This window comes from Channa argus, chromosome 9 (genome assembly GCF_033026475.1).
Source record: "Channa argus isolate prfri chromosome 9, Channa argus male v1.0, whole genome shotgun sequence".
Lineage (NCBI taxonomy): Eukaryota > Metazoa > Chordata > Actinopteri > Anabantiformes > Channidae > Channa > Channa argus.
Window position 1 is genome coordinate 18600601 of NC_090205.1, and position 66241 is coordinate 18666841.

At 38.0% G+C, this 66241-nt stretch overlaps 3 protein-coding genes across 5 annotated transcripts; 1 reads left to right on the top strand and 2 right to left on the bottom strand.

Moving 5' to 3' along the window:
- Nucleotides 1–16834: 16834 nt before the first annotated feature.
- Nucleotides 16835–19819, bottom strand: vgll3 (vestigial-like family member 3). Its single transcript, XM_067517170.1, is given in 5 exon segments — nucleotides 16835–17459; nucleotides 17572–18117; nucleotides 18264–18606; nucleotides 19392–19497; nucleotides 19499–19819. Coding segments are annotated over 5 exon segments (1197 nt in total). The 5' UTR covers nucleotides 19660–19819; the 3' UTR covers nucleotides 16835–17418.
- An 11393-nt stretch (nucleotides 19820–31212) lies between these two features.
- Nucleotides 31213–40950, top strand: chmp2ba (charged multivesicular body protein 2Ba). Its single transcript, XM_067516209.1, has 6 exons — nucleotides 31213–31417; nucleotides 33953–34044; nucleotides 36080–36274; nucleotides 37360–37462; nucleotides 37664–37770; nucleotides 39056–40950. The coding sequence occupies exons 1-6, from the start codon at nucleotides 31384–31386 to the stop codon at nucleotides 39167–39169; spliced, it is 645 nt and encodes a 214-aa protein (XP_067372310.1). The 5' UTR covers nucleotides 31213–31383; the 3' UTR covers nucleotides 39170–40950.
- A 906-nt stretch (nucleotides 40951–41856) lies between these two features.
- pou1f1 (POU class 1 homeobox 1) lies at nucleotides 41857–57666 on the bottom strand. Of its 3 annotated transcripts, XM_067516206.1 has the most exons (8): nucleotides 57561–57666; nucleotides 51707–52242; nucleotides 50145–50297; nucleotides 49417–49515; nucleotides 44541–44804; nucleotides 44238–44402; nucleotides 43628–43688; nucleotides 41857–43537 (listed from the first exon to the last, which is right to left on the bottom strand). In XM_067516206.1, the coding sequence occupies exons 2-8, from the start codon at nucleotides 51840–51842 to the stop codon at nucleotides 43297–43299; spliced, it is 1119 nt and encodes a 372-aa protein (XP_067372307.1). In that variant the 5' UTR covers nucleotides 51843–52242; nucleotides 57561–57666; the 3' UTR covers nucleotides 41857–43296. The 3 variants fall into 3 exon arrangements, with proteins under 3 accessions (XP_067372307.1, XP_067372309.1, XP_067372308.1); XM_067516208.1 differs by lacking the exon at nucleotides 57561–57666 and having other exon boundaries at nucleotides 44541–44846; nucleotides 51707–52519; XM_067516207.1 differs by lacking the exons at nucleotides 50145–50297; nucleotides 57561–57666 and having other exon boundaries at nucleotides 51707–52520.
- Nucleotides 57667–66241: the final 8575 nt, after the last annotated feature.

The window sequence follows — 66241 nt, forward strand, 5'->3', positions numbered from 1 at the left end:
TCAATACTACAGTAATTGCCTATGGAAAGTTTGGCTGTCACATCTCTTCAGGGTCCCCTTGAGGTTGAGGCCAAGTCTGTAACCTGGGAGACCGGTGGTTCCCATACTCAAAGAAGGGGACTGGAAGATGTGCTCCAGTTAACAGGATTTGACAGGGTGCTGGGAAGAAGGCTCCAACCACTTTTCAAACCTTGAATTCAAGAGGAGAAATGTGTTTGGAGTTGGCATTCTGTTTCTGGTCCAGCCAGTGCGAGAAGCGTGTCCAGTTAGGGGACCTCAGAATCACATCTCTGCTTTTGCAGATTATGTGGTTTGTTGGCCCTATGTGGTTCTGTGGGTGACCGTCAGCATGCACTGGTTTTGTTTAGTAAAGCAGCTGGAATGAGAGTCAACACCTCTAACACTGAAGCCACGGTTCTCTGCCGGAAAACAGTGAATTACTCCCTTCGGGTTAAGAATGAGTTGCCTTGTACCAGACCATTGTGGTAAAGAGAGAGCTGAGCCTCAATACTTTTAATGCCAGTCTTTCTACAGTAGAGTATGTTCCAACCCATGGTCACAAGCTTTGGGCAGTGACCAAAAGAATGAAGTAGGAATTGTACACCACCAAAACGAATGTCCTTGACTGGGCCAAGCCTGAGAGATAGGGTACAGAGTTTAGTCATACGGAGGGAATTTGGACTTGAGCTGCTGCTACTGTTAAGGTTCCTCCTCAGCGCCTTCCATCAGAGATTTTCTGAGCATGTCCAACTGGTTGGAGGCACGCTGAGGAGATTTCACATCTCCTGTAGCCTACAATTTCAAACAGTGTTTGAAACAAACAGTAAAATAACAATATAATGTTGCAATGTTCTTACATTTTATATTTATAATGGTTTTAAACTGTTTCATGAGAAGGTTTTGCTGAATTTCAGTACAATAAATGTGTGCAACTGTCCAAATACATATGGTCAGGACTGTAGGCCTAAATATATAAAAATGCATACCAGGCATTTGAGTTTATATTTTATTTGATGGCATCATTACCATTTCAAAAAGCTTTTACTGCAATAATCCTTATAAATTAATACATAGAAGTATTAATGTATAGAAGGTTCATAAAAAAACACTTAGAGAGAGATCCATTATGTGATTAAAACATGACATTAAATGCTGAATGTGTATAGTATACGTCACATTAAACTAACAGAAAACATTTGTTCATGAATTAAATTGTTTACTGTATGTTGTTTCTAATTTAGTTCACAATCTGCTGGTTTTAACATCACAAAGCACTAACTACTTGTAATTCTCCAGCCCAGCACACTGGATTTGTATTAGAGCTACTGATGCTATCAACATTAGCACTAAAGCCCTGCAGGATTTATCCTCATAATAACTTCTAGTGTTTAAGAGCCTGTAATAGCTTTGCCAGGTAATATTTATTAGATTAATTTCTACAGATTTAATTGATGCATGAATATTTTAATGTTTACCTCTTACATACTGTACAAGGCCTTTGGGGCCACAGGAAACCAGCAGGAGTAAGTAAATCCACTTGATGGGAAACCCCTTGAAACCCCCTTTTTTTGTAATGGAAATGTATTAAAATGTTTTAATTATTCACTTGATTCATAGTTTAATCAGACTTTTAGATTAGTCTAATTATTCTGGTGCTGAAATATGAATGGGATTTAGTGATTATGGAAAAGTAGGTGAAAATGACATTGGATAAAAAGTAAAGAGAAACTGTGCAGGAAGAAAAACGAGTTACTGGTTTGTGATAATATTCCTGTGATGTATTGTGGAAACATCATGCTGTTGGCTTTATTTATCATCCATTTATTTATAATCCTATTGGTCTCTCTCTTGTTCTCCTTGTTTGTGTTGTTTTCTACACACATTTCCTATTTGTCATTGAACACAATTACATTACAAAGGAAAATATTGTGCTGCATAACTTGTTTGGTCTCTCCGAGCTGTCACTATGTGCCTCAAGAAAGAATTGCAGGTTTTATGTGGTTTGGGATAAATTGAAAACAACACTATGAAGACTGTTTGACCTTTTGTGGGAACAAGTTGTGTAATGCTGTGTTCTGGTCAGGGCAACTGATTTCATTTCATACAATAAGCAGAACGGCTTGTTTAGATGGTTAAGCATAGATTCTTCAAAACCTCTCTCTGTAAGCCACTGTGTTTGAGATTGAGATACCCTGTTCCCCTTTAAATCTTTTTTGTGTATTGCTTTTAATTATTGGTTTAACAAGCTGTATAATTAAAGGTTTTTCCCCACAAGTACAAATTGCAGTTTTTCAAAATGTTCTCTGCTTGCTTAAAAAGTAAATTGGGCGGCTATGTAAAGCACCAGGACATACACTAGTTATTGTGCACTAAAAGGACTATGCAGTATGCATCTTCATTTTCGATGACTATATTCTCTACTTTTGTAAGAATGTTTACAGCCTGTCATGATGTATCCACAACGACCATATGTGGATAAGACTTGTCTCCTGCTTCTGTTATTACTACATTTCTTCTTATCATGGTACTTTCTGTGACCCCAGCCTCCAAGTGATACATGTACAACCTCTCAAGGAAACACAGATAATGACTGGAAGTTGACCGACCCCTTCTGGACATTAAAATGGTCACTTCAGTTGCATCAAAGCCCCCATTTTTAATGCCACTGAATTGATCCACTGTTGAACATCTAGCTGCATAGAATATATTAACACAGTCTCTGATAGTAAGATGTGACCTCAACTCCCACTCCAGATACACACAACATTCCTCTGTTTGTGTGTTTGTGTGTGTGTGTGTGTGTGTGTGTGTGTGTGTGTGTGTTTGTACCATTTAATTTCCCAAGATTCCATGTATATTACAAAATGTTGTGCTAATATCTTCTATGGATACCACTAATCAACCATACTAAATTACATCATCATGTCAGGCACAGATATCTGTGTACACCATTATGACACACATTTCTTTGCAAGGCCCATAAACCCTGACAACATAAAACAATAACAAAGACAAACATTTCAGTTAAGGATTATCTAATATTTGAGAGAGCATGATGACGGAGAGGTAGAAGGACATAAATAGAGGAATGACAGTGGAGTATTACAAAGACTACTGTATATCTATAAGAGGACCTTCATCAGCGACCCTGGCGGTTCTGTAATTCCTGCAGGGTTGAGTCATGTGGGATGTTTCTGGCTAGTCTCGGGGCCCAGCAGCCCTTTTTTGGGAATGTCATGTTTTAACAACTCCAATGCCTTTTAATTCCCGCTTCTGAAAGTCTGTCTGGAAGTACTGGAATGTGTGTGAGGCAGCAGACCAGACGCTAGTGTTTGGAAATAAACTGTCTGTCCAATCTGATTGGCCTCATTCTCAGGGACGTGGGAGCAGCAAGTCTGCCAATACGGAACACTCTTACACATGCATGCGCAAACATGGTTGGGCATGCTCCCAAACACACCTTGCAGAAATAGCTTTTTATTTTCACTGTATTCCCATTTGCTTATACACTTTGGAATATGCCCATTTCCAGATACAAATATAGATGAAACATTTGGACATTTGGAAACACAAATTGTACTAAGAAAAAAAAAACACACGCACTTGACTATACAACACGCAGATGCAAGAAAATAGTGGGCATGTTCCACACTGAGCACAGATCATATCTGTGTGTGTGTGTATGTTTAAGTTTTGAGTTGAAAAAGAGAGGCCAACAGCAAAGGCTCATCCTTTATTGTTAGGATTATTCCCACAGCAGTACTGATGAGTCTGAAGGAATGGCTGCGATTCAACTGCAGGAAGCTCCTGGGAGACTAGTAGAGTTAATGGCCCATGTGTGTTCATATTATCATCTGCTTGTGTGTGTGTGTGTGTGTGTGTGTGTGTGTGTGTGTGTGTTTTCATTTTTCATTCTATAAAGGAGGAATGAGATGAAATAAGCTACAACAACATAAAAGGAAGCTAATTGTTCCCTAAAGGCTCAGTGTTAGGAAAGTAACAAGAATAACTCAAACCTCCCACATCCGAGCAGAGACACCACCCATTTAGAATGGCTCAGGAACGAACATCACTGATCTTTAAATGTTGGACAAAATGACGAAGAATGACACATAATAGGGAAACGGATATTTGAGGACATTTGTTCTCTTAACTGGAATTTCCTATGAGTTTGTAAAATATGACATCTGAAATAAAGTTTGCATGACCAAATATTTTAACTTGCTCCTTGTGACTTCAGAATCTGGCAAGAAATTCTTACCATATTTTATGTCAAGAATACAACAACAGCAGTACATATCTGTGATAACATTCAGCATTCTTTCAAATCTACCTTCTGCATATCATGACCATATTTTAAAATTCTACTGTGAGTTCTCAACATTTCTAGGTGGTCTTCATTCTTTTAGGAGCTTGAATTACGAACTTTCTGAGAGAAACCACCTTATATATTCTGTTGAAGTATAATTGGTGCCATTCTAGTACAAGTATCCCTGATTGTTAAAATTAAGAATAATATCATTGTCATTATAATAGCTTTTCAGAGTTGTGCAGTTTTGTCTCATGTTATTATAAACCTCTTGGCAATGCTTTCACATCTGACAAAACCTTCAAACTCGTGAATCTCATAATACCCCACAATATCTTCTGGTCCTGTCCATGGAACATGTAGTCAAAGTTTATAACATGTTTGCAGTGCTCCATCCACCATCCAGGACCAGCTTGGCTAACATCTGACAAGAACCCATAGAATGTGAGATTTTGGTGAATCATTGCAAGCCATAACAATATTTTCTCTGAACTTCTTTTATTTGTGTTCCTCTCTTATTAACAACTGCAAACTGATGACAGCCTCTACCAGTCCCCACTATCTACCTACACGAGGGCCTGCCTATGTTTCCAGAACTCCCCCAAATGTTATTTGGGTATGCCAAGCCTGTGTGGCAGCCTACCCTTCCACCTTATTCATCTCACCACCAGATGGAGATGAGCAGACATCCAAGCCCCAACTCTTTATAGGAAATATCTGATGAACAACTACAACCTCGTATTATATCATAATGTAAACATGGTGTTTTTATCTATAGCTGGACAAACTAGAATACCACACAACTAAGGATTAAGAGTGAGGATGAAGGATTGGAGAGGCTGTTTAAGATGAGATTCTGTGCCATAACAAAGAGTTCATGTTTGGGGATGAAATTATTTTTTTATGTTAAGATAAAAGATTAAAATAATGGGTGTGTCTGTCAAAGGTAGTATTTATGCATTTAAAAGCCAGTTTTAGGAAAACTGATTGTATTAGTCTAATCCAGCTTTAAAGTGTTGATGTGCTGTTGCTGGCAAGCCTCTGTATGAGCCATCTAAGCTCATATAAACACATCAAACACCTAACAGTACCTCGGCAATGAAAACACAGAAAGGCAGCTGTGTATGAGTGAATATGTGTGTCCATGAGATAATTTGCATTGAATTCCTAATTTGCACACATGTGGGCACCATACGTACTTTAAGTTGGGTATCAGGCATCTTGGAAACTATTATGTTAGCGTGAGAGCTGGAAGGACCTGTGTGAGTGCTCCAAACCGAGAAGAACAAGCTTTTCACCAACATACTAGTTCACACTGTAACTATGCGATAAACAGAATGATGAGAGAGGAGGATTAGCGGATGGAAAATGAGGGGAGAAAGTATGAACTCTGGAACAGCTTGCCTGAGTTTAGGCTTGCACAATCAGTAAAGTTTCTCCATATGCTGCTCAAAATGAAGTTTCATAGACCTGCTTTCATGCATTTTACTTAATTATTAATTTGACCAAATAATAGTGGCAGGCACAGCTGCATGTCAGTCCAAATGGTCGTTGTGTCCCTGAAGTTATTCAAGTCTGTTAATGGCAGGTATGCGGAAACAAAGGTTATTTGTGTAACAACATTCAATAAGTGACGAGTTGCTCTCTCATATCAAAGCGCTTTTGAAACAAGCACCAATAAAGGAGCTCACATTATGTTGCACAGAATTATAAAATGTTCCTGTCTTCTTTATCCATGGGGATCAGTGTGTGCTACTCATAGCATTGTTTTGATCCTGCGGCTGATCCACGGAAGAAGGACGTTTCAGACTAGTTTAAATTCATATGACTGCAAATGTAAATAAAGACATCTGTGTAAAATTGACGATTGTATCATGTACCTGTGATTTCTTGATAGATTTACTTACTATTGAGCTTTGTTTCACTTGTGTTTTAATATGCAGTTTGTTTTGCTGCATTTTGTGTGGTAAATGACAAGTTGAAGATGATTAGGTCTTAGTCGGCTAAAGCTGAATAACTGGTTAACCAGTAATTGAATACAGGGCATGGACTAACTCTATTACAATTGTCACCTTTTGTTGCAAAAATAAAAATCTCTTTCTATAGTTTCTGTAGTCCTTTGTGCATTGAGATTTACATTAATGTAATTGAGAATAAAAACTGTAGTGTATTATCTTTGTATCAGTAGCATTGGTATTATATGTTTTCATTATTACATTATAGTTGTATTAATTTTTAAGCTACAAAGGATAACTAAATTCAGCACTACCCTGAGCCTTTGAAACAGTGCTCTCTGCTCTGCTCACTGTTTTTGCACTTCTACCAATACTGTGTCAGTGAGTCAGTGTCATGACACCTCTTCACATTAATATAAATTAAAGCATTATTTTTATAAAAAATGTCAAAAAATGTTGATGCTCTAAGATGGATTTATCAAATGTGAATGAAATCTAATGAAACCAAATCCATGGTGGCCAACTATTGGAGACTGTGTAAAAATGTGGCAGCCAAATTGGTCCACTTGTGGTGAAATATGTAACTAAACAGAGGGCCCATTCTCCTCAAGAGCTCATTAGCATTTTCCTTGGTGTTAGCAACTCTGCTTGACAAACTCTCTTGCTCACTTACACATACAGACACGCACACATGGCGAGGGGTGTGCGTGGGAGGACAGAAAGGAGAGGAATCCCTGATAAGCCCGTGGCCTGGCGGAGGGCACAGAGAGAGGAATGGCAGCTATGTTGGGCATTCACAACACTGTGTGGTGTCACCAAACAAAGCCTTCCCTTCTCCCGCCTGTCAATGGCACCATTGTGGCACGAGGAGAGAGCCTTTATATCACACACACACATTCCACACATGCCACCCCCACCACACGCACTCATAAACACACACAAACAGACACACACACAATAAGAAAACAGCCACATACACATAAAAATGCAAGGACTCAAACATTATATGTGCACTGTGTTACTTCTCACAATGTATTCATAATATATATGCATTCCTGAATTCAGAATTTACTTAAACAAACAATACAATTTACCGATGTGAACTCACACAAATGGCTACAAACATAATAAAACTCTGAAATAGTCGCAAAATGTCACAAAACAAACATATCAGAGGTTTTCTCCCTTTCACTTTTGTCTCTCTGGCCCCTATCTGGCTGTGCTGACAGGATGGATACTTCCAGCGGAGAGGCTGGCATTCCCAGCATGGAGGCCCCAGTGACAGTCACCTGTGAGGGGGTGGGAGGTAGGGGAAACTCCCCTACTCACTGGAAGTCTGGGAATTTAATGACAGCTGACACACTCACAAGAGTGAGTGACAGCAAGAGTGTAAGATAGTTGTTTGTGTAAAGGAGAGGGAAGCTGTCTCTCTGTGTGTGCCTGTGAGAGAGAGACAGTGTGTTAGTCTCTTCCTGTTGCTCTGACAAGCTCCTGACTGCTCCTGCCACCTCCACCTCAGCTACAAAGGACTCACGGGAAGGCGGACGTGACAGGAGGGTGGGACTCCCATATATCTCGTGTCTGACTTTGCAAACACCTGTCAATCACTGTTGAAGACAGCACGAAAGATACAGTGCAGCTGGAATGTGCGTGTTTGAGATACGGAATTTGAGACAAGAATGAGCTTCAAATGTTAATGATTTGGGCTTTGAAGGCATTTGATTGTTGTTTAAAGAAGAGCATTTGCTTTATGCAGATGTGACTTTACAGCATTTGGTGTTTAGTGTTCAACTGATTTTATTTTGTTTTTATTTGTTTTTTCAAGTTTTAGCCAACCGTAATAGACTCTCATCATACCAATGTAAATGACAGTGGATTATTTTGGTTGGGTAGATTGCTCTCCAAATCAGAACGAGATGTTATAAAACAGCTGCAGCTGTCAATAACTCAATAAACAACTATCAGAATAATTTAATTCCATTAAAATATAACCTTAAATTTTAGCGCCCGTCAGATGTCTGTGTGGAAACGAATCAATGGGAGGCTGATGCTGACAGGTTGAAACTTTTTAGGGCCGGCTTGCCTGTCAGCCGCGTACAGAGCTTCCCAGCATGGGGGCCACCATCACAGAGGAAGCTCCCAGCCTCACTTCCCTGGGTTACAGTGACAGGCCCCATTGGGTCTCTGGACCTGGACAAGAGCTCCTGCTGAGTGGCTCTTTGGCTACAGGGTGCCTGGTTAGATTGGTGGATAAAGACCCAGACAGTAGGGGCTGATTACAAGAACAATAGAGGGACAGTAGGGGAGCAAGGAATTACCTGCCAATTAGGCAAAGTTAATGTGAAGAATGATGGGTGTCAACCTGTCAGAACCCAGGGAGGTGGGGGAATCAGCCAAATAAGCACCATGTTATCCCTCAGATTACACTGTCTACTGACATGATCTCTCTCTCTCTCAAACACACACACACACACACACACACACACACAGACACACACACACAGAAACACAGAATAGGGTGATTTTTGGGGGGTCTAATCCGGGTCTTAGCTACAGTGATATACTTCATAACGTTTTTTAAGAAACCCAGTCAAGCTGTCAAAGGCAGCGGTGCAGAGATATTTACTTCTAAAGGTTTTTGAGCGATGCTTGCTCTTGACCAAAAAAACCCTGTACATCATATGCTGGGCAGATTGATTTCAAGTCTCATGCTACAGCTAGCTTGATTAACAAAAGTTGCAAACTGGAACTTTAAGGTTAAAAATGTTCAACTTCAAAATCGTGGTGGAAATAGACAGGAAGTAATGTTATGTCCCTTTGGAAATGTCACAGGAAGAAATGGAAATGGAAAAGGTTAATAAAAACCTACACCCTTTGGACCAGTTTAAAATCTCATCATCTACATGGTGTTTCTTTGCTTTTACTTAATGCATTTTGATCTATCTGGCCTTTACTAAAAGCTGAAAATGTAAAATTATGTGAAACTGATAACTTCTGATTTGAAAAAAAGACTTCAAAATATTTCTTGCCATGTTAATCCAGTCTCCATACTCACACAAACGCACAAACACATGCACACACACACACACACACACACACACACACCCTATTCACATGTCTGTTCACTGTGTTAACTGTATTTAGTGGCACTGCACAGCTTGTGACTCCATCTCTCTCAGGAATTCATTTATCTTTTAGTTGTTTCAATCCCCACTGGAAGCCAGTGACAGCTAATGTAAAACAACATCTGGGTCAGTGGTCCATGAATGTCCCTCTGTGGCTCTGGTATGTGCGGCATAGTAACAGCAGGTAGGGCCACGTAACGCAGGCCACGATGACTGACAGGGAGCTGGCAGAGCAAAAGCTTCCCCACTGTTGATTGACTGTTGGTTTTTAGTTCTCTTTCAATTTAAGTGACACTTAAATAGTGTATTATTGTTATTATTATTATTGTACTGATTGAATTATATTATTAAACACTGTATCTACTTTTTAAAGACAGTCCTCCTTTTTTCTTCATTTGGTTCCCGTGCTCGTTTTGTTATTCATGGAGAATTTCTAACACAAATATTGTTTCTGGATTTCCCATACAATTACATGATCATATGACCTGTCTGAAATAGTTTATCACAAATTCAATGAACATTTCTCTAAAGAAAAAAAAAAGATTTACAGTGCATTGTTTCTCTAAAAACAATCACAGAATAAGAAATCCAAAGTATTAAAAGGTACTTTCTACATTCTTTAGCAGAAATAGCACTAAGTTTATTTTCAATATTATTTACTCTTACAACTTCATATTTTCCAAATCTCTTCTTCTCATTGATGAACAAAGTTTCGCAATTTCAACATAATTTGGGGAGAGTCTGGATGATTCATTTTTATTGTTTTGAGCATATTGAGCTTCTACTAGCATGACATTTACATTATTTCCTTTTTTAAAATACGACTCTTTTGTGTAAAGATGTTTGATGGATCCATCTTTCTGTTATATATGCCTGTGTTTTAGAAGAATAGTTTTAAACCCTTCTAAAGGTTTTACTACAACAGCATCACAGCAAGGCAATTAGTCAATGGCAAACTCTAAAATGATGTAAAAATGCTTTATTGCTTTTCATTTCTTTTCTACCTGTACTCCTGTCCTATGACAATAAAGTTATATTAAAGTGAGTTTAATTTCATCTGAGAAATGACAGCTGTCTTTACAAGATTTCTGTTTCTGGCAATTAATGGTAATAAAAAATTGTAAAAATACCACATCTGTATTGTAGGTACTAATTAGGAGATGCAGGAGATGAACGTCAACCAGAGTATCAGGCTCCCATGTTAGTCTGTTAAAGTGCCTTTGAGAATCACCCCCATCTCAAGGTACATTAGGTGATCCTGACCTCTGACCTTCCTTTTTGCCAAGGAAAAGGCTCAAGTTTGCCATTTGTTCAGCACATGATAAATAGGTCGATGATATTATTATATGATACACGCCTTTAATATTTAAAACAATCAGCCAACCTAATAAATATAACCATTCGTTTCACATTACAGTAAGGGGTTTGGGTTTATTAGAATAATATTAGTTTATGTCTTATAGCACATTTGTCATCATGCATTAGAAAGGAATTTTAACAGCCCACTTGGAATCTGACTCAACAGGTTTTGGAAAACCCTGTTGGGTGTTTCCTGCTTACTGTAAATGTCAAAGAGGGTTTTTTTTTCCGCCACAGCGGATCATTGTCCGCATGTTGTTTGACTGTTTTTATGTCAGATGCCCTTCCTGACGCAACCCTCCCCAATTTCTACCAGGCTAATGGGCTGTTAGGGATTCAGTGTCTTGGCCAGAGGCCACATATAGCCGGGAACGGGGATCGAACCACTGACCCCGTGGACGACTGCCTTACCAACTGAGCTACAGACGCTCCTCCTAAATGTTAAAGAGTAACAGAGGGATTATAATCATATTTTGTTGTTAATGTAATTTAGTAAGACAAGTTAAAGTATGAGAATATTAGAGCATACAGTTGTTATGCTCTAATATTGGGGAAGCAGAGAGACAGCTTCCCTTCAGTCACACTTAATAATTCAATAAAAACTACTCCTGTTTTCCCACCATTTGTTTAAAGGGCACAGAAAGAAACAAACTTACATACAAGTTCTAAAGTGAAACAGTTCTTGCAGATTAAATAGTCACTTTAAGGAGCCACTGATCCATCTTTGAAGGGAATGTTTTAACATCCCGTGAAGGTTGAAATGTTTTTGAATGTTCTGCTGTCACAGCTTGGACTGGGTTTGCTGCTGCTGTTATTGTTGGCAATAAAAATAGTTTATTAGCTACAATCCAGAAACAGTGGAATTGGAATTGAGTCTCTGCTCCTCTAGATGCAGACATAGCTGTAGTGGAGCAGCCTACAGTGGAGACTGAGCAGGGGAAACAGGTGTTGGTTGCTAAATGTGCTTTCAGTGAGCAGAGGAATGACAGCTATGTGCTGGCCTCTGTGGTTGCTGGCACAGTCAGTGGAGCTGACAGAAACAGCCTACTGCTGCTGTAGCTACTCCAGCCTTTATGAATGGAGGACCACTCTCTCTAATAGGAGAAGGGTTTTGTATTGGTAGATAGACTTGGCATCAAACAATAAGAGTGAGAAAAGAGCATGAAGTTGTGGGGTAACAACTACATTGATCCTTACGTGAATAAACAGCTTAGCCTGTTTGTCTTTTCTGGCACCTATGGGTCATCATTTTCCATTGGAAGCACACAGTACAATCTTACAGTTTTTAGTTTGTGTCAGATCTTTCTGATACTTAAGCATGCGTTTGACTTGACTTCCTCTGCTGATGTTTGTCTTTATTACTCATTTCCAAAGGGGTTTTAAACACTTTTAAAATCTCCCCTGAGAAATTCAAAGATGGGAAATGTCACTATGCAATGCTCTGTGTGTGGGCAGCCACAGGAATGTGGCTGGCTTGTGTTATGGGTGGATGTTCTCACTGTACATTGCAAACAAGCTTATGTGTTGATCTTGTTGTCTGGTGAAACCGTGTGTTAACTTTTGATTTAAGAACCTGCCCTCAGCTGTTAGAACTTCAGCAGACCTCATGCTTGCCATGCTCAGGATCATGGACCTGTGCAAATATTTCCTCCCACATGCCTTATGGGACTACAGACATAAACACCCGCCCAGTTGAACTATTATGAATGTCTATTTTTGGGGCTCAAGTTGCAATTAAACATCCTGAAGTGATAAAATTTAAGCCATACATTTGTTTAGTGCATTCCTTGTACTCAGAGAAAAACAAACAAGAAAAAAGATTCACATTTGACTTGGTTAAAGAATCTAAGCTCTGAAAGCACTTGAAAGCTGCTCTAATCAATTGTTTATATTCATGTATGTATCAAGTAACTAAGGTAACACACCCAGAGAAAAATAAGACCAGACTCTGCATGCTGTCCGTTCTGTGGAACACTTTACTTATCTTTCAGCTAATTATTTTGATCTTTTGGCTCACACCTTTGGTGTTTTTTTTTTTTCTTCAGCTCCAGCTGTTGCTCTCAGTCATTATAAACCTACACTTAACACTACCTGCCTTAGTCCTGACCTTCAATAGATTATTTAGTTGTAATTAGGTTTGTATCAATTGTAAAGTAGTACAACAGCTGCTATGCTGTAGTACTAATTAATTAATATTATTAATTAATATTAAATATATATATATATGTGTATGTTTATATATAGATATATATGTATGTATAGATATATATGTATGTTTATATATATATACATATATACATATATATATATATAAATATAAATATATATAAATATATATATATATATATATATATATATATATATATATGATATAGCGAGAGAGAGAGAGAGAGAGAGAGACAGAGAGAGAGAGCACAGTTGCACAATTTACCATGTCCTGTCTTTACCAGTTCATTAATATCTCTTTTCTTGTGCCATTACCCTTTTCACTCTCTTTTGCATCATTACAGCTTCCTGCAGTCTGAATTAAATTAGATCAAATAATCACTGAATCCAATCTAAATTAGCTTGGAAAGCTTTCAGAGACTTAATGCTTGACATGCAGCATAGCTTAATGGTATAGAAAAAAAAAACTCACATTGATGCAGTACTAACATTGACACTTCATCCTACTTGCCTTGTGAAGGTGAATGTGAAGTGAATTTGTTGTCTTCTTCTTGGGTGTTCCTCCACATTTATTAACAAGGTATTCAGTATCGTTTAAAACTGAGCAGACTTGGCGAATCAAGCATAATCAGCAGGACAAGTGTTCTGTGAGACTCCCAGCATGCTTCATTAGGCTGCCCTGTTGACTCAAACAGTGCAGTGAAAGCTGAGCCTTTCACTAATACGCCTAATACTTGCCAGAGGAGGGCAAATTAATTAGCCCTTGAGCTGGCTCATGGAAGTGAGGAGAAAGATGTTTGAATAAAAAGGGTGTGAGGGGGATGTGAGGAGAGGTTATGATTGCCATATGTCTTTTTTTCTTATTCTGTGTGTCCTCACTTCTCTCCTCTGGGCCATGATCTCTATATTTATATAGTTTTGTGTTCAAACAGTTGGTGTTGTGTTGCTGATTGTGAGACTAATCATCCGCTCAATTACTCTGGAATGTGTAGCTGGGCCATGTTATGACTGATCAGCTTTCCTTCCCTGTCTCTCACTCACTCTTTCTTTTCATTGTTTTTTTTTTTTTTGGTTGACTCCAGTATATTACTCTCTTTCATCTTCTGTTTTCTGTCTCAGATTTTCTTGCTGTTCCTTCTCCACAGTGACTAGTTGCAGAACCAGAATGAAGATAGAAAAACGTGTTAATCACAATTCAGAATAAACACCTGCTTTTACTCTTCATTTTATTGTTAGTGACATAAAGTTCACCTTTTACCTAGCTTTTGTAGTTAACAGTATTGGTAGTGTGCTGTGCCATGGTTGCATTATTAGACAATTACGTGTGTTTTAAATGTTACTTTGTTTTTATATATATATATATATATATATATATATATATATATATATATATATATATATATATATATATATATATATATATATATATATATATGATATATGATGGATATATGATATATGATGATATATATATCATGTTACCAGTTAGAACTGAATGGGAACTTTATTAAAATTTCAATATCAACAGTTAAACTTGAGCTTAGATGTTTGGGGATGAAGACTCAATTGCTTCGTGGTCCATCAGAGAAAGGGTTGGAAAACATTTTTCTCTTTTTCCTCTGCACTGCTCCTTATTAAATAAATTATATGCATTGAAATACTAGAAAGTTAAATGGATACGAGCTGAGCTAAGGTTATAGGGCAGCGAAAACAGTTCATTCTGAGCAGGAACGATGCAAGGTTCAAATAGTGCTCACCAGATCAGAAGAAAATGAGAATTCCAAGAAAATAAAAGAGACAATAAAACTATTTCCTGCTAGTTCCTAAAATGAAAACAATTTACAGTCACAAAAGAAAATAAATATTGGTTACAAAAGAGGCAATCATGGTAAAGAGGAGATGAGGATCAAAAGCTCCAGATTGGCTACAGGTTGAACCTAAAGCAAGTCATGTCTCAGCTGATGCATTTTGTGCGTACGTACATGGTTTTGTGTGTATTTGTGTGTGTGTGTGTGTGTGTGTGTGTACATGTGTGTGTGTATTTGTGCGGGCTTGTCAATGAGTTGTATGTAAGCATAAGTTTGAATGTGAGTGCAAACAAGATTAAAGAATAAATTCCATGTAATTGGAAAAAATACAACATATTGTCTTCATAATGACAAATATAAATGAAAATAAAATTGTTCAAAATCTCATTATGTATTAGTTAGTGGTATAGAGTCACTACTTAAGCATTTTACTGCATGACAATATCATCAATTATGGCTTTGAAGATCAGCACAAAGCAATAAACTTTAATTAAAAACTAATGCTATGCATGCAACATTTCCTATATTTATAGCTGGTCATTTGTAAATGACATATTCTTTCATTTATAATCAACTTTCAGGTCTGTTTTCTATTTCTTTTTTTTTTGTTATTTTTTTTTTGAGCACTTCCTCTAGTGGAAGTGCCTGTGGTGATCCTCCAAGGCTGCCAGTGGGATGCCTGTTAGCATATACTGAAAGTACACAACATGCTAATGAAATGAGCTACATGCTAATACTAATTAAGCGCTATAAGAAGAAGAGGAGAGGAGAGGAGACAGAACTGCCCAGTTCTTCAGATGTCCTCTGAACTTAATATTTATAAAATTGCCATAAAACAATAACCAGTAAAGCAGAAATCATTGGCTTTGGAGTTTCAATCTTGCTTGGATAAAAAAGATTTTTCTGGCACCCAGGTTTTCCTTTTCAGTGCTGATTATCAGGGTTAGTTGATACGTTGAAAAGAAACCCTGCTCTTGAGGTTCAGATTTTGGTAGTCCAGTTGTTTAGCAGAGATGGAGAATGAGACGCATGGGAGAGGAGGCTGAAATGTTAGTGGGCTTCTCCTGCTGATCATACCACCTGGTCAGACCACTTACCACACACACAGACACACACATGCACACACATGCACACATTCTTCAACTAGCTTGACCAGCTGTTGATTATTTGAGGATGGGAACAAATAAGGCTAGAGCTGGCACCAGACCAAGCTTGAAATATGTATTTGGAGCAGTATAATTTTCCACAAATCATCCCACTGTACATTGTGATCACTCTATGAGTCTTTTAAGCTTCCATTCACATGGGTATTTAAAAACATTATTAAAATCTGCTACCTGAAATGTGCCTTTTGTGCATGTGTGTAGTCTTTCATTGTTTAATAAACTTCCTGTCCAGACAGGAAGTGCATTCTTATGTGTGTGTTTGTCAGTCTGGGATTGTGTGTGTTTTTTTATGTGTGTGTTTGTGTGGTGACAGGCAACAGACCTGTCATGGTATCTTACAATAACTATCTGTGGAATGCAAACCACTTCCCTTGGTATTACAGTTCAGCTGCTATAAACTCCATAATATTATACAATGTGTTTATCAGTATTTTTACCTAATTCACTGGGGTTTGTGTGTACAGCAAGAACAAGTTCAGGATTTCAATTCAGTATCCCTAATATAAAATATTTTTGGATTAGCATATTTAAAAAAATATATTCTCTGAATGGTAACTAATTAGTTCAGTTTTATAACCAAGCCACATCACATGAATGGTTTTCCTTATAATATTTTATGTTAATTCACTCTGACAATGTAAACCTATTCCACCATTTTAAATTTAGTAGAAGAATAACAAAGGTCCTCGAGTTGAAAATGCTTGGAAGTTTTTTCTACTTACAGATAGGCCTAATGACCAACATCAAGTAACTACAAATTGTTGGGGTACAATGCAAAGGTTATACATGGAGATGTACACAAGTTACTGCTTATTAAAAGCAGATGTTTCTTTAAATTACATGATCATAATAACATAAATATTTACTGATGTGCCCAGTAAAGTGTGCAGTTGGTCTACAGTCTGTTTGCATTCAATGCATTTATTGGAAAGTCATTTAACCAATATCTGAGAAAGAACCTTTATTAGCAAATACAGCTCAACAAATGTATTACTTAAACATAAAGTACCAATATTTACACGTTCCCCAAAGGCAAAATACTAAAAGTAGCTTTCAGGAATCAAATTAGCAAAGGTCATCCAGCAAACAACAACTTAGCATGGCATATTTATACACAAAAATAAACATTTACAGTCATCAACAAACATGAACTGTACAAATCAAAATGTGGATCAAAATCAAGCTCTTGAAACAGAACCTCTTGGTCTCACATTACATCAAAAGAAAACTGTGTTTTATGCCAATAGAGAAGTAGAGGCTGCCCATCCATAAAGCTAGTAGTCTGTTTTTGTCATTTCTAAAAGCCTTGACCTGCTGCCAAAGCCCTACCTTGCTATACTTTAAACCAAAAGCCTGTGTTTTTCTCCATAAAAAGTTGTGTGGACAGTGCATGACTAAGAATCTAAAATACATTTAGCATTCTATATCTACATTTTTGCAATACAGTGCTGATGCTGCAGCCATAAATTGATACAGCCACATGGGTCATTTTTGGTGTGAATTGATACAGTCTTTTTGTCAGCACATCAGTTAGAACCAAACTGATGTTTTTGCCTTGGTCTGATCAAGAGCTGCAGAGAAAGACAGAAACAAGGTTCAAACATTATTATATTTTTCATTCCTTATTGCACAAGATATAATAACATATGATAAGTGCTTATAATCACACTGCCACGTATTTACCTGAGTCGTACACCTCCAATGATCCATGTAGGCCTGAGGGGGTCCAGGTGACTGAAGTTGCCGTAACAGGGCTGTTGCTGCTGGAATCCATCTCTGTCTTTAGCCCCTCGCTGTGTGGAGAACTCCCTGCATTGACAGAAGGCTGGTTCTGGTTCCTAACACCAGGCAGCAGCAGAGGATTAAACCTGGGATCCAATGCAGGGCTGTGGGTTGGGTATGAATGAAGCACTGTGTGGTGGTGCCGAGAGTGGATATGTGTGTGGGGATGAGGGTGGTAGATTTCGTGGACGTTTGGATATGCACTCATGCTCTGGGTGTTTAGGCTGTATGTCCAGCTATCAGGGAGAGTGGGAGCAGGGGGTAGGCTGGCCTGGGAGAGCATGTGGCCAGCCCATAGAGCTCCGTCTGGGTGGTTAAAGGAAACAGGGCTGGGGGAAAAGTCTGGGTGGACTGTTGAAGAGGCGGGGGGAAGGCAAGAACTGGTTTGGGATGGATAGGTGCTGTTCCAAACTGAGCTGCTCTGACCCTCAGAGAGAGACCCGCCCTCTGAAACAAACACAAAACATTTAACAGACTTTAATCTCTGCCATGTTTTTCTCATCTTCAGTATTTTAAGTGATTCAGAAACTATTTACAAACCAGAAAACATTTTACAGTCAGGAGATTAATTTCACATTTGTCACCCCTCTCACCTTTCCATAAGCTGGCAGCAGCTGAAGCAGATGACTGAGTCACTCTGATCGGCTTGGTCTCGGTGTTGAAGGTGCTGGACTGACTGAGAGCCCGGGAGAAATGCTCATCTACCACGTCACTTATTTCGCCTTGGAAATAAGTGAACAAAACACAGCGGGAGCTCAAGTACTCTGCCTCTGCTGGCTGAGTACCATCCTTAAGCTCTGAATCAGATGTTGATCTGCGACCTGACTCGCTATCAGGACCCGTTCTGAGGCCTTGATCCCTGGACAGCATCCCTCTTCCCCCCCCTTGCTGCTGCTCCATACACTCCTGCATCTTTGTGTAAACACTTAGCTTTCTCTGGAGGAAGAAATTGAAAGATTAACTAACAGATCAAAGCAGGAAACACTACTATTAGAATATCAAAGAGTTAAAACCTGTTTTTATGTTTATTAGAAACAGTATATGATGCTCACTAAATCTTAATACTCAATAAAATGAGAATTTACTTAAATAAATATGTTTACTCTTCATCATTTCATACAAGTAACTATTTTATCATGGACCAAGTTTGGAGTTGTGTGAAAGTGAATTTCCTTTTCCCCTTACTGCATTCCAACTATGTGTAAAGCTCAGTGTGCCTCATCCACATTCCTGAGTGACTGACTTTCTGTCATTACATCACCATTTGACCGCAGGATTAATAGTTCCGTGTCATTACGCCTGACCTGACGTGAATACCGAACCCGCTGTGGAATTTAATCATTCAAACCTGAAAATAAAGTTAAGGGTTGTGTTTATATGAGGCGTAAAGAAGGCGGTGTCCTGATCAGCCAGATGCAATATCCTTTCTAACGGAACTGATTATCCATAGAGGAGATGATACAGTAGCCAAACTTTGATTTGAGGTGTTTTGACTTTGTCAAGCTTTAGAGAGATTATCCCCAAAGTTACTAACATTAGTTCTTTTCTCCTTTAAAACTTTTGTTAGTGGCCTATGACACATACATATTGCTATCAGGCTGTGGAAGTACAAAACTCACAAGACTCCTGTGCACGTCCCCTTTTTTCTCAAAAAAAAAAAAAAAGTTTATGTTTTTCAGCGCCAGGGCCCCTTAATCGCCACACACAACAGTGAGTCTCACCTGTTGTTGGTGATGGTGGTTGTAGTACGTCGCCTTGTACGCTGCTGCAGGGAGGTAGTGCGCTCCATAGCTTTGGTGGTACATCACATCCAAGCAACTCATAGCGACCGAGAAGAGCGGAGAGGAAAAGACAGCCGACAGAGAGAGACACGCACAACGCAACCGAGGGCGACTCTCCCCGAGACTTCAGATGGGTTGTATTCTCCAAGCCATCGGTGCCTCCATATATGCCCAAACGTATACAATAGCCATGCCGTCCAGTTTGCATACAGACAATACAACTCCCGCTGTGCACTCCACCAGCACCCCCCCGGGGCCACAAACTGGATCAAAACGGTATGAGACACACACGCTGCATCAGGAAAAAAAAAAACCTTCTTCCCTGACAAGTTTTAGACTGCTTCTGATTGGGTGAGCATTCCTCCTGCGTTTTTTCTTTTTCTGTTTTGAGGGGGAAGTTATATTTAGAGAGAACTGGGCCGTTTACGCACGCCCACCGGGGAAGGGCCTGCATGGCGCAGTAGAGTTTGGCAACGCAGCATCACATTAAAAGTTAAAAATATGGACAGTGCTCTTCTATAAAACACTTCATTGTTCAGAGAACAGACCTCTGACCTCAGCACTGTGTCACAGCTCATTAGCCAGTGTTTTTAAAATGCTCAAATCAAGTCTCTTCTGTTTTGATACGTCATATTTTAAATTATACCACACAGAATAAAACTAAACCTATACACATTCAGATATTACGAGTGGAGTCAACTTGAATCAGTCCACTAAATATACAAAGTTTATTTGAACAACTTAGTATAACTTCAGCAGGCTCAATGGATAATGAGGCTCTGCACAGAATAGATGAATTGATGTTATTTTCATCCTCTGTTTACAATGCAGGCAACGTTGTTCAATATTGTTTCAAATTCACATTTCTACACCTAATAACCACAAAACAAGATAAGTTCTTTAAAGTCAAAGTTAAAGAACAAGGATTAATGCAATTCTTGCTGATTTGAAACAACTCTGCCTTATTGATGGATGCGCCCTGATTGATTGATTAAGCTGTTTGCTGCCCTCTGTTGGTGAGGTTAGTAACATGACACAGGATGTCAGAATGTCTTTGAAAGAGAAGCCACACAGAAAACGTATCTATAAAGTAAACAGAAAAAAGGAAAGAAAAGTAACCGTAAAATCTACACTTACTTGCTGGCAGCAAATTGCAAGTAAGTTGCTTTAGAACATTGCACAGTAAACTTACTGTAAATGTAACCACAGTAGCTATAAAATAATGTAATTACAGTAATAAGATTCTTTATTTTATATCACAGCAATATTGGACTACCGTAACTAATATTTCACACTGTAAAAAACAAAACAAAAAGTAATTTATTTTATCACTGCATTCCAATTCCAACCTTTTAAATTTGAAAACACTACATACATTTTGTTGCATTTTTCATTTTGTAATCAACATTATTTTCCTTTGAGTTTTAAACGGATTGACATGTTCACTGGTTCTTGGCTTATTTGACTTTACTAAGAGGCCTTTGCTTTGTCAAGTATAATGAAAGATTTAATGGGAATAAAGTTGGCAAATAGGCAAATGAGAAATCCCTGCAAATTCTCGCCACATGTGGCAAGAATTTGCAGGGATTTCTCAGGTAGGAGTGAGAAAAATGGAGGAATAAGCAGGATGACCTTCCTCTACACCTACAGGTGGTCACCATGTGGCTTGTCTAAAAGGGAAGAGTGACAGGGAGCCAATAATAGTTGGTGGAGAAGAGCTGGGTTGAGTCAGTGGGAACAAGCTCAGTCTCACGGAATCCAAATTTAATCAGTGTCCAAAATCCCTGTATAGTCCAAAACATCCAGAGCGATTCAGAATACCAATCTAATTAACAAGGTCCAAATAATTTAACAGAATCCAAATTTAAAATTACAGAAAAATACTTGTTAAAGAGTCAGAAGGCAAATAGAGGTAAATGTTTCCAATGAGGGCCAGAGGCAGAGTTCAGAGTCCAAGTATACAGAATTAGTCAGGGTAACAGGGATTCGGGCAGTCAGTTCAAAACTCATGGATCCAAGAGTTTAGGCAGAGCAAGCATAATAAAGGTGATCTCTTCGGGCAAGTCGGTTAGAAAAGGCTGGAGAGTCACTGTAGATAAGCAGATAATCTATCTAATATAAATGCTTATGTAGGGAGTGAGGGAGGCACACGTGAAAGTGATCAGGACTAATTGCGGTGATGTTACAGAAATGACTAAGGACTGGAAGTGAGAATTGAGGACTACAAAAAAAGGAAGTGAAACTGGTGATCATGACATTGACTCACATGGTCCTGAAGAGGGTTGTGCTTTTCAAATGGATGCTTCTACCTGGGCTGAAGTCTGCATTTCTGCAGTGGAAGGTCAAAAGGATGGCTTGTGGCTTTATGACAATTTTTATTGACTCCTCATTACATTTTTAGAATGCCACAAAAAGGCAGTAGCATAGTAGAAAAAAACAAAAATGCATCACTTAGTTGAAGTGATAGGTCAGATTTATATGGTATTTATCATAGGATTGTAATACACCCATCAATTTTGATCTATTAAATCCTTCCCTGGCCTGAGAATGAGAGCTTCCTAAGGAGTGTACTGCTGTGCATCAAAATAAATGACACCCAAAACACAGTTTTGGGCTGAAAATTTGAACATTTTTAAACAACCCCTCTATGTAGTAGCTTCAGTCCACTTTTTCCAGTTTAAAAAGGCTGAAACTTTTCCTGCCCCTGCATCAACATGCAGCAGTAGTCCGATTCTCTAATTAAGCTACAGGGTGATACTCTGGCAGGGCCATGTCAGAACATAATCCCACCATTTTGGAACGCTGATGAAACGAGCATTCATGTTGAAAACATAGCAACCGTGTTGCTGTTCGTCTCTCACAATAAAATTTCATGTATCACCTCTTAAAATCATATTTACTGGTTTGCATGTACTTCATCCATTTTGGAGTTCTACTTTTAGTTAAGCTGTTATTCTTATGACAGGAAAGGAGTTAGCAGACCAGAATTGGGGATGGATTATAATACGATAATATTATCGAATACGACTAGATGGGTAAGAATGTCACAACAGATAGGTGATTACCTCTGTACGAATTCCAGTGAAGCAGCTGCCTCCACTGGATGTTCAATGTTGAACATGTAGCATGATCCAAAGAGGACAGCCTGGGCAGCCTTATAGTCAGAATGGTCATTCAGTTGGAGGACAACGCTGTCCTTGATGGAAAGCATCCATCTTTTGCTCTCTAACTAAACTCTCCTGAAAAAGAAGGTAACACATCAGCGTTCGGTCTGATACGGTTAATCATTTCACATAAACCCTTAAAACTGTAGCATGCAATAATCACATATGGAAATAGCTATCAAAAGCTAAAGCTTAAGTCTCCAGTATCCACTTGTATGCTGAAACACACAGATTTGCACTAAAACAAATTAATGAGTCCTATTCACTTGTATTTGTTGATGTTGAAAATCTTTTTTGAGCTCATTTGCTTAACAGGAGTTTGCAGAGCACATTAGTTATTATCTAACTCAATTATGGAGGACAAATTTGACTAAATAAAAAAAAGGATTATGGGAGTAAATATCATAGTAAGCTTGGCCACATGCTGTTGACAGCTGGGTTTAGTTGGTTACTAAGGTGTAAAGGTTTTAAATGTAATTATTACTTTGTTTTAGGCTAAATAATGGAGTGTAGAGTTGTGCACACCCTGGGAGTCCCACATGAAGTTATTGCAAAGGTACTATACGTATTTTGTGGGTATGTGGCTATACAGCATATTTGGTGTTTAATCTTTCTTTTATATTTCCATTATAATATTTTTGTTAAAGTATTTCAATTTTTTACTAAATAAAAGCTGGAAATCACCAGTGTCTATTGTGCCCTGTTGTCAAACAAATATCCGGGGCAATATTAGCAGTAATAAAATGTTTGTATACACCTTTTGTCGCACTGTTCTTCATTGTGCAGATCCCCACATTCTGTGGTGTGATAAGAGGCATTTTTTAACACATACAACAGGAAAATGTATTATTTATTTCCTGGACCAGCTCTGCATGTTGCCAGAGTTGCCAGATTTGATGACACCTTAGGGACTATGGCAAGAGAATAACTGTCTCATCATTTTCACTCATGTTTCATTCGCTTTGATTTACAAAAGGAGCGTGAATTATTCAACGAATTGCTACAGAAGTTACAAAAAGACTTGAATTTCTGTCCTTTCATGGGCACATTGCAAGTGATCTTTGTGTTCCCCAATATTATTTGATAGTCGTGTGGATATTTCAATTATCAATTGCATTATAAATGATGAAAAATTAAATCATATCATACTCTAGGAAACTTAAAAAATGGTATCTGTCTCAAATCTTACCGAGTCTGTGTTGGATGGATTGCTTGTGATAACAACAGACAAAAAGACAGATTTAATAATTATGCTGAGATGGCAGGGTTTGTCTGCATCTCCATCTAGTGTTCTCATAGAGAAAATCTTGTCTGCCTTGGAAATGGGGCAGTGGAACACTTAGAGTGACGCCTAGAGACAATGCAGGAAGTTTCAAATACTCAGATTTAGAGTTGTATCGCTCACACATTCATGCACCCACTTGTGCCATTGTGCACTCAGTACTGCATATTACAACAGACAGATAAACACAAGTTCTCTGACACAGACACGGACCTCAGGGGTTCTCCACTAAACATCTGGAGCAGACTGTGCCTCGTATCCTCTGCTTCTTAATGAGGCACAGAGATGATTATGAGTGGATGAGGGTAAAATGGAGGGAGGAGATGTGAAGGGACAGAAATGAAAGTGAAGTGGAGAAGTGTTTGCTTTTCCTGTTGTTCAGCCCTCAAAGAACCTCCAGTGCTTTAGATCTAAAGAAATTCCAAATGCCTAACAAACCTCCATCACTTTAGATCACAGGCACTATTCAAAGAAACATTCTTCTCTGTGAGGGATGGTGTATTGGGCATACATCCCAGGAAACCAAAAAAACAGGTCACTGCCATGTCCCAGATCTGAGTCTCAGAGGGAAAAGGAAGAAAAATATAATCACTTAAAGTCCAACCCTTTAAGTTTTAAACAATTAAAAAGCAGCATTTCACTTGAGTTAGCAAAAAGTTCAGCATTCTGCCAATGATTTTTTTCTAATTAAAAAGTCCGTCTATTGCTCCCTTACATTGCAGACTTGATGAGGCAGGTGTGCGATGATGCTGAGTGCTGTTGATGATGATATCTCATATTAAGCAGAGTGCAGCATCATGAGTTTTGTGTCTTCAGTTGCTATCATTCCTTTGCCTTGGGGAGAGCCACACACCTGCCTGGGCTGACTCTCTGGGCGACCTGACGATGATAATAACAGGGGTGATGATGATGGTAAACAAGATGCACAGGACTCCTTTATACAAATGATTATGGAGCTCATGCCCAGCCTTTTTATGGGTTTGGATCCTCAAAAGGCACTTCCCACTCAGGTGTATTTGGTTTCCACCATTTAAAATGTTTACAAAAGACAAATGTCTTTCTTAAATTTGCTGTTTTTTTCCTTAGCGGTTAGTCCTATTGTGTAGTATTTCAAGATAATGAATTAGAGGTTAATCCTAATGATTTAACTGTGCCACTTAATAAACACACAGCAATTTTTATTGATTTAGTTCTTCTGATTTAATAAAAAGTTCTCAGCTGAAAGTATTATTGCAGTTCTTTACTATATTGGGACTTACAATAGACAGTCCAAAGAAAACATTCAATAACAAGATATATAATTTTTTTTACATACTTCTGCCTGGTCAAAATCATCTCTTCCGTTTGCCTGGCGATGTGGATCTGTTATACTAATAGAGCACCTTGAGTGACTATCATCAAATTGGAGGAAATGTTTGGGATGCTTACATTTTAATAGCTCCACTTAATAATTTTTGGTCCAAACCAATGTATTGTACGTACAGAGGAAATATTTGACATAGTACCTACATGACATATTTCTATTTTATAAATACACATGTGTTTTGTAGAGTTCCTGCATGCACTGTATCCTGTAATAAACACTTAAAAGGATGGGCATCTCCCTGCTGTTCCTGCCTTATTATAGTGGCCCTTATTAGATAAACCATTTTCACAGTGTGTATCAGAGATGGGGGAGGAGTGCTGACGTTATAGTGTAATTACCAAACCATTACTGCATTTCTAAATACACACAGTGATGCAATATGATGGATTTTTGTTCAGCATTATATTAAGAAAAAATGTTACATTTAATACAAGATTGACCTGAAATTTAAAGCTAGAGCTTTAGTCCTGACATTCAGTTTAAATGAGACCCAAAATAATGTGGTGGGGTAATTTGCAATGTGCCACCAATCTAATTAGCAAAGACAGTCATTTGTAAGTTAATGGAAATGGAATTTCCATGTCAAGCCAAAGAAAAACACACTGTTACAAGAGCTTTTTTGTCAAAGAAAAGCGACACGCTTTCGTCTGCTCATTATCTCAGCAATCTAACACTTACCGTTTTAATTGTTTTAACCATTATTGCACATTATTGCAAACTGGAAATGAGACTTTTAATCGGAAAGACCAGACAAAGAAAAGCTCTTCTTTTACAGTGTTTCTGTCAGTCTGCTAATGTCTGTCTGGTAATAAAGTGACCAGTGGATACTCGGTTCTATCAAAGTCATCAGGTTGACCTTGCTTAAAAAGCAGATAATTACTCAGTCCATCCACCAGTTTTAACCCAACAACCTGCATGTGTAAAGATAATGGAAGCAGCCCAGTCTGACTGGCAGAAGTTAATGAGATGATGGAGGCTCAAAGACAGGGTGTATGTGACTCTCCTCAGAAGGTCAGACTGGGAGAATTTTCCTTTAAACAAAAGCTTGAAATGTTAAACCTTAAAATCTGCAGCAAATTGGAAAAAATATACAGTTTATGGATGAAATATGGGTTTACAATTTTGGATATGTGTGAAATTTAGCATACAGGCTCCTTCCCAGACTATTACTATTGTTTTTCCGAGATAAATCTGGTTTAAACAATAACACAGACACAAACGTAGAATAGACTCATGTTATCTGTGACAATAATTAAAATGCTCTCCAGTATAGATAAGACAATAAAAAATGCTGAACAAATGGAGAAACAGGAAGCTTATTTTGCTGTGTTGGCACCTTGAGGAACAGTGCCAGCGTCAGCCTATTTGTAGCTCTGGGCAAGATTTTGCTTTGGGGCACCAACCTTCCCATGTTTTCATCACTTCTATGATAATAATGAATAAAATTGTTTTTAATTTAAAACAACAGTTTTTAAAAAACCTTTTTATGTCATGTAATTACTACATCGAGAACATACTTTTTAAAATATTTAAATCTACTGTATACCCCTCTCCTATAGTCTTTCGAGCTTAGTCATATTTAGTAACTGTTGTTTCCTGTTGTTGTATTATTTGTATACATATTGTTAAATGCTAAATCAGATTTCAAATTCTAAATATTTATCAAAGATTCATCAAAAATAATGTGTCCCCCCACAAATTTTGGATAAACAGAACCAAAAAAACATAATCTTTTCTGGATGGTGGATTCACGGTAAGGATCATCTACATGTGTCCATGTAACACATAATTGGCTTTTATACATCTGTATAAATACACCCATGTACAACTTGCTGGGTGTGTTTTTCTCAATTATTATATAAATAAATCCTCTCTTGTTGTCTGTTTTCTCCTTCACAAAACTTCCTGAGTCTACTTTGTGGAGCGAATGACTCGTCCTCTGTTGCCCTTACAGTTGTAATGACTCTAATTCCCTCACGTTAATGGCATGTCTGAGCCTTAGCCCCTGCTGGGACCACCAGCCTACTTCTTGTGGTCGCAGCCTGGCCCCAGGGTAAGGAGGACCACAGACTGCAGAGACAGAAGAGCGAGAGAGAAAGGTAGAAAAAAAGGTTCTGGTTGGATGCATGTAGGAGCTACCCTCAGGCAAGAAGGACCTGAGGATAACAGAGGGTGTCATTGAACTGTGTGTGTGTGTGGCTCGCTGGGTGTGACATCCAAAATTGGCGCCAGCAGCAATAACACTTCGCTGTTTGACCTCTCTCACAAAACCAACAGCATGTCTGCATGATTTGCGTGCGTTTATCTTCAAGCATTCATATATATTTCCATACCTGTATTTAAATGCTAAGTCTGCCTGCTTGTGCTCGTGTGTTTCTGCTCTGTGGGGGGCTGGGGAGATTGGAGGTGGCAATGATGATGAGCAGACTCTACAGGGGACAATAATCTCTCATTACCCACAACTCCCTGATGCTGCACTGCACCGGTGAGTGTGACTGCTTTCGTCCCACGGGCAGAAATGAGTGGAGTCATTCAGTCGATTTATTAGAAGATCCCAAACTCCCTGCCTTCTCTCTCCTCCGCTGCTCTAACACCGTCTTCCTGCTCACCAAAACTCTCAGTCACCTGCTGTCTTCCATATGTCCTGAATCACCTCCAGGACTTCAATGCTTATTTTTTGTTATAAAATTTAAAATATCTGTTCTGTAAAAGTACAATATTAGTAGCATATAGCTGCTAATTGTTGCTATTACAATGGAAGACTTTGAGGTACCATGTCTTTGATGTAAAGCAATGGGTCTAATCTTTGATAGGACACAGTTTACCAGACTTTTTGTAGACAAACATTGTAAACAAAATCTTCTCTCATTGTCTCAGCCCTCCTTTACCTTTATTAGTTCTCTTGAGTCATAGGTTTTTTCTGTGATCTGCCCTCTGTTTTCCTCTTTTGTTCTAGTCCATGTCCTCGTTGCTTCATTTTATCTATATGCATCTCCACCTTGGTGGAAGTGAAGTATCCATCCATCAGAGAGAAGAACTACTGTTCAAATCACACGCTTCCCATTACAACCCCCTATATCTGTGTTACCATACAAACATATTTCAGATACTTTGTCAGTGAGCAATGGAGCTCAGGGAAGATTGTAGCATATAGTCATATGTTACAACTATTAAGATTCAGGATTTACACTTAATAAATATGACATACACACACTGAGGAGATCTGAGGGAGGTTTTTTGATATAATATTATAAAAAAAAAAAACAGATAAAAAATTGATGTTTTGTAGAAGTGTGGGGCAGATAGTGGTCCCACATATTATCAAGCCAAGATTGTTTTTCTCTTTTGTGGCTGGATATGGATTTTTATGTTGATGAGAGGAAACTGTTTCCAGTGAGATTTGAAATTTACTTGTCTACAGTAAATCAGAGTTATGATACAAGAACAAAAAGTTAGTGGTAACACAGAACACTTAAACATTTTTGGGGGGCTGTTGGAAATAAAAATTGGTAATTGTTATTAGTGGCAATATTTCTCCTCTCTTCTGCAGGAAAACAGTCCCCTATGGCTTTACCCAGCAGTGAGTTATACCGGATGTCTTGATGTCCATGAATGGGTTTATTTGTAAGGAGAAAAAAATAAAACAGTTGTTAGCACAAAATAGCCATGCCACAGTCATCAAGTGAAAGGATTTGTGCGATTTGTTCAATGATACCTTAAAGCTGAAAAGCTTGATGTGCTTTATGGGTGCACCTCCCACTGATTGTACAGAGATCTAATTTCACACATGAACGTATCTTTGTCGTGTGTGTGTGAGTCCGTACAGTCTGTAGTTAGTGTTTTAACATTAAACGTCTGCTTGCCGCTGGCTAGATAACAGATAGGAGGAGGAGAATTAGAAATAGACAGATAGTTGGAGAAAGGAGAAAAGTGGGGATGGAACGGAGAAACTGGTATAGACACATGAAAATGAATCTATTTTTGTTAATGCATTTTATTTAAATTCAGGACTTTTTCACCTCGGGCTCTTTTTAAATTTAGTTGGGGAAGCCTCTGAAAGAATAACACTGAAAAACCTTCACTTCACACATTAACAAAAATGAGAGGCATTTAGCATGATAATTTTAGTGTCTCATTACATTTTTGATACATTTTTGTTAGAATTGATTTCCCAATTTGATCCCGAAATAGTCATGTCCGGTGCTTCTTTGCAGCTGCAAAGCTCAAGATATGTACATGTGTGTACCTGCAGGCCCTCTGGGTGCTTGGGGCTAGATTTATCACCACTGGGGCCCTGTGATGATGAGGCCATTTAGTGGGGGTCCCTGAAGTCCGCCACTGATTAGTGCCAAACATCTTCCCTAATAACCTTAACAAGAACAACGCCTCAGGACGGCATTGCAACGCACACAGGAGAGTGTCACAGCACACACACCTCCTTGGAGATGGAGAAAAGAGCTAAGGGCTAGCCATATTCCTTTCTTTTTCCTCAAAGTCACCCCTCTCTACTCTGCTTTAGCCATAACTTTGCATGTCTCAGTATTTCTGGGATGGGAACTCCTCCACCTCTCATCTTCTCTGCCACGTACCACCCCCAACACACACCAACCCAACACACCACATGCACCAAATTGAGTTGGTTATGGTTCAGGAGTCCCACCGCTGCACATAAAGTTGCTCTCAGCATCAATATCAAATAAGATGATACAAATGTATGAATACACGCTGGAGTATATAGACGCCGTCTCTTCTGGGGATAAAGAGCCAAGGAATGAAATTGAGAACAGAATTTATAATGCAATGAGAAGCTGTGGGGGTAATTTTATTGAGGGAAATTCCCTCTGTGAATTGTATGACCAGTGTTGATACTGTTACATGCTCAGGTTCATAGATGACATGCATGTACACCCTACACTGATACATGGTACATGATCATAATGACCCACAAATGTCAAAATTTCTTCTTTCCTTGTTTTGTTAATCGTGTTGAAGCTACTGATCCTACCAATCTGCCCGATGTTTTGTTGTTGCTTTTGTTGCTCTGTTCTTTTCTCTCTCCCCTTTCCACTCACCCCAACCGGTCGAGGCAGATGGTCGTCCACCCTGAGCCTGGTTCTGCTGGAGGTTTCTTCCGTTAAAGGGGGTTTTTCCTCTCCACTGTTGCCTATGGCTTGCTCCAGGGGGAATTGTTAGGTTCTCTTTATATATCTTTATAATCTTGACTTTATTCTGTAAAGTGCCCTGAGATGACTTTGTTGTGAATTGGCGCTATATAAATAAAGTTGAATTGAATTGAATTGAAATTGAATTGAAGTGTTTCCGATGCCTTAGTGTTCCCTTCACAGACTGTATGAAATTTTAGTAATGACAATGTTCAACGAACACCTTTAGGTTTTAGGAGCACTGGCATCCTAGGTTTGTTTGAAATAGACATCTTACCCCCAAACAGTGGACTTATGTAGTTATAACAATTTCTAGAAATACATGTTTAAATATATGTTGCTATGTTTTTTGTTATGCTTTTAACATGCCATTCTATTCTTGTAAATGTCAAAACATTTCATGGTATAGTATGTAAAAACAAAACAAATCATCAGAGCAGTTTTCATTGATTTTGAAACATCACAACCATAGGTGGTAACTGGGTGGACTGGTGATGCCATGGTACTTGTTTAACTACATGGTTTATCGTTTTATCCTACTGTCTGGTATTAAATGTACATCTGGATCCAAAAATAGATGTTGACATTAATGTGCTCATCCTTTGTGTCCCTGAGACACAATCTCCTGTCTAGACAACAATGTGGTTTAATTAATAAAACTTTAATAAAACTTGTTTTTACTTTTAACTTCCCAGGTACAATTATTTACCACGATTGTAGGTTTTACGACGTACCACTGAAAGCACCATAGGAGCCCCATCGTGACGTAATGCGGAGCAGTTGAGTCAGTCAGCTGAGGGAGGAACTCCGGCAACAGAAAGTGAACCAGGAAATCGAGGCGGCCAAACTCATCTACTGTGCGGTTTGATGGTAAAACGGTGTGATCAGCGTTAAGAAAATACACAATATATCAATACAGGATTTGTATTTGTTATTTAAGTTTATACAAAGCAGCGACATGGCTTCCCTTTTCAAGAAGAAGACTGTCGATGGTAAGTTTCTTCCGTGTAAAAAGCTAGCTAACTTGTTTTTAGCCCGAACTGCTGTGCTCCATCTTAAATTAGTTGGCTACCTCTCCACATCTATCGTTAAGTTGTTTAACCTGTTCTGGATCTGGTTGAGTCACCAGTCACGCTGTTGGCTAAAGTCTAAAACCAACGTTGAAGCGCTGCCTAACTTCATGTAGCTTAGGTAAACCTGGTATTTGTACGTAACTCTGGACATCAGTGTGTAGTTTTGTTTGTTACAAAGGCTTTGTTCAGCTCTACTGCTGAAACTGTAATCGTTAGCTCACTTAGTAAGGTCCATAAAGGAAGTAGGTAGTTGTATTGCAACACTAGAGCTAAGGTTAAACAAGTGTTTAACAGTATCACAATAGAAACCTTTGCCCCAGTTATAATAAGATGAAAATCAGAACATCATGTGTGTCATGTCCAGTAGATATTAGTAGATATAACGTTAGTTCTAACCCTTTTCTTATTATGTCACTGATTTGTATTTAATCATATTAATCTAGTGGCCGCGCTCTTCCAGCGCAATCTTTGACGCTGCCATTCTTGAGAAGACATTCACTACGCTAATGTTATGTGTTATGTTATCACGTATCATGCAGTAAAACAGATACTTGGCAGCTTTAGTAAATAACACTCAAATTCTAATCACCTGGAAAACCTTTTAATTCAAAGATTGCAAACATTTTCTCTGATTAAGCCTATATTATCAGATTAATTAGTTCAAAGTAAAAAAAAAACTCAGCTTGTTTTATATAAAATGTAACTATTTTACCTTTTTGTGTTTTATATAATGATTAGAATGACTTCAAAGGCTGAAACAATAAATAGATAGAGAGGCCAGTCTAAACTTCACCTCTGCTGTACCACAAACCTCTTTGTGTGAATTACATAAAATATCTAAAAATATTATTATTAATATAAAAATATCAAAGTATATTATCTGCACATTTAAACACAGGATCTGTTAGTACAAATTCTTCACAGCACGGTCAACCTGCTCCTCCCATCAGTTTCGCCCATACAGATCATCTGCATACCGTACTTACCTCCACCCTCAATGCCAAGCCACTGTAAAGTCATCTCATCTTTCCCATTTTGTGAATTTTCCCCCCATCCTCTTTTGTTCTTATTTCTCACCCGTTGACCCGTTCCGGACAGTCTTTTTTTTTTTTTTTGTTAGTTTTGGTAGTTGAAGAGGTTTCAGCTTATTTGACGAATGGCTGGGGGGGTTAGAGCGCACGTATTTGTAGGATGATATCCCTCCCACTTTGAAACGTTGGCGGCACGTCAACTTATACGTATACATGCGTAGTATCCACAAGTTGTCCAATGCAGTGGCGTGTCTTGACCAAATTCATGATTGCTGAACTTTTCACAAAGGATCCAGCAAGTCACTTTATTTCTAAAATGAACTTCTTTACCCATTATGTAGCAGCACACAGCATACTGTCTAAGCTGAGCTTCCATGTAATTCTATCCACATCTATTACACACCTGACTGTGGGAAGTGGTGTGCTATAGATTTAGCCTAATCGTATTGCTTTTTTCTAAAGTTGCTTCCTTTTTCCCTCCATCACAGTTTGCCTTTTTTGGAGCTTCTCTTACTTCGTACAGAGTGTATGCTGGGCAGGTTTTATTAGGTTTTGAGCCAAGATCTTAAGAAGAACTGGTTCACATCTATCTATATTATATCTATATATTTTGTTCTGAATTGTCACTTTCTTTTTGGCTTAAGTATTTATGTAGCTGTAAGAATGCTGAAAAGATGCTGTTTAGACACCTAAATGTACTGTATTTACTGTATCCTATTTTCAGAGTTCAGACTGAAATTGAGGGTTTCAGTCTGATTGCTTTTGTTGTCCTCTCTCAAAAGCCATACATGAATGTTGGAATCCAGGGTCATACATTATCTCACATGATTTGACACTTTGTTGTTGTGTGGGTTGTTAACAGCTGACTAATATTGGTGTGACCTGACCAAGCACTTACACAGTTTGCAGCGTCCATGTGCTGCTGGTTACTCTGTGGTTTTTTTTGTGTGCGAGTGGACACTCAGAATCTACCGCATGCTCAGTATTAAGGGAATGAATGGATGTTTTAGATTTTCAGCTGATCTAGACCCCGTCCAAGAAAAGTAGTGCCAAGTGTCCAAACTGATGAATTATCAGATGTTTTTCGACCATCATTTTACCACTGCATCTATATATGTCAGAAAAAGAACACATGGTCATTTTTGCTGCTGGTCTGTATGGGTGTTCTCCATTCAGCTGTCGGCGTCTGATTATTTCGGCTATGAAAGTCATGAGTGAGTTATGTTAACCTCACTTTATGTACATTTATCATATTTTTGAGGGTCATTACATACCAACAGCAGGGCTTATGTGTTGAGTGTTTATATTGAGTAGCATGTATTTAAATGTTTATTATTTGGAAATTTTTGTTGATTATGAGTGTACAGATTTTTTAGATTTATCAAGGTGTGAATTGTTTTTATTTTTCTCTCTCTATCCAAAGACATAATCAAGGAACAGTCTAAGGAGTTGCGTGGCACTCAAAGACAGATCACCAGAGACAGAGCAGCGCTGGAGAAACAAGAGAAACAAATGGTGGGACCACACACACACTTCCACACAAAGAGTTTGGGGAAAAGAATATCCTTGTGCCAAGCATTTTTTCACAGATTTCTACTTATTGCATCAATGCTTTATTAATATCACCCTGGTCTCCCAGTGTACACCGAGCTAGAGATGCATATTACATCCGCTTCCTACTATCTTGGATTGATCCTGATTTTCTAATTGGTCTAAAAGAATAGACAAGAATATTTTGTATGATGACTGTGCTCCAGGCAAAAGACACACACACACCTACACACACACACACACACACACACACACACACACACACACACACACACACACACACACACACACACATACACACACACCTACACATACACAGATACTGGCCAAGGCTATAGTAACAGGAGAACATTTCCCCGCTCTGAAAGATGAAAGAATCTGGCTATGTCCCCTCTGTTGTATTAAGTAAATATCATACAGGACATAATTACCTCCCGGGGGAACCACATTTTCATTTCCATTAATGCTTTCTGCTAATTAGCCTTTTTTTTTTAGCTTCGTTGCAAGTTCTGGATAAAAGATACTTTCACCAAGAAAGACAAATGCAGTTCTGTACATGTTTTTTTTTTTTTACTCTCCACAATTTATATTGTGACTGTATGCAGACTCTCACACATTCACATGCACACACTGCATAACTATGACACAGAGCACAGGTTTTTAAAGTCTCTTCGCAGTTAATTGTAATTAACATGTTTCAGTAGCAGAATTCAGAAAAAATGAAATGTTTGGTAAATAAAAGCTTTTACCTTATCATAACTGTTAAACTGGTTTATAGGTCACTTTTAGGCCATGCAGAAATACAGTTATGTACTCCTGATTTAAATATGTTGGCAGCAATACATTGCCCAGAAAAAAAACATCAGCATTTTGATATTCATAAAGTGTTCTAACAAAGCTTAGCATGAGCAGACCTGAGCACTACTTTCCTATTTGTCTTGGAAAGCACTATCTACCCATCACCCCCATCCATTCTTCTCCTTTTCTGACGTGGCGATAAATAAGACATTATCTGCTTCACATCAGTTGCAGTCCCTCTGGTCCCATCTTTTCCCTATTAATGCATTCATAGTTTTTCAGATGACAGTACAGTTGACACAATGTTATTGTCAATGTGGGCCTCTGTCCTCACACAGCTCCCCTTTTTGCTCTCCTTGGCATTATTCAGAATTTATTTTTTTTTACTTCACTAGCTGGCACATAGAAGACTAGTGTGTGCGCCTGTGTGTGTGTGTGTGTGTGTGTGCGCGCATGGATGCATGTGCAGAGCTGAGTGGGGAATGTCTATAGCTTTCGGTCTATAAAACATTAATAATGGATTGTTATTTCCTGAAGAGGATGCCTTCAGGACACACATCCACACACAATAAACAAGACATACTGGAGCTGTTGTACATAGCGGTGCTGAAAGGCCTGGCTAGCTTACTGTAAGCTCAAACTCCACTCCTGTCTCATGGGAGGCTCACACACACTCATGCCCACACACAGGATCCCCGCAGGCATCAGTGTATTTTCTGATGTTTACCAAAGCTAAATGCATGTATTTGCTTGCCAGTGAGTAAAATTTGATCCAGATGACTATGTGTTAACTGTGTCTAATATTTACAAATACTAACCTCCCGGGAACATTGTGAATATGTTTATCAATGCATAATGTCTGTATGTACATTCATTTGTGTGTATTTTTATTGCACAACATGTAAGAAGAAGATTGTCTAATTCATTTTCACCACTGCCTCAAAACAAATGATCTGCAGAGTAAAGCTTACTGTAAAGGTAGACAAACAATTAGTTCAGCATCCATCCTGATTGTGTGCATTTTGACATGGTTAAACCTGATTTAGCTAAAATAAATGGAAACTATAGTGAGTTATTGCTCACTGGCAATATGGTTTTCTTTGCCTTTTCTATCTGCTTCTGTTTTCTGTCCTAGTATACCAGCTTGTTGTGTGAAAAATTGACTCATTTGTGCATATCTGTACTGACAACCCCCCCCCAGGAGGCAGAGATTAAGAAAATGGCAAAGAGTGGTAATCGGGAAGCATGTAAGATTCTCGCCAAGCAGTTGGTCCAGCTAAGGAAGCAGAAGAACCGTACCTATGCTGTTAGCTCCAAGGTCACCTCCATGTCCACACAGACAAAGGTCATGAACTCCCAAATGAAGATGGCTGGTGCCATGTCCACTACAGCCAAGGTGAGATCCTGAACCCTGTCCCACTTTAAATTATTTATTGTGTTGAGATGAGGCAACAAATGGCAATTGGACAACTCCTTGTTGCTCAGACATACCTTGCACTTTGATTAACACTGAAATGAGGGTTTAAAAATGTTAAATTCATTATACTCAACTCACTCTTTAAAAAGTTTGATGTGTTTCTGTTTTGAGCATTCACTAGTTTCAGTATATCAATATTTTAGTGTTGTAATTACAATATTAATGTGGGATCTGTTCATGTTTAAAGCCAACTCTTGTAGAGTGGTTGTTAATGAAGTGTGAAAGGTATTAATTGGCCAGGAGCGACGTACTCTACAGAGTCAGACTTAGCAAACACAGACAGGTCAAATATAATTAGGCTCCAGTTTAATGGAGTGTGATAGGTGGGTGTGTGGCTGTGTTTTGGGTGAGTAAAAATGTGTTAATTGTTTTATGTCATATACAAAATTTGTTTATACACAGATGCACACACTTTCCCTTACTTTAAAAAAAAGAAAAAACATCGCAGCTTCCCCTCAGTTTATTCAATGAACAGCATTTTCCTCCTACGATACTGAAAGCTATAGTTTAGCATGATTTGTAGCTAATTAGTTTGTCAGCTTTAGTAAAGAGGAGATGTTTTCTATAGTTTGAGATCCAGCTGTAAAGCAAAGGCCATGTTTGTGCTGATCCTTCCCAGGAAGGACAAAGATGCTTAATTTGTTTGTTACTTCCTTCATCACAATGGATGTAAAGCAAGTTATCTAGGGGTAAATTCTGAAATAAGTACAGAAATGAATTCTATTTTGCTCCCTGGAAAAATACCTGAAGTCTGTAACACATAAGGCATTTTTTTTGAATAGAAGTCCTCCATATAAGAACAGTATTAGTCCCACTTTAATTTTAGCTCAGGTTCATTTCTACTTTATCAAACTTTTATGATATTGAAGATTGGTTAAGAACTGAAACAGGAAGTCATAAAAACTCTAACTTGATGGAGGTGTAAGTTGCTTAGGAGCACTCTTTTATAGTGGGTTGCTTCTTCACAGTATCAGATTAAAATTAAACTGTTTAATTTTCTACAGACGATGCAAGCGGTGAATAAAAAAATGGATCCACAGAAGACTCTGAAGACAATGCAGGACTTCCAGAAGGAGAACATGAAAATGGGCATGACTGAAGACATGAGTAAGAAACACATATACACACACACACACACTACGAGCATTACATTACATATGTGGATGCTTGGTTTTGATGCAAAATAGCATTTGTCCAAAAATTACCACAAGCTAACTAACTAACTAGCTAAAAATCGATGTGTTTGACATGCTCTTAATCATCCTGTCTCTCCTTATCTCCTCTGCCCCGGTTTCACTATCTATCTAGTCAATGACACTTTGGATGATATCTTTGATGAGTCAGGGGATGAAGAGGAATCTCAGGATATTGTCAACCAGGTTCTGGATGAGATTGGCATTGAGATCTCAGGAAAGGTAAACGAGAGAGAAACTTTGACTGACCTAATATTAGTGTAAGGTATGTAACCTTACACTAATGTTACATATTGTTACAAAAAACTTGAAACTTTTAAGCAGTATCTATTTAATTTAGTTTAGTTTCATTTATTAAACTTTAAACACTATCCAGTCCAGATGAGAAACAATACAACCTTTCTTCATAGGATAAAAGCTTACAAAAAGTTACAACTTTTAGTTTTATCACAGTTTTTACAGATATAAAGTGTCTTAATGGTGTTCTCATCTAATAGCAACATAAAGTAAACAATAAGTGCTCCACATGTCTTTTTCTTGACTGTTAACATGTATTCCAGCTGCCACATGGTGGGGCTAGCCTTCAGCTCTTCTAGTTCTGTATATTGCAGTCTGTGAAACTGCAAAGCTGACCATCTGCCGTGTGTCATGTTCCCCTTAGGGGGGCTTCATGAGTTATTACCACTCATAGCACAATGTAGAACCCCACAAATGGTCAAATAAACAAGCCCACAGCTGGAGAGAACATGCAGGCAGGTTTTATAAAGAAAACCCCAAAACTTTATTGAAAGAGCCAAACGATAAAGGTTTAGGGCTTCTCAATTATGGCTCTTAAACTCTGGTAGTTTGCAGAAATGAGCATACTGACTTTAGTTTGTATTTATTTTCATATTAAATGGAATTCTTCTGTTGTGTTAAATAATAGTGTGTGGGGACTCTGGAAAACCCTGGAAATGGCTTCATATACTGAAGTTATTTAATAGTGTTAATGGAGAGCTATATAATCTAACATGCTTTTTTGGTGGTGAGTGTCAGATTATTGTAACACACAGTTAAAAGGCCTTATGAAGCCCACAGCACTGGCAGCTTTTGTCTATAAACCACAAACCTGGATGCCCATACTGTTAAGAGGTTTAAGAAAGTTATATACTTTACTCTGTTTTGTTCGGCAAGGGACAAGAGATTGGATGTTGGAGAAAAAGTAATTCATGCTTAATTGACAACCACTTCCATTAAAACAGACGTTGACTGTAGTAATGTGAGGAGAGATCATATATTCTTTCTGCAGTATGAATTATGTTCCAATATAATTGTGCTGAATTTAAATAGTCTTTTTGATTTTGCTTTGGAGTGGCAGCAGGCAGCTGTACACAGCCGCCAATCCTGGAAGTACCAAGCTTTGTGATAGTGTGTGTGTGTGTGTGTGTGTGTGTGTGTGTTTGTGAGTGTGTACGTTTTAACCGTGTGTTCTTGCTAAAGGGAATTTTCTACCCATGTGCATTTCCAGATGGTGAGAGCTCCAGCTGCAGGAAAGAGTCTCCCTGGTGCCGCCTCCTCCAAACAAGCCACTATCTCTGATGACGAGATTGAGAGACAGCTCCGAGCTCTGGGTGTGGACTAATTGTCATCTCTTTGTTAATATTCACATTAAACACCAATGCAACATTAATACTAATTGATACAGACTCTGCTAGACTTGTTGGCTGGTTCATGGATCGGTTGCTACAGGTGTAACATGGGTACGCACACACAGACACACACACTCTCAAATTGTATTTTAACACATAGGATATTCTTGCATTCTTCGGCAGGTTGCCTTATAGATATGAGTGCAGAACATTTGATGTATTTATGCGAAAATAATATTTATTATGACATTGAAGTGGCCACAGCCTGAGGTAGGCCAGTAATAGATGCCCGACCTAAAGAACCCCCTTCACTGTACACCACCCCTCTCTGTCTTTACAAGGGCTACAGTGTCTGATGCTTCGGTCAGAATTGATTTAGTTAATCTACTAGCTTTCACATGACCCAAGATTGATGGGGTTCCTTCAGCAAGTTTTAATGAGTAAAATGTGGTATTACTATTAAAAAACCAACACCTTGAGGGGTTTTCAGTAAGCAGATGGAACTTGTATTTTTCCCACTCCCACTATTTACCTGCTCTCATGTTTGCCACTTGCTAAATTACAACCTGATTCTGACAACCTGAGAAAATCTATTGTTAAAGGATTCCATGGAAAAGCTTTTCCGTTTGTCAGTAAAATGGCTTCCTAAGAGTTAGGACACATGGTTACTCAACATTTAAATGAAAGTGAGAAAATAAATCCCCGATAACTACATTACTACCACCACGCAAACAAACAAACTGGCCTGCTAGCTTTTCATGTTTATGAGCTCTTTTAGGTATGTTACTATAGATATTAGAGTCCAATATGTAGGTGAGAAATGTGAAACTGACAGCAGGGGCTACAGTTGGGCATTGACTTTATTATCAAGTTGGTATGACAAATTGAAAAGAGGGGCTTACTGGCTAGAATCTTAATAGCACCACTGAAGTTGTTCAGAGTGTGAGACAAATTTCAGTCAGACACAAGTTAGGAGTAATGAAAGACTAGCAAGTCAGAGTCTTGAATCGATTGTTTGATACTACTGGGTAACAAAATCAGTTTTCTCTCTTTCCTTGGCTTTTAGTTTTCTATCTGATTGTGTACCTTATACTGGATTAGGGAATATTGGACTTGATATACATAATGATTGTAGGATGCCATGGGTCCTGCAGTCCCACTTCTCTTTCAGCTGCTGTGCAGTTATTGTCTTTTTTTATGTTAAGCTGCCTCACTCTGTCTCTCTCTCTCTGTCACACACACCCACACACACACACCCACAGCTACACACACTACAGCAACATAATAATAATAAAGTGTTTGCCTAAATGACACTGTGATCCAAGAGATGTGTCCCTCTTCATCAGAGCTGAAGCTGATTCCTGTAAAGGATCATATGTTTGTCAGCCAGCTTCAGGCCTCCTGCAAGTGAGGAATACATCTTCTAATATTAATGTAGTCTCTGTTTTTTTTCTCCCTTTCCAAATGGTGTATTTATTCCCATTGCCAAAATACATTCAAATGTTTTCAACTTTGCATGTATATAACACATCAGATGATTGATTGTCATTTTGTAAATCATCATTACCTCTACATTATTGACTGTCAAAAGATAGTCAATGTGAGCAGAAACAACAGATGTTTGCATTGTTTGAGTGCAGTTCCATGGATAGGACATTTCCACACTCTTTGAAGGATGTATTTATACTTATCTTTGGTTCCTTCTTAGCCATTGTAAATTGACTTTGTGAGGGGTTTATGGCTTTTATAAGGAATAAAGTTTCTTCAGGTACCATTTGGTGAGCCTCTGTTCTATTTTTTTATTAAAAAGACTATATCAATGATTTTCCAAAATCCTCAACTATTAATTATGTAGACTTTATTTTTCTGCTGACCATTGTGCACATGCGTTGTATTTTTATTTTTTAGTAACAATTTAAAACATCTACTGGTTGTCATTCATTTCTATTTATGGCAAGTGGTTGAAGCTCAAGTTTCAAAGCATCAAGTTATTAATTTTTGTCATATTAGCATCAAAGAAACATGCAGAGTTAATTATTAAATGTTGATTAAAAAAATTCTGTAGCTATAGTCAAAATAAATACGTACATTTTGGAACATAATACTGTCCTAAGAATCTTCTTAGTAGCTTTATCTTTAGCATATTGTGCATGTTACATTTCCAATGTACGACCCTGCTGCATTTATTTCCCCTGACAACACTCCAGGTAGACAGCTGTACACGAATCAGTTTTTCTGAATTAAGGTGACGTCCACCTTTATGAATCTCTAGACACCCACATAAATTGTACAGTTCATGCTGTATGCCTACCACACTCTCTTCGAATATATGTATTCATAGTGTAATATAATGACATCAGTATAGATGAGAGATGGCACATGTTGGTATTCATAAAACACAGTTTATTGTTTGCCAGATAGGAGCTGTAGTGATTTACTTTACAATAACTAGGACAAATTCTAAAACAAGGACAATATTTCCTTTTAACCAGATATGTCTTTGGCATATTTTTCTTTTCAATCTGAATGAGAATGAAGGCACTTTTTAATAATTTATCTGACATTCTTATATGACTTGTATTTTTTATTCATTAATTTTCTGTCTTTTTCGGACACCAATTAATAGTACCTGATGTAAGCTGACTATCAGGGCCCAGTCTGGGAAGGGTCTTCTGTCAGAGGGTATTGTCTTGTTTCACTTCACTAAGACATTTCACATCAGTCATCTCAACCAGGTCAACATTGCATTTTGCTTGACATGTTGTCAAGGCAGCAGCAACAAAAGCATAACATCAACAAATATGAAAAACTCAATCTATCTTGCAACAGGAACAGAACAGACCTCAGATCAATTTGTTAACAAAAAATGTCAAAAAGTTTTGTATATCCCTGACTTCAGAGCATAAATCAAAGACACTGTAAGTAGATCAACATAAAATATTAGATCTGAAATAAATAGCGCAGGCTGTTGCCAAACTTTAAATATATTACTGTTTTGACCACAGCTGTATTAACTTATATAAATTACCATCAAACATTTTTCATAACAGTGACAGGTACAGGAGGACATCAGCTCTAATCACAAATACACAACAAATGCACAACCATATACAGCTATAACACAAAAAGTCATTTTGCATTTAAAAAGGACACAGTAAAGGACATTCCCTTTTTTTTTAGAAAAGCACATGGCTGATCTGCATGATGTCACTGGCAATCTGATAGTAATGGATTTTGTTTGTGTGTTTAATACACTTAGAACATTCATCTAGCCAATGGGGCAAAGCCAAGATTCAGTACATTTCAAAGTTATAACTGGTAGCTGCATAGTCAAAACATAAATCATATGCTGTTTATGAAAACATTTTATCTTTGCACTTTCAACTTTGACATTTACATGTTTTTAAATTAGGCTTTTTCCATCACAAGCAGAGGTCTAAATACTGCAAGAGGAATTTCTTTACAAGCTAAAGGAAAACCCAGAAATAGCACTAAGAAAACTGATTTTGAACCCACTTTTTATGGTTCTAGTTTGGGTAGTACATGTACATAAATGCCATTAAACCTCCCATTGACTTCCCTGTATCAAAATATGTCTCTACTTTTAGCTGGAAAAAGCCTCCAGGTGACATCACTGGTAGGAACCTTCAGCTCAGATTATGTTATCTTGTTGCTCCTACTGTGGAGTTTTTTTTATCTAGGTCAACATGCTTTTCCAGAGCTCCCCCAGATGACATCACCTGAACACTTAAAACTCCTCTGGTTGATGTTATCTGGAGGTGTTTTTCAGCTAGAATTGGAGAAATATTTTAATATAGAGAAGTCAGAGAGAAATTTAAAAGCATTAATCAACATTTATACCCTAAACTAAAGCCATAGTAAGCAAGTTGAAATTTTTTTGTGGACAGTGACTCAGATGTGTGAGTAGTTTTTGCCACATAACTGTCATTAGATAGAATTTCACATGAATGTTGAACAAAGTAGGAACTGCTTAATGGAGACTGAGGATACTTTTTTTCTTATTTCTTCTTATTTTCTGGTTCCTCTATTATTTGGAGCCAGACATAAAGGCTTTTCACTAGCTGTGGTCATGCAGGCAGCCTCTGTCAGCGACCTTAAATTACGTCATTGGCCTTTGTGTTTTATTCATCTGTGCTATGCAGTTTGGACTGATTTTGGTCAAACAGGAGCTGAGGTTGAGGCTTGTTTTGACTCTTTTCTCCCTTTGACGTCGGTTGCAGAACCAGACTCTGACCACCTCCTTCTCCAGGTGAAGACCTTTAGCTATCCGGGCTATTTCTTGAGAGGATGGCTTACTTTTCTCCACAAAACTCCGCTCCAGGGCCTCCTTTGCTCCTAAGCTGAAGAGAAGAAATAAAAAGAGGAAATGACTAACAAACTAAAAATGACTGTATAGTATGTTTTGTATGTTTTGTCCTTATATTAAATACCTTATAGTTGTTCTCCTTTTCCTCTTTCGTTCATTCATCCCTATTTTATCACTGTACAAGGCTAATGGAAGGAAAACATAATAAGAAAACATTATTAAACATTATTATGTTGTGTTTTTTGGAAAAGTAAACATTTTTTAAGCACCACGGCAGTAAAATAACAGGTCGGGTGACTTATTGATTGTTTTTGGCTGACAGCTAACTTAACCCAGAGACTTAGACTGATTTAAAGTCCTTTAAATCATTTGGAACAAATATGAACATAATTTTTTTGTGTTTCAGCTGTCAAAATGTTCTTCCACAAGGTGTCCCAGACCTTCTTGTCCCCTCCAAGGGAACACAACTGTGAATCTGATAGTCAGGAGCTGATTCACGAGATAAGGGAGGAGAAAGAACGAACTGTATTTGTAAATTGTATTAAATTACATTTTTGTCTTAACCTTTGCAAAGAATGTTCCTTCCTCCGTGTTCTAAAGGGTTTCAAAATAAAATGATGTGAAAAAAATTGAAAAAAAAAAAATTGAAAAAAGAATACGTTGTGGGGTTGTGAGTAGATATTTTATTCATTTTGAAGTGTCGTATATCAAAAAAGTGAATACGTGTGACTCACCACCAGCTAGCTCGGCTTCGTCAAGCCATTTTGCCAGAATGGCCTTGAGTTTGCAGGCATTTTTAAAGCTCAGCTGCAAATTTTCAAAGCGACAGATTGTGGTCTGGCTGAACTCAGAGCCATGCACTGCAGCAAGAGCCTCGCCTACATTAGTCTGGGTGTAACCTGTGGGTCACAGTGAAACACAAATAAACATTAATTATTGAATGCTTGAACAGAGAAGTAATTTGGTGAGTGCAAAGACAGATTTGAGATATGTCATTTTGGAATAGTGAGACAATTTGAACCTAAAGCTGGACTCACCAAGTTTGATCCTCCGGATTTTGAAATCATTGGCAAACATCTCCAGCTCTCGTATCTGTGGTGAGTCCATTGCAGGGGCATCTTCAGTGTCCTGCATGCTCTTTCTTTGGGCGTCAATTTTTATCTCTCCAACACTAGGGCCCCCGGGGGCCTCATCAGTTGAGAGGAGGGCCGAAGGCAGTGAGGAGAAACCATGGCTTAATGCACAAGAACCACTACTTAGACCGTGATCTGGAAACTTGTACAAACAAGGAGTCAGAGATCCTGTAAGAAGAGAGAGGGACAGGGTGGAGAAAGAAGGAAAACCTGAGAGTAGAAAATTAGTTGGTAAGAGAGCCTCAGACTGTTATCTTGACAGCACACCAAATAGACAAGCCCATACGAAGCTCCAAACTACTAGGAATGATACCCATTAGCTAAAGCCACTGTCTTTTTGGTCATCATTTCCCTTTGATGGTTTTTATCCCCATCCTGACGTGAAAGCTGAGTACTCTTTATTAATTGTCTTATTCTATTATGTCCATCTTCTGAAATTTCTTGTAAATCATGCAATGCTTAAACTCTCCACTGAAACAGAGAACACTATCACTCTAAATCTATGGCAATATTTTCCCAAGCAGATACAAATACTGCTCTGAGAAATAAATATGAAAATGCAACATGTTGCATGGAACTTAATCTAATTCTGCAGCTTCCCTGGTTGGCTCATGTGGTGATGCTTGAGCCAGCTCCATTCACAGATGAGACAAGTTTGAAAGGTCTGACAAAGCCAGTGTGTTACATCTACACTGAAATAATTGTTGCCATTTCAGGGGCTTGATCAATAGGTCTTCATTCTCCTGTTCAATGTTCAAAATATTTAGTTAACTCATAATTAAACAATCCCTGTTTACATTTCATGTCAGAATCCTCTTGTCATCAAGTGTAGTGATGTGCATAAAACTGGGTTCACTACTTATATTTGTATATTTATTTCTTCCTATGAAACAGTCCCAATTCGCTAGAAATAATTATGGAACACTTAATAAAAATAGGTTTACATGCATTTATCATACCACAGATTGTAACCTAAACATTCAGCATTCTTTAATATTTCCACAGGTTGCTGTAACTAATAATCACTAATTCCTCTCTTTTGTAGTAATAATGACTGCCAGAGAACAAGACAGCTGGATAACTAACTGTAGGTTGGAATATGATGTTTCTCACTGCAGCTGTGCTGAGCAAAAAAAAAAACCTCACACACACAAATGCATTGATTCATTTCACTAGAAAATATGCAGTCAATCACATTACATCCTATTCTATAAGAGCATTGTTATACCAAAGACATTGTTCTACTCATTGTCTGCCAACAGCTCCACTCTGATGCTCTTCACATGCTCTTCCCAGGCTCATGGCATTGTAGCAACTCAATCTATAATGAACAATGCAACACTCCCCTCTTGTGTTAGTGCAGTTGCAGTGCAAACGGTGTTATACAACTGCAGTAACTGGATTTAAAGATCAGGTAATAATGGAGATAAAAATGATTTCTAGCTTTAGATTAAACCTATTGGGTTAAATTTGCACCCTGTTGGTTTTATTTATTTTGTTATGGATCAGAGATGACAGACAGGATACATTTCTCTATACAGTGCACTTACACCCATTTAGCTATATATTAGCTAAAATTCCTGCAGTCCAACACATCGACTATATCTCAAATTCTACATTTCTTTGTTAAAACTGTTTCATGCATGTGTTGGTTTAAATCATGTACAATTATTTTGTTTTTGTGTTGTTCAGAATTAAGGTTATACAACTTACAGTATTTTCAATACAGTACATCCACACAAAATGAGAATAGGTCAATATTCTGATTATGTTCCTTGCACAGTAACCAAACTAATCAACAGTCACGCAGGTTTCATCCTTCAACATGAGTTCTTTGGTGTAACCACTCATTGACTTTGCTCAGGGCAATGATTTTTCTTCTTTTCATCCTCAACTGAGTGGAGCTAAGGCTGAGCCACAACAGCCATAACTGCTTATTTAAACTGAGCATGTAGCACACAACATCATCTTTCCTACTGAACCTGAGATGACAAAATCAGCACAAAAGCTTCATCTGACACTCTGACATACTGTGAAGCAGCTAAATATTACCTGACAACAGCGGAGTGTGAGTCATTTCCGACTCTCGCTGTAGTACTACAGCAGCAGAAACACTAAATGCAGTAATAGCCCTCTCAAGCCCCCTGTATGGTTGGGTTTCCAAAAGTGGAAAAAGATGCTGTCATTGACCTGCTGAATTGTTCAGTCGGATTTATACGCCAGCTAGAGAGCAAAGTGGCAGATTCTACATCAAAAATATATGCATCAGTGATTCTGTTTTGTACTGAAGGTGCAGGAAGAGGTTGAACTCTGTCTCTTGAAATCTCCTATCCAGGTACAATGTACAGCATATCTGCCTTCCTGCAATTGCCCACAGTTTTCATAGCCCTTACTTTAGAGCTTGGCTGGCAGATATGTAGCTCTTAAATTGCTGTCAGTTAAGATACTGCGGTTAACATCAACATCCAAAAAGAGACTGGACACCCTGTGAGAATAATTTGTGGTAAAACTTTTTACTCCTGAGAACAGCAACAGTTTCTTTAGGTCCTGGGTGATTCAGCTTGAGCTGTCCTGTTTTCCTCACCTTGTTGGAAAGAAGAGAGAGAGAGAGTACTTTGCCTTGTCTGTGCCTGAACCATGTGTTCCCCAGAGAGTGTACCAGCAGCCATGGTGCAGTGCACACAACAGTTGTTTGCGTGCTTTGGAGACAGGCTAAGCAGCAACCTTCTTTCAAAGCACATGTGGGCTCAGTGGATTTATGAAAGCACCTCACAAGCCTTTGTGTACATGGACACGGACCCTCCAGGTGCAGGCGTGTTACAGCAACAGCAGCTTTATTCTATCCAAAGATATTAAGCAAACAATTGCACAATATGCTGACTCGATACTGTAATCAAAGCTCCATTTACTGATATGTTTTTTGCCCACTGAGCAAGCAGCCTTTTTTTTTTTTTATCACACTAAAGCTATTATGAACAATGTCTTAACTAACAATTCCCCAAATGGTCCTACAGTATTTGCACATACAGCAGACAGGGAACAACATTAGAATTCATTTGGAGTTGTGTTTCAGGTCGCCTGAGAAATCTAAGTCCATATTAACGTTTGTTTCCACAAACTGAAAAAAATATCTGGCCCTTTAGATGCTAAATGCTTCACCATGGGTTGCCTCCTGGGGCTGAAAACAAGACTTATGAAGTAAAGAAGGTGAAAAAATAACAACCTCATAGAGCCGAGAAGAACTGCAGAGCTGATAAGTCTCTGCGGGTTCATAAGGCATCACCTTTCACATTACACTTAGTCATTTGATCCATTGCTAATGTAAAAAATAGATTAATACAGCTTTAAAAATAAAAGGGCCAATTTCTACAGTAACCTCAGCACTCATAATTACTTTAGTGTTTAAAAGCTATTAACTGTTTCTGCCCTTTCCTCTTGAATAATCTTCTGCTGAGGGTCTGAACAGTTATCTTCCCATATGCCCTGTTCTATTCTTTTCTAATTGTCTAATCCTCATTAATGTTTGTATCTACGAACAGCTAAATTTGAATCCCGATGTATTTCAGCACAGTCTTTGACACCACAGACCACACAATTTTATTAGACCATTCACAGGAGTGGGTTCGTGTCGACACTCAAGTGGACTGTTTTCACAGTCTTGCCTGTTTAAAGAAGCAATTTTATTTCCTCAGAAAATTGTAATTTTTCCATGCCACCAGGGTTATGTTTTAAGTTTTGTTCGTTTAGCTCTATATATGGTTCAGCTTGGGGTATATCATCCAAATTTGTGACAGCTATACTGTCTTTAACAAAGAAATGCACCAAGGGTTATTTTCTTCATCCACTTAAAATGCTATTTATGTCTTCATTCTTTCTTTTTTTTGCCCTCACTTTATTCAGTTTTTCAGTTCTTCATGTTTTAATTATTCAGATGAATTTGTATGCGGCACACGTGCACATGGAGTGAAATCCTGTCTCATGTCTATTTGCTGAATGTGTCCGGGTGTCTTTTCTGGTTTGTGTTCATGTACAAGACACAAAAACTACTGTAGTGTTTTCACACAAAAAAGACTCTGATTCTGAGTTGTTTAATGTAAAAACAGAGAGAACGCAAAATCTATCATCCTTTGAAGAGAGGGTGCTCAGTATGCACAGTAACAATTATGACTTCAAAGCAATTTCAGAGAGGAAGGAATGTTAACATTTTACAAGATTTTTGTGTCTGTGCGTGGAGATCCCTAAAAAGTTCTTAAAATTAATTATGTTTCATAGAGTTTTGTCTGTTCAAAAAGTAAATCAAAATGGCTGTGGTGTTAATTGAATTTGTCCTGGAGAGTGGTTTTTAAATAAAATGAGCTGGACTGATTTCCAGTTTCATTAAATCTAGCTGGGTGTGCAATATTAACACCTATAAGTCAGCCTCACAAGGCCATCCACATGATTCATCGTCTATGTTGAAGTTTTATTTGAAAAAAGGAGGGGGGGGGTCTGCTAAAATCAGAACCCTTCTTTCTGATCGCTCTCACACAACCGCTTTTATATTCCTGTTTCTGCTCCCACTGCAGGAAAGGGAGGAGGTGGCAAGTCATATTTGACAGTTATGTTTAACTAGTGCACTAAGGTGAGGTAATCAAGTCTGAATTTGATTGGTAGCAGAACTGGTAGCAGAATTGAAATTAAATGGAGAATAAATAAAATGTCTGCTCAGTTTAATGGGTTTACCCCCAGGCAATGAGAGCAACAGATTGTGTGTGTGTGTTTGTGTGTATCTAATCATTACCTTGCAATGGATTTGCACCGCTCACCATGTTAGGGTGAGGGACACCACAGGTCTGCAGGATACGAGTCTGAGAAATACTTGCAGAGAGCATCTCCTGGGCTACAGAGAGTTAGACAGACAGAGAAGACTTTATTATCATAATTACTAATGTCATTACCATACACTGTATAATATAATTGTCATTGTCTGCATAATAATCATCATCAAAACTTTGATCGAATCATTAATACATTGCAGAACAAGAATATTTAATTGGATGCCCATATCAGCGTGTTTAAATGTGAACTGTTTGTCAGCTTCTGCGACTACATCTGTCTTTCCTGCATGTCCAATAAATTACTTTACTTTTAGTATGCAGATTGTGTCCATATATTTCCCATATATATGCCCACACATGACCCAAACTAAATAACTTAGCAACTCAGGTCATCACAGACTTGTTGAGACTTTCAATACATCCTTGATCCAACTTCACTGCTTACACACTTAACTGAATAACATTACCTCTTGTCATAGGGGCTGTGTGAAGAAAAAAACACGAGCCTCCGTGTAATCTTTATTTCAAACATCATCATAATGATTCCTAGTCAGCTACTCCATACTGATTTAAGTCAATATTCCTGTTTTTGTTTCACCTACAGTGAAAACATCAATATTTAATCGCAACTGTTTTACTGCAGCTGCACTTTTCTTGTAATCAGAAAATCTTCCTCATAAGCTTCACTCACCTGCCATCATGCCATAGGTGGCCTGCTGGTTGGTGTAGTGACAGGGGGTGACTGGGTAATGTAGGTTCGGGGGGCTGTTGCCAAGAGCGTTGCCGAGGGAGGGATGCATGTGAGAGCGCTTGGAGCTCTGACCCAGAGAAAGCCCAGATGATACTGATGGAAACAAATGTGCTTACATTTTACAGTTACAAACTTTAGAGGATCTAACGAATTCAGACGGAGATTTACTTGAATAGAATTTTGAAAACTACCTTGTTTTTAAAAAAATTGGAGCTGCTAATGGCTTTTTAAACAAAACATTCAATATGTAGTTAACGATTATTATATCTGAACAGATTTTAAAATTGGGGTTAAAAACCTTTTAAATAATTTTCCAAATGTACCCCCCTATTTGTAATGTGTTTGCCACCTCAATAAAAAAAATTGTAGATTTGCAGCTGTCACTACAGACTGATTTAAAATCCATATATAATCTTCTAATACCTAATAAATGAACATTGCGTTAGAAACCAAGCAATGATTATTATTATCATTGTTATGGAACCAATTCCCATTTAGATTTAAATGCTGCTGTATCTTTTAAATAACTGCTTTACATGCCATTGTGGATGCTCTTCTGTGACAAGTGTATATAAAATGGAAGCCTCAACTATGAAGCAGTCATGTTTTTACTTTAAGCATCACCCCAAAAATGTACAGGCAGTTTCTATGGTGTCCTGTGTCATATATAATGATTTGATTATGGATTTTGCTGCATCTCAACAAAAAATGTTGTGTATACAGTTGTATTAAAGTGTATACAGTTGTCATAATGGTAATTTTACTTATTCTATTATTACAAATCTGGCTATTTTTTTTTTTATTGGGCGACAGTTTGCATTTCATTCCATAAAATGGGCAATAAATATAGGCCAGGTCAGCAAAATCTCCAAACTATATGCAGTATTAATGTATTTTATGACTAATGTTCTGCATGATCTAATATAATTTATTCCAAGCAATAACAATCAGCTCACACTAAAACCCAGGAAGATTTTTTTTGCACAAAGCCCCATGAAGAAAAAGACCTTGGCGAGTTAGTCATACAGATAATATATCCTCAAAGCAATTATCCACTGAGTAGAGACAGCTGGGCCAAACAAGATGATTAGATACATTTACATAATTTGGATCAGATTTGAATAAATGTATTTCTCTATTTAATTCACCCTCCCCATTTCTGAGAATACAAGTCTTCTTGATAAGGAAGCATCAGCAGGATGGCTGAGTACAGTTAGTTCAACTTATAGACCTGCATGGGACATACCTCACCTGCCGCTCCATAAAGCAGGACTTGCACGATCAATAATGTGCTCAGTAATAATAAAGGAAATCCCTGCTAATTGTGCAACGTTATGTTTTGTTACAAGAAACATGACTATGCCAATACCTTTTCTTCTTCAAGGTTCCCGAGACTTAAGATCGAATGAACATAGAAGTGTGTCTTCAAGCATTTGTGAATGACAAACATTTAAATGTGAGACAACGAGAGAGAGACCCAAAAGAAAAAAAGTGCAGCTTACCTGCAGAAACCATGCTATGAGCATGGGAGGTGGATGGCAGGCAGTCACTGGTAGAGGCATGGTGCATGAGGATTGGCAAGGGTGTATCTCCTGCCAGTGAGGTGAAAGAGTCAGCGCTGAAAGCCTGACATGCCATTTTGGCCTCTTACACTCGCCTGATCCAAAGGAAACACTGAAGTTTGAAGTGGCTCCTTGAATGACTTCTTGTCTTTACTTGTTCTCTCTTACATTATTTGTCTCCCATTGTTGTTTTGCTTGTTCGTTTCTTTTTTGTCTGTCCTTGTCTTTCCTAGTGTCGTCCTGTTGGAATCTATGCTTGTATTACTTTGTCTTCTTCTTGTCCTCTTCTTGTGTGCTTTGGCCTTCTCTTGTTCTGCCTTGTCTTTTACTCACTGCATCTCATCATCTTCTTTCACCTTTTGTCTCATCTCATAGTCTCATCCTTTTCTCTCTGGCTCAGTCAAGCATTATTTCTCTCTTAGGTCAATTGGGAATACAGAGACAGAAACCTGCGGGAGGTTACTTGTTTTTTCCTTCTGTAAGAGAAAGGGATGTCAGCATTTCAGCCAGAAGTGTTCACAGCTTTTGGCACAGCTCTACCCTCAGCCAAGACTCTCAAGGATGAATAGTTATGAGCTTCAGGTTGAAGTTCCAGGAACATCTGTTCAAAGAAGTTTCATTTCTGCTGAGATTTCTCTCATTAAGGCCTCTACAGCGTCTCTCTGTCTCTTTTCTATTATACATGCAGGTAAGTCTGTGTCCGTCATATTCTCAGCATTTTGCCGCCCTTGTCTACTGCAGGTATTTATATCCCACCCACCTACAACTAACCACCCCTCTTTCAACCTACAAGGCCCCTTATTTCCTATCTAGCTGCTCACCCCCACCTACCAATCCTATGTCAGTGCTGTTATTACTTGTGTTTGTCTTTTTATCCCGGTTCCAAATCCAGGATTAGGGTACAGAGCGGCTGGGAAACCTGATCGCCTCCTCTCCTCTTGCTCTCTCTCCCTTTACCTGTTTACAGGATTGTGTTGTAGTAGCATTGGTAAGGTGAACATTTAATAATACCAATTAAAATAAACACTTAGTGTCATTTTAGGTAATGATGAATAATGTGGTTTAGTTTGAAGCGTCGCCACAAATTATCTCAAGTCCGTTCTTCCGCTTGGTTTTACATGTGCCTCAAACAATGCTCAAAATATCCTACAATTGGAAAACCAGAAAATGACAGACAGTAAATTACCTTCAAAGAGCTTTTAGTTGTTAATTGGTTGCTATCTGTTGATTCAGTTCCTCCTTGGAGGTAAGGAGCAATGCTTTTTTGCCAACAAACACAAACTCCTCTCGCATTGTCTTTGAGTGACTGGAAGAAAAGGTTACTATTGTTTAAGTATGACGTTCATATTGTGTTGGACGCAGAGAGCTCCAGGTAAAGACAACAGGTTTCATCTGGGAGGATGAAGGTTAATCTAAGTAGCGTGGTCACCATGTGCACTCTGTTGTGTCTGTCTATATTTGTGTTTATCCTGGGCTCTGCTACACTATTGTAAATGTAGGTGGGCAGCAGGTGGAAAATAGCTTGTGGGTGGCAGACACGATTCAACCTGCCTAAACACAAAATGTGGACTAAATGTCCTGAAAATGTTATCACTCAAAATTAATTTTAAACTAAAAAAACAAAACAAAACAGATAGGTTACTGGGTTTATTCGGTGATTAAAATGTAATAGAGTAGAAATAACACAACATCCATCATAATCATAATACAAGAAAAGATCATTCCTTTTATTTTTTTGATGGTTTAATCACTGTCTGATCTGTTTACATCTTATGTTTTAGAAATAATCTTAAGCTTAATTGTGACTTGCACGTGTCACATTTTTAGGCATTGAAATCCAAATGCAAATGACATTGAGTTGCTTTTTCCAATTCCCCTCTAATGTGCAAGCTTGATGGCAATAAATTAATCTTAAATCAATTCCTTGATTAAAAAGACACAATGGGGCTAAGCAATGATAATGAAAGCCTTTATGACAAATGGCCAAATAAATCAAAATGGACTTTGACAAATCTCATTTCACCCAGTCAAGAGTTGAAATAAACAGAACCCTAGTCAACAATAAGAAGACAGCTGAATGTATTGGTGTGTGACAATAGCAAAAAAAAAAAAAAAAACATCTCACCAACACTAGAATCATCCTTAAAATACTTTTCGATCTTCTTTCATTTCAGCCAACAACTCCCACTCAGGCTAAAGGCCGTCTTCCCAGCTGGCGAATGTTATTGTTATTTTTGCACACTGAGACTCAACAACCTCTGTTTCATTGCATTCTCCATACTGTACACCACACACCAAAATTGTTACAGATGATTGAAATGACTCTCCAGAAATGTAGAAAACAAAAAATGAATAGCTCAATCTCAAGTGAATAGATAAAACTGTCTGTATCATTTCTAAATAGTTATTAATACAAATACATGTATTTCTCACTTGACATACAGCTTGTGTATTTGTGTGTACACAACATTCCTTTCACTTCCATATAGCATATGTTCAGGTATAGGTAAAGGGTAAATCCTGCCGTCTCTCAACTGTAATTCTTCATTTTACACCACATAAAAACTTTTAGTAATATTGCATAATAATATAATATTATCCTCAGATTTAGTAGAAATTGCTAATGTCTTGAGTCTGCAGCTGAACAAAGAAAGAAACAATATAAACCCTGAATAAGATTAATGATGAATGCCATTCTTACTGCTGTACACTATTCAAAGTATATATAGTATATATATGATGTATTCATCATTAATCTTATTCAGGGTTCATATTGTTTTTTTTTGTGAAAATAAACAAGCATAATCTAATTTAACATATACTAAAAGTGAAGTCTACAAACATGGTAACTTTTTATCAAATTAATTTAATGAGGTGAATGAACCTTTAGAAAGTAATTCACTCAACTCAACATTTTAAGTTAAAAGATTTTCAGTCAGAAGAACTAATTATTATAAGTTTGGATAAAAACTGTCATAAATATACATAACTTGGTTGAACCAGTATAAACTGACAGAGATTTTGGATGTTAAAACAGATAAACAAAGGGTGAGGGAATGGAAAAGACAAACCTTTCCCATGGATAGACAAGTACACACACGCACACACACACACACACACACACACACAAACACAAGCACCACATGCACAAGCCCAAATTTAATTAGTGAACAGACTATGAGTCAAAGGGGTTCTCTTTAAGCACCTGTCCTAGATCCCCTTCCTCCTTTCCTTTCACCCCCCCAAACACACAAACACACACACACACACACACACACACACACACACACACACACACACACACACACACTCACACACACGCGCACACACCAAGTAGAATTCAAATGTTAGCTCTTATACATGTCATATATGTGATATACTAACATATCGCAACAAGAACGACAGAAGTAGGAAAAAAAAAACTCATATCCCCCTTTCACACATGCCCAAGCCCCCTGATGTATCCACTGTAGTGGGAACAGAGTGCGGTGACACATTCTCACAGGTATCACATCCGTACATACAGTGTACCAGGTGGGCTGTGTGTACTCACGTGTGCCTGTGACACAGTGCAAGGATAATTTGTGTGTATTTATTTCTGTTAAAAATGCCACAAGCGTTTATGCCACAAAGCTGCAATAGAATATTTGCTATAAAATATTTAGTTAAAAACTTAATGGTTTGGTCATTAACAGTTTAGCAGCATTTAAAGGAGTGAGTGTGTGTGTTTGTTTTTATGAACCATTTTACAGAAACACCCAGTGAATGTTGGGTCAGTGTCAATACGGACACCCAGAGAACTCACTGTACATTCAACTGTTGTATGTACAGTGCGACTATTTATCATCTCAAATTTTAACAGATTTTTATACAACTAGATAACTGGATAACTGGATCTAAACAAAACAAATGACATGACACTCTTTCACTTATTCATTTATTTTATCCTTGTCCAGGATGTACCATGCCTCTCGCCTATAGTGACAGCTGAGATGAGCTCCAGCATCCCCATAACCCTTAATGGGATAATTTATATGGACAGAAAATTATTTGAACTAAAATATTTGTGTGTGGCAAAAGTGAACTGATGCCTTTAGTAACTGATGATTAGCTACAATTAGCTTGCAAGGATTTTAGCCCTATTCTTCCTTACAGAACAAACTCAACTCAGGCATTTTCGTTGGCTTTTTGCATGAAATGCTTTCTTCAGGTCCTTCAACAGTGTCTGACAGGGCCTTTCCAAATTATAATTTTCTTCTGCTATAACTATTCTTTGATAGAATGTGCGTTTAGGTTCATTTACCCTATTTGTCTGTAAAACTAAAGGTTCATTTGCTTTCAACACGCACACACACACACACACACACACACACACACACACACACACACATTGCCATTTGTTTAATTTTCTTTATCTATGTTTAATGCCTTCTTGTTCTTTTTGCAGAGAAGTACTGTAAGTACACAGTGTGACTGAATTTACTACTTCTGTTGAGTGTTTTCCTTGCAGAAGCTCTACCTGTTTAACAAAACTGAACCGAGCTTTGCGATATGACTTATTTTCTGTGGTTTTGACTTGAGAAGGAATTTGAAAGTTGAGTGTGGGTGTATGCACTTTCCATTAATAATACACTGTGATCTTTTTGATTAACCTTGCATCTCTCCAGCAATCTTTTTAAAAAGCGATAGGATGATCGGAACAAGTGTAACATAAACATTTAATTATTGTTATATATTTTTTCAGAATACCTCTGTTTTTATGCAAACAAACTATACAAAAAGGAAGGTGGAAATGAAACTGATAACTGAAAATGGCTTCTGTCTTGTTTTTGAATATCTGTATCCATTTATTATGCAGGGATGTACTCTAAGTGAGGTTTGTCCGATGTTTGAATACATCATGGCAGAGGTCAACTCTCCTGATGAATATCAAGAGAGCATTATGCCCCATTCTGACCACCATCTGCCCAGAGCTGCACCTGACTCACCAGCCACTGCACAAACACCACCCAGATGCATCTGAGAGCGCTAATTTCATCAACATATTCAACAAACCCTGCAGAGAACAGCAAAGGTTAACTGTCCATAAGAGAAAACAAGAGTGAGTTCTGGATCTGCTCTCCTCATCTCTCGCAGATTACCATCTCTCTTCATTAACTAAATGTCAGCATCAAATTTTTTCTGGTTAAATGACAGTATCCCCACATTTAATTGCAGCTCTGGGTTTAGTTTAGAAGGGCTGCTTGACTTCACTCTCTAATCTTCTGAGACCTGGTATTGCAGGATAAGACTTTCATGTATTTTTACAAAGTAAGAGCTGATCTACTAATACAAAATCATGTAATATCTGTCTGTCCTATAATAAAAAGATGCAGCGGAGCAGAGGAGCTGTACTATACATCCAAAATCTCTATTCAACCAGTTCTCAGTTTCCTGTACAATACTGGAAAAAGCAGTATGTGAAGCATTTGGCTGCACAATGTTACCATTACCATAAGCCCTGTTTAAATAAGCGTGAAGCTCTTTCAGTTTGCAACAAACATTTTAGTCAGACTAACAGTTCTAAACTTATATTGATTTCCCATTGCTGCTACACAATCAGAATTACATCCAGGGCAATAAGAAGCAAATAAACCATCAAAATTGCCATCACTTGTATTTAAACTTTCTTGCAAACCGCACCATATAGCAGCAGAATCAATGTCACACACTCACAACTGGAATAATTATGATTCACTCTCAAGAATAAGTCAGTTCAGTGAAAAAGCAATAAAAAAATAAATCATGAACCTACTGTGAAATTTCAAATGGAAACTCTTCTTCCATTTCCCTTGAACCTAAAATCCACATTTCAGCGACTGAGCCTCAGCCATGAGCACACACAGTCCCCATGTTCCTTCTGCAAAGGACACAAACATTATTGGACTTGCTAAATATATTTATTGCACAGCGTGCTGAATGTTTAAAGAGACTTTTATTTTACAATCCATATACAACTGTGGCTCTGGAGGAGTTTTGCCCTCAGTCTTTACATAGTCAACACTGCTGCTTGCATACTGTTCTTTATGGTTGTGTTCATGTCATTTTTCTCCTCTGCTCTTTGCAGCACTCACACTTTGAAGGACAAATCAACTGAATAAAAGAATGTTGCAGAAGGATAAGTGCGTCTAATAGGTAGATGTCTTTGCTAAAATGCATTGACAGGAATACAGTGACAAGAGTAACACATGGATCTATGAGTGACCACAAAATAAACAGAAACATCACTGAATCCAGCTGTATGGTGGTAACATTGCTTTTCATTCAAAACATGTTAAAGTAACACATATGTCTTCACCACTAGTGAAAACATTAAATTGACTTCTTGAAATCACCCGTACTCTGAGTACTTCCCCTCTTTCTCCACAAAGAGACATAAAGTTTAATATCAATGTATTTAGCCCCAATATTCCTTTCATATGCAGGGCATCAGTAGTACTTTAAAAAAGTGTGTTGTGATGCAAAACTAAGTGTAAAATAAATAGGAGATAGTGTTTGGAACAAACAAAGTGAGGTAGTGAAGGAGGGTGTGTGTGTGTGTGTGTGTGTGTGGGGGGGGGGGGGGAGTGGGGGGGTTACTTTAAACAGAGGGCAGAATAAAAGAATTAGACACATGTACAATATATGATAGACATATGCACATACTATATGTAATCAGCTTGACTCATGCATTTTCTTTGCACTGGCAACAAGAAAATTAAAGAAATTGAATAAAAATCATACAGGATGGATGTGGGCGGTAGCTAGGCAACAGGCGCCGAGGCAGGGCAGTTTACTCATGTGCCCCGTAAGTCTACAACCTTTATGAGTTTCCATATATGCCTTCAGTTGCTGAACAAGGGCTTTGCCCTATAGGTTTCCACAAATGAAAGCTGCTGGGGATGGGAAACCATCTTTAGCAGCATGTCATGCTCACTTACTGCAGGCAGTGTCTGCACTGAAGAACAAAATGCATTTCTGTTCAAATGTAACAAATGCTTTGGTTTAATGCCTCCCTTGGTAGGGTACTAACCTATCAGTTCGTGCTTTCATCCTATTTTTAGGACGTGTTTTTTTTTTTTTATCCAACATTTCTTCATGCTATGTAGTTTCAAATGCCTAACAGTGCAAAATACTGTTTATCTTAACATCCAAGTTGAGATATTATTAAATTCATGAAAGCAAATTGAAGCCTGTGCAATCAGCTTAAAAGCTGCATCTCCCCTTCTTGCTTCTTCTGCACATTGAGGTTTGGTCTTACCTGACCACCAGGAAGCTGCAAAGCAGAAAGCACAAAGAGAAACACATAACAAAAGAGGAAGAAAGATTATGGAATAAAAGGGAGGATGGGAAGGCATAATTTAAACTTTATCGTTAAAAAACGTTACCCGCAAACCCTTAAACAAAAGATTCACATACAGCTTAGTTCTTGTTAGAAAAAACAAATGTACCTTTTGAGTGACGGCACTCCAGGCTCATCTTTGTGCAGCTCATTACACTGAGAAATTAGCGTTGGTGTTAGAGGGAAAAATCATTACAGGGGTTCGGGATATTTGTTGTCTGCAGCCTTAGGTAATATTTATTTCATATGATGACAGGCTCCTCACAGTCTGACAAGCTGGTTAACTTCACGTTGGATTATTTATTAATCTGGATCCACTCAGGCTTGTAAATCTCTGACAGCTGTTCACATTCATTAAAACACAATCTAGAACAGTATGTACAGGGACAAACACTAAAGCATAGTATACAACTCGTCTGCTCCAAGGTGTGTGAAAACCTTCCTCTTCAGAAAGAAATTCATACAATACTGCCTGATGTAGTTTTATGATCTTATAATGAGTTCATCTAAAAGTCGCTATTTGTCTTTTACATTTAAATACACGAGGGGCTCACAATATGGGCGAAAACCTCTAAATGCTGTGCAGTCCCATACTAAATGTAGAGGAAAATGTCACTGAAACTGTCATTTTGGCCACATTAATTGAACCAAAGAGCCCATCCTTACCCCTTGTGTCTTTGATGGTACCATGTGGGCAAATTAAACATAACAGAGGGGCACATTGACAAGCACGGGATTTGCCACTGGTACACTGATAAGCACCAGACAAGGCAGTGTAGGACAGCCGAGGGTTTAATATGCAGACCAGGTCTTGTCTGTAGTGACAGGAAGAATGAGACAGCATTACATTTCAGTGCGCCTTTGGCTCTTCTCGCCTAAATTCAAAGAGCTGCAATGATAAAAGAAACATAGAAAAGTAAATTGAAAAGGAGTGATAATTACACAGATGATAAAGCAAATATCAGTGGAAAAGGGGCAGCACAATAGCATTTGAAAACAATGAGACTTCTCTCCCGCTCCTCATCAGTCTCTTTCTGTGTAGTAAAGACCAGAGCTCAGAGGCTCAGATCAAACAGTTGTGGTGATGAAAAGAGCAGGTCTCCGAGGGCTGATAGAGAAAGAAAGGGAGAAACACAGAGATCAGAGAGAAGCGACAAATAAAGACTAATTTGTCCTGATGATCCAAATTCTAACAAAAAAACTTCAAAGCTTAGCAGCATGATCTCAAGATCATTGGTCAGGTAGCGCGATTGTACGCAAATCCTCTCAATGGACTTTGCAGTAAAATACACTGTAGGTCCTAATCTTTCGTGAAGATTTTACATGTTACTCATAAGCTCATGTACATATTCCAGTTCAGTTACTTTCTATTGCTCTCGCTCCCTCAAAGGCCACCTCTGCAAAACTGTCTTTGAAAGGAACTGAGCTGAATGGTTGGTATACACTCAGGTTTTTAAACAGTTTGAAGTTTCCAAGGACGTCTCATAACTTTAATATAATGAATATGAAGATGTGTGGCTTGAGTAATTATAACTCAAATTACAATTATTTTATTATCTATTTATCATCATGCACAGAGCACATCTCTGAACCTGAATTTTACCTCTGAAATTGCTTACAACTCTTGGTGGAATAACAATTGGATGTGAACTTTATATATTAATATTATTAAAACATGTTTTACTGATCAAAACTAAGAATAAACAATTTTGATGCATCAGGTAATATCAGAAACTGAAATCTCATTGCAGTAGTAGTTTTAGAGATGTTCATACGTGTAGGACCAGATATTTGCAACAGTATTTGCTTCTCCAGAAAGTCTTTGTATGGTAAATGGCACATAGAGAGAATCTAAGGTAATTATCGTGCTTTGCATAATTAGTGCAAAAATGTGGCAATTACATGACCACAATGGCCATTTTCTGAGCATTTCCTCACCTAGAAAAGATCATAGAATGCAATACAGTGCATACTATACAAACAATTAGCAGAATTCTATTAGTTTTCTTATAAGAACTAAAAGAAAACACTAGGATCTGGAGCACTGCGTGCAAGGAAACACACAACTAAAGCAAATTGTGGGGACCACTGATTTTTTTGGAAGGTGCATTAAAAGTAACGAGTTTATTATTTACTGACCTTCAATTACACAAAAAATGTTTTTTCATTCTAAAAATATAAAGCAGGTTTATTTGTATTAAAGTACCTTTTTAAACCAAATATTATGGTGCAGATTCTATTGGTGAATTTTTATATTCTACACAAAGGCACAGCTGTCATGAAATGTTATCAAGCAAGTCCCCACAATAATAGATTGTTGTCCGTACGATGCTAAAATGAATGATTTTTGCACTGGCTTATCAATAGCAGAAGCTGCTCGACTCAATGTTTACAATACAGATAGATAACATCATTGTATTACCAATTAAAGGGTTGTACAATGGACCCACTGTGTATTATTATACTGTCTGCAGTACCCCTCAGCTCTGCCATGCTTTTTAGCATCTTTACAATCTCTCATGAGCGTTTATAAATGCAGTGCACACTGTCAGTGCCAAACAGCAGACAGACAAACAATAGTAACAAGCTGCCGAACATAGTGGATCATTTATCATCTAAAGAGACACACATTTCACACAGGAATTGGTGGAGACTTAAAGCAGAGCTAAAAGAGTGTTAGTACTGGATTTTGATCAAGTAAACAGAAACATGATTCCAACTGTTTGCTATTGTTGCTCCATGTCTGCAGGCAACATACAGTAATAACATTAACATAATCACCTTTTTAAGAGGATATGTCAGTTCTGAGTTTCTGCTACTTGTGCTCCCAATTGACCAATAATATTCAAGCTTAAAGCAACTAAGATCCCTTGATTAGTGGTTATTATTTTTAAAAGGAATCACTGAGTAATCTTGGTACTGTAGGCGACAGGAAACCAAAGTTGCAAGTGGAGTCATCCTACTCCTAGCACTCAACCATCCACCTTGATGTCTTCCTCATGGGGTTTTGCAGTAAAAGGTTGCAATTCTGCAATACATAATGTCCAATTCTTAAGGTTTGTCTGTGAATAGCAGTCACGTGTAGCAGGTACACACAATACCATGTGTACTCAGCTGATTGGCTTTGAATCGCAACTTCTGTTGTGCTATCACACCCCTGTGCAAAACACTTCCCTGATGTCTCATAGCATTTGCCACTTTGACTAATAAAATGCTTCACTGGGGTGAAATAAGATTTGCTTGCCTTGAAAAAAACGATAACAAACAAAAACACACTTGTTTTATAGACTATGGCAAACTTTACTGAGTCACCATGGCAACAACAGATAGTGCAGCAGCAAATCACTTGTCTGTCAAAACATCCCATGGAGAAAAAGGCTTGTGCATGTGAAAGAAGGCTGCAAGGGTTTCCATAGGTTAAACTGAAGAAACATCAATGCATTCTTTGGCTGCCAGGCAGAGGCATCTGCATGTAAAATATGGCAAAATTAATTTCTGAAAAAACAATTTCTGCTGTGCTATGGTGTTCATCCACATAGCAACAAGGCCAGTTTCAGAAAACGGCCTGAACCGGCACTGAACCAAGGCCGAAACCAGAAGGTGCACCGCCTGCTGGCTTGATTGCAGAGTCAGTCGCTAGAGCTCAACACAACACAATTTAATCTATTTAGTTTAAGAAGTTTAAATAAATTTATTTTGTCTGTAAGCGTTTCATGATTGCCATCTTACGTATGGCTGGTTGGAACCGATCATCAACCCAAATGATCCTGTAGAGTGAGAAGCTTACGGATGTGATCTCATGGATGTGGGATTGTAGAAGGCTGCAGGTTTGAATCCCACCCCACCATCCAGCATAAAAACTCAAGCCAAATCAACATGAAGAACACATTTCGCTGTGGTGACACAAGCTGAAAGCTGTTGCCATTTTGTAGTAGTGTGTAAATCTAATCACTATGTTGTGCACTCAAAATATCCCACATACAACACTAAAAGCAGTGTGCATGACAATCCTATAATGCAATGCTCTATTTCACAGATGGAAAAATTGCTGTTGTGCAGCTCAAACAGCTATTGAATGAGTAAGTGGGGTGTGATTTGGGACGCAGCTGTGGTAGTTTTTAATGCAGGATAGCCCCACATCTAAACTGTTCTAAAAAGTTGTCAAGTACAGTATGTATAAAATGATCTGACTTGTTAATTGAATCTTTTAAGTTATGCCTAATGCTTGTTTCTTAAATATACTAAAGTAAAGACTTATTAATCATGTTTGGAGTCTGTGTTTCTGTCACGTATTAGGTGCATCAGCCTGTTACCTGAGTTTGCTTAGGAATGTGTGCCTTTTGCTTCTGTTGCCCAATATATTTGCATTTGATTATTCAAACGACATAATAATTATGATGGTAGTTCAAGCATTCCACGGGATTTACTGAGGTTTATGCAGTTTATAAAGGTGCATTTGTGTGTGGAAAATTGCTGCTAAAGAGCAGGCATCTGTACAAAACTCGTGCATTAACGAGGACTGTGGAAACTTGAATGACATTAATTCTACTGAATATCATTGACAACAGACCAAGTGTGAAAGCACCGAATACAGTATCCGTGGCATGCCACTAAATTAAACAACTTTACATAAATGAAATGTAATATTTAGTGTTGTACTCATCACATGTGGTATTACAAAAAGCACTCTTTTGATTAAATGTGTAGAGGAAGCATTTCACTGTCAATTGTCTTTACGTTTAACATCAAGGTATGTTTCTTGTAAATGCGCATATTTGTGAGATTTGAGCATATTTCCTCCAACAAATAGTGAGATTGGAGATGAAGACAGTCTCTTAAAATCACATAGGAGACAATGACACTAACTAACCTGGGACATGCTACAAGTTACATGACAATAACGTTATATTATAGGAACGTATATGTGTTCTGTGCAACGCAAAGCACATGACTACAACCACATCACATTAAAACCTTGCTGTTTTAATGTTATGGTGGACAAATGTAATGCTGTGAATGAGTATGTCAGAACACACATTGCATCACAGATTGCTCTGAGTGGCAGCAGATCAGTAAGAGTATATACCCATGCTGACCTCCATCCCCCACAACAATAAAACCAGCAGCTCCTTGTAATGCTGATCATTGTATCTATGGGTCTGACAGAGAGCAGACACACTAGAGAGCACTTGATTTACAAAATAAGCTTGTGGCTAAATGGTGATGAAAATTATATTGTTTGGATTGAAAATACCTTTAAATGTCACATATCATTTTAATCTACTGAATTCTACTGATGGTTCCACCAAAACCAAGATTCACACTTGTGATGGCCCGTCCTGTTTCTCTGCTACACTTGGCTGGCGTTTTTCTCCTCCCTGAGCTGTTGGGCTGGAAAACCTTAAGCTGGCCTGATCGGTTATTCTTTCTCTCCTGCAGCTCGTGTATGTCATTTTATTTTCTTAGGCCTCATGTCACAATATTCATCACTTCACCAGGCACATTGCTGACTTCGCTTATTACTTTATGTAATTTTTGTATACAGCATACTTTTGATTTAGCCATTATGTGTGGTCTATCTCCTTTTCCTGAATGCATTTAATACTACAAAACTGTTCTTTAAAGTTTCCAGCAATATACACAGCTTATAAAAAATAAAATACAGAGGCAGCATTCACTGTTTTCTAACAGTGACATTAATTATATTCTCTTCAGGCACTGGACCTGCACATCCTATTATGCAGGTCAAAGTTTAGCTATGTTGAAATTTGTGCAAGACAGCTTATTATTTTTGCAAAATGAGCTATAAATTCTAATGTGTCAAGTATATGAGATATAATAGTATATGTTTAAAAGATAGAAAAAGATGAAAGAAAATCCAAACTACAACATAAAAAGTTGTGTGGCGTAGAACAATTCATTCTTTGAAAACCTAAAATTAGACTCACTCCAAATTAGACGTATTGGCAAAACAATTTAAATACTGTAGCTTGACGTAAGTGGCTCCTCCAAAGTCAACACAAACTTTGAATGACTAGTACAGTCTTACAATTATTCAACACCTTCATGACAAGTGTCTTCACTTCTTTGTGAAAAAAACCTTTTGCAGTTATGACCTGCTGTAAACATGGTGCATAGCCAGACTCCAGCTTCTGGCGACATTCCTGACAAATCGTAGCTCATTCCTCAGGCCTCCAGTTCTTTTATAATTTTGGATTTGCCTGTACCAACCTTCTTTGAATCTCACCAGAGATTTTGGAAAGGGTTAAAGTCAGGTGACTGCCACTTTACAATCTTCCAGGAATTGTTTTCTGCAACCAAGCCTTTCTGGCTTTTGAGGTAAGCTTGCGATGACTGTCCAGTCAGAAGGACCAATGTCACCTAAGATTCAGCTTCCTCACAGACAGCATGGTGTTTTTTCTTAGGATGTTGTGATACTTGAATGAATCCATCCTCCCTTCTATCTGTTGCAGGTTTCTAGTGTCAGAGGAAGCAAAGCACCCCCAAAGTGGCAGTTTTGTTTTGACAGTACAACAGAACAGAATCATAAAGCTTCCGTGGATTTTTTATATGATTTTAAGCATGTTGGAACCAACTTTTCTTGTGCTTTTGGATCAGTAGTAGTATTTGTCTTGGAGTTCTAGCATGGAAATATTCACCTTTTAGTATGTGCCTTTAACAGGCAAACTGAAAGCTCAGGTCCTGTTGCCACCAAGTGTTGCTACACCAGTCACATAATGTTTTTATTCAATTGCCTCCTCAGAAATTTGATTACAGTGCTCAACAGGCCCCTTTTTTTCTGCCATGTCCAGGTACAGTAGCCACTGTTTCTTTAACTTTGAAATTGTGATCTGTGCTTTCATCTGTGTATCTGGGAATATTTAGTGCCTTCATTATGTTTTGTATCCACTTCCTTGTTTGTGAAAGGTAATAATCTCTCTGAGCCACATTCAGGTAGTTGATGTGTTCTAACACAATGAAGGGAACTTATAAGTTATTCAGTTGAGAGGGTGGAATAATTTTGAGACTGCAATAGTCCTGACGAGCATTTTTTTCTGTATTATATTATTTCTGTATTCTATATTCTATATATATATATATATATATATATATAA

Coding starts and splice junctions, on each gene's coding strand:
- chmp2ba (XM_067516209.1), top strand. CDS start 31,384: ATGGCTTCCCTTTTCAAGAAGAAGACTGTCGATG. Junction 31,418..33,952: donor CAAGAAGAAGACTGTCGATG/GTAAGTTTCTTC, acceptor CTCTATCCAAAG/ACATAATCAAGGAACAGTCT. Junction 34,045..36,079: donor AGAAACAAGAGAAACAAATG/GTGGGACCACAC, acceptor ACCCCCCCCCAG/GAGGCAGAGATTAAGAAAAT.
- pou1f1 (XM_067516208.1), bottom strand. CDS start 51,842: ATGGCATGTCAGGCTTTCAGCGCTGACTCTTTCACCTCACTGGCAGGA. Junction 50,298..51,706: donor TCATAGCATGGTTTCTGCAG/GTAAGCTGCACT, acceptor TGTTTCCATCAG/TATCATCTGGGCTTTCTCTG. Junction 43,538..43,627: donor AAAAGGAGAACAACTATAAG/GTATTTAATATA, acceptor TCTTCTCTTCAG/CTTAGGAGCAAAGGAGGCCC.